This window comes from Zootermopsis nevadensis, unplaced genomic scaffold (assembly GCF_977971745.1).
Source record: "Zootermopsis nevadensis isolate Lab colony 2312 unplaced genomic scaffold, Znev_1.0 Znev_ptg000012l, whole genome shotgun sequence".
Lineage (NCBI taxonomy): Eukaryota > Metazoa > Arthropoda > Insecta > Blattodea > Termopsidae > Zootermopsis > Zootermopsis nevadensis.
Window position 1 is genome coordinate 10714013 of NW_028259144.1, and position 72089 is coordinate 10786101.

The window sequence follows — 72089 nt, forward strand, 5'->3', positions numbered from 1 at the left end:
ACATAACCCCTTGGATTTTACTACCGTTAGCAGTATTGTCACAATAACGAAATAGAGGAGGTGTGATATACTGGGCCTTTAGTTTGGATAGAAACAAAGAATGCACATAGAATTATTGCTATGATACAGAGCCCAGGGCACGCCACTAGACATGTTTCATAACCTGTTGAACCCACTTCCCTTCCATAAGACATTTTAATATTATCCTCGCACCGTTTCGTTTTCTGAAAGCGGACGCTCTTCAAGAGCTTTGCCCACAAACATGCAACATGAATTTATTATCTCCCCCATTTCGATAAATTTACACTCCGAAAAGTTACACCTTAAGATTCGCATTACATTTAAAATTCCATCTCCTTCTTGATCTATCGAATGTCTATTTTCAGTAGGTTTCATCAACAAATTTCTGCGCGATTTTCTTATCGCACTCGCGACATACATGTTCATTACGACATAAGCTCCATTACACTAACAAAAAAGATGATCTATTTGTTATAACTGCCATTAACACTTAAAATTATATGTAAAATACTTACGGCTGCTATGCTGATATTGATGACACTCATGAAATAAATACTATAAATGTCATTGTTTCTTCAGTGGCATTATGCATAAAATTACTCGCCATAATCGGTAAATTAATATGCGTGTTTCTGTTTCAATCAGTGGGGCCACGGACAGGCGCTTTTCGCCAATAGAATTCTGAAGACGAGAAGATTTTTTTTCTATTCCCTAACAAAACATAAGGCACTCTTACTATTCCATTGATTGTAACTTTTTATATAACACAACAGCGATAATGTATCACAATGTCGGAAGCGTCCTCCTGGGGATAACCACTCAGCAGGACTCGTTTTTCTTTCAGATATGGTTCACCACTTTTCAATTATATATCAGCAACAGGCAAATGCAGCCATGGCGGTGAATTGCGGGCATTGCCTGTTGTCCATGGCAAGATCTTTAATAATAAGTGTGGAAATATGAAAACGTCTTCCGAAATTTAACTTCAGGGACAGAAAAGAGGTTGTTTATCAGAGCAAAATTTGTAGCGAAAATTAAAAGTCGACGAGTAAAATGATAGACAAATAAGAGTACACCTAATTGGCAAGTTTTCTTATAAGTAGAATTTTATTTCATTTTTAAACAGCTAATATCAAACAATAAAATTTTATTGTTTTTCAACATTCAAACCAGTTCGGTACAAAGAATACACTAACAAACCGTTAGACACTGCAATAGCTTATGAGAATAATTAATAGAAGATACAGACATCTGTTTCTTGATCAAACTCTGGGTTATGCTAATTTAGGGGAAATGAAGATACTGCACAACATATTGTTAAAATTTCACCAGAGGGAAGTGAGCGGCCAGCATCACGTTCCGACCGGATTACACCCTGGAAAAGACCAATCGGCAGCATTAAATAGGAGGCTATTTGGCTCGAGGGTAGATTTTAATTCGGTAGTGAAAATAAAATTACTGATCCTGGCAAGAATTAAAGAACGTAGCCCTTAACCATAAAAACAATGCTCAGTTCCTAAGAATATGGATGTCTTCAGGGTTGTAGCGCCGTGTTGTCTGGCAGAATTTTATCAGAGTTGCGGAGTTTCTTGCTACATCCATCATCAGGGCGATGAAAGGCGCGCGCTTGGAATTGGTTGGAGACGTAGGAAGCTGACATTCATGACTGAGCTTTGGCCTGAACAGTGAAGAGTAGGATCAGAATTGGGCTATGGCCTGAGAGGGCGTGCCATAGACTGGCCAGCAGAAGGGAAAGAAAACATGAGAGAGAGGTCCTTTGAAAGTGTTATAAAGTTTAAATATTTGGGAACAACAATAACAAATCAGAATGACACTCATGAGGAAGTTAGGAGGAGATTAAATTCTGGAAATGCTTGCTACTTCTCAGTTCAAAATATTTTGTCTTCCCGTCTGATTTCTAAGAACCTGAAAATTAAAGTATACAAAACTCTAATTTTGTCTACTGTTTTGTATGGGTTCGAAACATGGTCTCTCACTCAGAGGGAGGAACACAGATTGCAGGTGTTTGAGAATAGGGTGTTGAGGAGGATATTTAGGCCTAGGAGTATTGTCAGGGTGATTAAGTCGAGAAGAATGAGATGGGCTGGGCATGTAGCGCGCATGGATGGGACAAGAGGTGTGCACCGGGTACAGGTTGGGAAGCCTGAGGGGAAGAGACCGCTGGGGAGACCTAGACGTAGATGGGAGGATAATATCAAGCGGGATCTATCGGAAATAGGAGTTGAAGGAGAATGGATTTTGTTGGTCCAGGACAGGGTCTGGTGGAGGGCTTTGGTTAATTCGGTAATGAACCTTCGGGTTTCTTAAGTTAGTTAGTTAGTGTTCGTCCGTTGTACCGGAGCTCTAACAGTCTACGTATGTGCGTGAGATATTCCGGCTTGCTCCGTTGGCGGCATTAATAAATCAATTCTCTGAAACTAAATGAAATTTTAAGCACTTAAACATTTAACTGTGTGGAGACCTATATAACTTATTTCTATATTGCCGCATTTGATTCGAAATTATGAGAGTGAAGAATGACTGGGTAGGTAACATCATATAAAGATTGAAACTCTGAACAGAATGTAATCAAATAAGCGGTTTGATATTATAATTTTTAATTCATTGCTAGGAAAATTACATTTAAAATTCTCCTTTTTTCCAGCAATTCACACACAAAATTTAAGTTCAACAGTAACTGAATGTAAAGGTTATTTTGAAAATAAATGTTTAAAAATGACTAAATCTAATACTAAGTTGGATGGAATTCTAGCATAAATGCAGTTGTATAACTAAAATAAATATAAATGGCAGAACAGCGTACTTTCAGTCACAAATTTTAATTTTTCTTTAATTTAAATTAATTTGAAGCGAATTTATTATTATTACATTAATAAAGAAGTTTTATTTTCTCCACAATTAAACAAATATTTTAGTAACTTTTTCGAATTCCCTATTAAGACACAAAGCTGTAAAATATCTTTCAAAGTATCTCTTTTCAATACTTTGTCTCCAACACGTAAGCTGTATATTTTCACAAGCTTTAATGTTGTCCTCTGTCGTACTGCATGTAATTCTTTCCGTTCCTTCTTTGGATAGTCTTCTGATGCTGTGTTTTACTTTAGTAGATTTAACCTTAAATTTCTCTCCGTCGTACGAATGATGCTAACAAACATAAATAAAAAGAAGCGCTTTGTTCTTTGTTATAACAGTTTCTTGTTTCAGATCCATTAGTTACGAGAATGCTTTAGATCACTAAAATTGCCATAACTTATACGCTAAGTCTTTGTTAATGTTTACGTATCAAATTGTTTCTCTTTAGCTTTCGCATTTTGAAACTAAATTTTAGACATTTTACATTGCTGTTATTTCTCACACAAAACGTTCACCTGTGCTATGTGTGCATTAACAGCAAATATCGAGCACGTGACTTCAACCACCAGTTCCCATTGGCCAGCGCGAAACAAAGCAACGGACGGGCCACCACAGACATTTTCCATAAGCTAGCGCGCAACAAAGGAATAGACTGATTACCCAGCAACCCTGAGGATGAGAACAGAGACTGTTCTCGAAAAGTTGGCAGAAAATTTGGTTTGTTCACCTGACGCGGCTTATTGCCCGGGGGTATTTTAGCTTCAGTCTCCGCGAAAGTTTCACTTCATACAACAGCAAATAATGTTCGCAAAGGCATTTACGTATTAGGTAAACATTTGGTTACATTTAATGTTTTAAATATAGCTATTATATAGTGCTCATAGCCTTCTGTGTTTTAGTTCCCCTTCTTGGCGTAAACATGTAATTTTTATCGTATCCTTCGCATAGTTTTTAATTGCAATTTACCTTTATCTAAAAATTGTACAAAGACTAGAGTTTCGTAATGTATATAAACATATTTAGGCAAACTAGCTATAAAGAAGAAAAATGAATTATTGTCAACGCAGCTTAAATATTACATCACAAACAAAAACAGATTGTTATCCCTACGTGGTTTGAAGAGTCGTCATCATCAAGTGAGGTTTATGCCACTACTAAAGTTTTTATTTGTAGTGTTCTGTCTGACGACAGGTCAATATATTATGAACAGGATCCTTCCTACCTCTTCAGGTTGTCAGGGACCTGCTCATACATATATACATTCTTGGCAGAGATGATCAGAAGTGGTTTGCCATTGCCTTCTTCTGTGTGTGAGTGGAGTAATTGTTGGAATGCCACGGAGAAACCGGGGAAGCCCCCGGAGGAAAACTCCGTGATGTCTAGACCACGGCCTTGCCCAACACAAGTTATAAATTTGAGCACCACCGGGAATTGAACCCGGGACCCCAGGCTTACAAGGCTAGTGTTCTGACCGCTAGACCACCGTGGCAGTCTACTAAAGTATATAATTAATAGAACGGTATGGATCTATACATAAAATGTAACTGGTGAAAACTAATTGCTAAAATAAAGTAAAAGGTTTATGGCCAAATGTAAAGTAACACGTGCAGCCTCTAACCTTTACCTGATTGGTTAAACTATACATAAATATAATGCATTTTTATATTATATAATTCTACAGTTATTTCTGTTTCTGTCAACTTTGCTGGCCTATGGGTATTGAGGTACAGAGCTCTACAGCCATTTTCAAGGTAGCTGTTCTGCATCGATTTTCTGACAGGTGCTTTGCTGAATTTTAGATGGATTTCTCAAATGTTTTGAAAAGAATAGTACGGTTGTTGTGATGTAGTATTGGGGTCTTAAAACGCTTTTATTGGTAGTAGGAAGCGTTGTCCTTTTCAAAACCCAAACTCCAACAAAGATTGCTATGAATTTATAGTTTTGACGTAAATACGTCTATATTTTAGGGTCAGTGTCATTCCGCAAAAAAGTGTGACGAAAATGGAAACTTCATCTGTTTATCAATAAATCGACAATAATGTTTACCTAAGAAACATCTATTTACTCGGCATTGTTGTTACCTATAAAACATTTCATTACATTACCTTACCTTACATTACATTACCTTACCTTACATTACATTTCATTTCATTACATTACCTTACTTTACATTACATTCAGCTACCACAGACCCATCTTAACCGTAACTAATTCAAGTTAAATAAGCAATGTCTTAATCAAACTTTACTCAATTGTAAAGCATGTATGAAGGAGATATTTAGAATAAAGCCAATATATAAACTTCCTTTCCGTATAGACGTATTTACGCAAATTCTCCGGAACCATGGTTCCACTGACAACTTTATAAGTATGACCGTGAGAAAACCAAAGTTCGATTTTGGGGGAAATCAGCATCATCAGTTGGAGGACCGATAAACAGCGTTGAGCATAACCGTACGGAAGAGAAGGTAAATCAAAATGCAAGATCTACAAAAAATATAGTAATCTCTATCAAACAGATCAGTTAATGGTAAACATTTCTGATTAATTAGGATTTTAGGTTTTCACAGCGGTGAGTACGAATATGACTGTCTTGTGAGTTGTGCCTTGTGGCTTGGAAGACGTTTACCGACGTTTCAGAGGTATTTACTGCCTCCATCATCATCTTCTGATGATGGAGACAGCAAGGACCTCTGAAACGTCGGTAAACTTCCACTAGATTAAATGGCGCAACACCCAAGAGACAGTCCTCTTTGAACATTTCTTGTGTTTGTCGCAAGGGAAGTTTCATTGGAATTTACCAATCAGTGATGAGAAATCGTTGTGGCGACATTTCTAGCTGAAAGGTTGATGAGTAAGTATTAACTAGATCGTCATTACCTCGCCGTTAAACGCGATGTTGGGCCAGCATTTCAGCTTCTACCACTGAGCTACCCTGAGACCCTGTTTATAAAAGTCCCTGGATAAGTCACTATCATCTGGCATTCCACTGAGTCTCATACAATTGCAGAAGGCGCTAGAGTGGCGGTAACAAGAACGAGTGATAAAAGCAAACAAAAAAGAAACAGTGACAAATGTGATATGGCAAAATCAGCTTAGAATTGTGATGTATAATTAGAGTTAAGTCGACTCGAACTGATCTGGACATTGTTGAATGATCACATGACCAAATTAATAAATGCCTTGTAGGATGGCAGAAATTAAGGCTTAACGTATATGATGAACGTAGTAGATATTATGATCAGGAATGTTGGTGTCACTGAAAAGTTACTGAAGCATGTATCAGTTGGTATCATGACCATTGCTAAAGAAGAAAGAGAGAGAATTTTCGTTCAAATATGCGATTGTGGGCATCTGTATAGATGTCGTTCATTTGTAGGCCTTCTTTGATAGTTAAATATATATAAATTGTTAAGTATAATAAATTGTTTAACTCTTTGTGGGTTATCGGACATTGATAGCGTTCTCTAGCTAACCATATGAGTGTCAGGCTTTCAGTATGTGTTGCGCATATATTAAATTGTTTTATGTTATTTGATAAAGGGGATATGAAGAGTCTCTTTTTTGTCCGGCATATTTTCGATGGCAATTTTGGAAGTTTAAGTGATAAATTCCGCTATTACTGAATTTGTTTGTAATTTTTGTTCGTATTTAATATAGATTTATGACATTAGTACATTTAAAACTTATTGTTAAACTTGCGTATTTTAATAATATAATTTATTATGTTTTGTTTATTTTACGTAAAGTGACTCGAGAGATCTCGATGAATTTTCTGGTTTTTCCTGAGATGTGTTTGGTGTGAATGAGAACGGGTGAATAAGCCTCCGTCGGTGCTTCCAGCTGATGGCATCACTTGCTTATGGGACAGTCTCCAATTTGTGGTTCCGATCTCACAAGTTTTACGACTCAAGCTGTTTACCAATTCCTTTATTATCTTTTTGCTTTCACGCTGTGGCTGGTAATGATTAACCACTTTGCTCAGGCTGAACCATGTGACAAAATTCTCAAACGTTATCCTACGCCATTAATTAAATCAATGTATAAAAGCCCTTAAACTCCTTTGTCAAACTCTAGTAGTCGCTCACCTATTTAATAAATCCTCCATCTATTTATCGAACATTAAGTTTTGTACGGTGTTCGCAAGAGACCGCCACTGGACTCTAATCTGGGCCAGTTGTATAAGTACAAGACCCTCAGATCCTGTTATCAGGGATGAAAGGTAGGTCTTGGCATGAGTGCTAAACTAATCTGGAAGTCAGATGAAGCGTAGATATACATCCGAAATTATAGAACAAATTTTTTTGCATTGATGTCGAATAGTAAAATTACGCAGTCTTAAAACAGAAATTAAATTAAGTCCCAGATAAAAACAAATGAGTAAAAAGAAAGTAGCTGAGGAGAATTCTTTCGATTCCACACACGGACTGTAATATCCGAATTAGATTTTGCCGACGTAACGCAGAGAAAACGTTTAAATCCTGGTTAAATAGGTTTTTAAGTGAACTGAGCAAACAAATATCTGTGTATGTATACACTTGATTCACGCAGCCTTCATACTTTATAATAACTACGATTATGAATCAATTTTTAGTATTTTCTCTTTTATGCAATGAGTGTGACGAATTTTTTTATTCAGTTTGGACGAGAATTAAGCTCTGCTGAATGGAAATGCGAAGGGAAGAATGACGGTTTGTAGAAAGACAATTCCATTCTATATAAGTGGTCCGTTTTATACTTTCTGTCTGACAGAGGTGGCAAATTTAAGATTTATTTGCTTACCGCAAATATAGACCTTTTATTTTAACATAGCATAAATATAAAGTATTTAAGAAAATTTGTTCTTTAAAATAATAATAATAATGTTGACAATAAATATAAATTAAGGGTGTTTGAGAGTAAAATGCTGGATCTAAAGTAGCAGAATTAAATATTATTTGGGTAGCTATGTGCAACTGGTCCCTTGGAAAACCTAAATTGAGTAAAAGTAAAAAAAAGTAAAATTGTCCCACTATACGCCACGTAGGCGTTTGGGGTGAGTGGAGTTATAGCTCTTCTCTTTCTTGACATTAGTAATTTAGTTTATGCTTTGACTTAGATTTAATTAAATACATTATTCAGTACGTAAAGTATTTGACTCATACTTCAAAAATACCGTCTGGATATAAATATATTTTTACATAAACAGTTAAATATATATCAAAATAAAGTACAATGTAAAACCGTCTTTTATTGTTCAAACAATGTTTACCCCGATTTTCCAACTTTTCATTCCTGCCTTCACTTTGTAACTTCAAAAACTTTAATAGTCAGTACTTCAATAATTTATCTAACCTACATATTTGAACAACATATAGGATAACCTTCCTTTATTCAAAATTTGACCTCATGTCCATGTATGTTCATAAAAGATACACGCATCAAATGCCAATTACAAGCTCTGTTGACCAGTATGAGCCACAGTGAGCACGCGTTTTGACTCTAAAATACTTTCCCTGAAATATAATATTTATTTACTCAGTAATTACCTTTTAACATTATTTTACACCTTATGGGCCAGTTGTCTTTCCTCCAAACGTCATTAATTTGCTAAGAAGAAAAGAGTTATTCTTCTTACTTGAAGCTAATAACCTTAGGTTCTGTCAGAACTTTATTGAACCGCATGCATAATAGGCTAAAAATGCAAAACATTTGAGTAAACAACTAGGAAAAACAATTAAATCCCATTGGAACAAAGTTTCTTTAATGGAATTAGCTTCAGTGTTATTGTATTTTCTGTGCCTAGTATTGGACTTTTGAGCGAGTTTCCAAGCGCTATGGGCCGGGGTGTGGGGGGACCATAACAACTCGAACGTGAAAAACATTTCAGTTCTGCATTACTTATTTTGGAGCAAAAATGTAATTTCCCTTGAACTTCCAATAAAAAGTATTTTATAAAAAACACTGGTACTGACACATTAAAATCTGGTGTAATTATTTCCCTCTTGTATGTTTGTTCCAGTACATTTCAAAACTATTGAATTATAAAGATATCTACGCATTTTAATTTTGAAACAAACAATATTTTAAAGTTCTGTCTCAAAGGAAACACAACGCGTCTCCATTACAAAGACAAGCCGATTAGTGTTTTTAATATGAAGCCCATAAATTTACTCCGTGGACAAAATGCAGCATTATTAAAGTTATATCCGATGGTACGTAGAGTTACCACTGTGCATTAAATAGTTAAAACTGTTTTTGGTACTATGCCTTTTGGTGGGGCAGTAAAATACAGTCCAGTTCCTCTTGAACTACCTAATAATATGTTATTCATATAATTACGTATAAGCTTACACGTGTAATTTGGTACGTAATATATGCTATTCTTTGTTCCTGACGTTCCAAAGGCAGAACCCGAAATTTTAGCATTGCCATTGATTACTCTGTCTTTTGAACTGTGTACTTATAATTGATAACATGCTTGACACATGTCCCGTCCATAAGCCAAAGTTATGTTAACGAAAAATATTGGACCACTGTCAGTTACTCTTAAGAACTTAAAAGTATTAATAGCAAAGGACGAGCGACATCACAAATGTACCTGCATAGCCGGCGCACGGAGATGTATTAATTGAGTAGCCTATCGTTGTGACGTCACCACAATATGAATTATACAGCATCATACTCGCACTTGCAGCTCAACGGTCCCTGTTATTAAAATCCTGAACATAAGACAGACAGACAGAATTCGTTTCTTTTCTATATTAAAAGACTTTTAGCTGAAAGTTTCATCCCCTTATTTTAAAATTCGCTGAAAGAAAAATATTTTCGTTATAATTTTTGTCATGAAATGAGTCATTCCGTGCGGTGACTTAAGAGGGGTTTCAGAAACGGGCCATTACTAAGGAATTAGTACATGACAAATATAGGTTTTGTAAAAGACTGTGACCATGAAGAAGACAGAAAACGTTATACCTGTGAGAAGTGTGTTAGTTCTCTATCAAGGGAATGGTCCAGTTGGTTAGGTCGAAACCTCACCTGAAATTTTGCTCGTTTAGTGACCCCGTCTAGTAATTTTCACCTGTTGATACGCTAAGCAAGGGTGCGAAAAAAATTGCTTAATATTGGAATGTACTGTTAAAATTCGCGCTACCGCGCATGCGCGTGACAGCTGCGCGGCAAAGCAGTGGCGCGGTATTCACCATGCAACGGTGTAAGTCGCTGATTTTCTTTCAAGTAGCAGAATTTAGGCTCCGTTCGTATTAAGCAGTATGCGTGCTTTCTTTAAAGTTGTTTTTATTTGTCCAATAAATGACACAATTATAAAACTACATTACAAAATATGTAAGACTCAATACTTCAAAGCACATTAATGTTATAGAATTTTCTTGGGCGATCAGCTTTGTCAATTTACAGTCACATACCAATGTTTCGAAGACTATCTCTGCCACTATCAACAGGGTAAGTCTTCATTCTTGAAACTTTCTCTGATAATAGAAACAGACCCACTCTTCGAAACGTTTACATTTGACTCAACATTGACACGGATGTTAGCTCGGGAGATTTGTATAAGATTAATAAATATTGATTTTGAAAAGAGCTCTAGGAATTCGTACTCATTTAAGACGAGAAGAATGTGTAAAGAATGTATTTTGATGGATCAAAGGGCGATAGGTTGTGAGGGCGAGTGGTTGATACAAATGGTTCATGATTATCCGCATTACCAGTGTCTGATTTTAGTCGTATTGAACCATCAGGTTCTCCTGCCAAATTGTTACTTTATGAATGATTCGCAACTCCAAGAACTACCTTGGAAACTATGTAGGACGGGGCTGAAGTTTTCCGCTTTTTATATAGTAATATAGACAAGATTGATTTTGTAGAGTTTGTCTTCCGCGTTTGCTTTCGAGATTGTTGAATTTTTCGAATTCAAATCATTTGATTTTCCTCTACGAGAAACAATTTTCCTTTCCTTGTATACCTATACCGTACACTTCATAAGGTTAACATACTCTGTTCCTTTCACACAAATTTATACACGGAAATCGACTTTATGTTTCTTTTACTTGTTTTTCCAGAAGAAATTCTCTTGTTATTTATAAATTTGTCAGATTAAACATTCAAAAGACACTTTTTTAAGATCTAAAAGCGTGGTCGGACATGGTGGTTTCACGTGTCGTGGACCATTTTTTCCAAAACAAAAATTGTTTCTTTTGAACGTACTTTCTTTCATCCATCATTCATTCTAACCACACATTTTCAGCCCATAAATCTCCTGCGAGCTTCTGCATGACATTTCCTGTACGTTCATCTCCTAAAGAAACAATTTCCCTCGTTATTATTATTATTATTGCGTTTTTGTTGAAAGGAACATTCAGAAAAATCGGAGCGCGACAAAATGGCAGACGAACTGCTGCTCCAATACACATCGTGCAGAAAGACATGTTAGATGAAATAAAACTGAAAACGAAAGCAGATAGAGAGAGAACGTTTCTGTTCTACTGCAGTCTACCTGGTACGTGAAAGGGGAGCATGGATATTGGCATTCTCTCGGATATTAGCCTCCTATTAAGACTTACTAGCCGAAGGCATTAGCTGCTAACCAGATTTTAAGCTGCTGTACATCTGCACTGCTTGCGCCTCTATTAGCAAGCGTGAGAACTAATCATGATCTAAGTGCCACAGCAACAGAATAAAGTTACAAAGGAAGAGACCCTTTTTATCAGCAATGGTAGAAGTACACTGACAGAAGGAAGATATATGAATAAATCTCGTTAGCTAAAATTGCAAAACTTTTATTAAGCATTTTACATTTCAGACCAAAGTATAAGAAAGAAAGAAATTTATAAGAAATCTTGAACTTTGTAAATACTGCAATAACACAGAAAGACTAAATACAATTTTTTATCTTTTGACACGTTTATCCTCAACCTCAGCATCCCTTTCTGCCCCTCGTTTTTATTTTCCTAATTTAATCGGTTCTCTTATTTCTTCTGCTCCTTGTTCTTCTCAACCTGCATTCCTTTCTTTCTTTTCAACACCTGTACTGGCATCAGAAACCTCAATAATAACTTCTTAATGTTCACTTTACGGGTCTGTAAATTACTGTCACTCTGATACACATAACTGCAATGACTTTGTGTGTCTTTATACATTGCGTTTTCATTTTATGGTTGTAGTCTAGGGACGAAACAAAACACTCAAAAATCCCAGTCAGTACAGCTCCTTTATAGGGAGAAATGCAAACCCGGTACGTCTTAAAAATAGGGATTAAATTCACTGCATCTACTGATTTTACCCCGACTTTCAAACTCAGTTCGTCCGCTGACTACAAAGAATGCAACTTTTATTTTGTGGTTCTTGCAGCAGAGAGGTAGTTACAGATTTGCTTTTGTACTTGTGTAATTTACGGTACAATGGTTATTAAACAGGAAACTACAGTTCTGGTTTTCCGACCCGTACACGGCATTTCTCATCTTGTAATCTGAATCATCGGACAGTCTCGAGTATTAGATTTTTTTCCTCAAAACAGAATGTTTACTTTCTGTTCATGGCATTCTTGATTTAGCAAATATGACCTAAATCGCACAGAACATTTCACGGATCCTTCTCTCAAAAACTACTGCTTTTAAACTTCGTTGTCAGTAATTATAAAAATTTAACAGTAAAGACGTAAGACTAGGTTTGGTTTATTATGACATGTTAGGAGCATGGAGTAAAATCTCCAGTTATTATTATTAAATTCAATATCTGGGAATAATTTAAAACCTTATTTTAAAGTACGGCACTTTGACTTACTACTATTTCAGCGAAAAAATTCGTCTATATTACATTTTCTGATGATTCTTGAAAAGCTAGTAGTTGATCAGCGACTTTTATTCTTAATATTTCATCTATGGGTTTATAACAGACGGTAGATTCCACACCATATCCTACCATATTTCTTTCGGAGCCATGTAATACTATTCTACACCTAGATTTTCCGAGCGGTCTTATCCCTTCAGAAATTGCGTCTAAAATTATGTACACATTTCTCCATTTTCATTCGTGCTCCGGAATCCATGCCATTCTACGTCTTTCTTTCTAACCATTTGTTTATTTGAAGTTTTTTCGCTTTGTAGTTTTCTCTTATCAAAATTCATTCTTATATTCGTAGCTTTTTGCCTCTCCCGCCCCATGTGTTACTAGCCCACCGCTGATCCCACAACCTGAAAAACCAGAGTTTGACTTCGGACCACTCAAAAGACTTCACTGCAACTAATGAGACTTTCTTCTGTCTTTTCACCCTAAACCTGGACAGGTTTCATTACCAGGCACCGAGGGACGGGACAGCTGAGTCTCTGAATTTTATCGAGATGAACTCCACCCACTCTTTCAATCGGGCTTGGGAAAGGCTTTGGAGTAGTTTTTGTTTGATCTTCAAAATGTTGTCTAAAACCTCCTGTTAATCCACTGCTCTAAGCTATAACATAGATTACTAAAACGAAGTGGAAAACCAACACCATATCGGAAATTTCCTATCGTGGGTATGAATGCGTTAACTTCAAAACTAGATGGATGTGAGTGACAAGCTCCAAGCTTTTATTTTGCTTTTTACAAAAACGGGAATTTCCCCTTGTTTGAATCGGACGCTGCTTGGGCTTCCACGGCGGGCGTAGACGAGGCGCATGTCGGAAAACAAACAACGGAAAGTCGAGTGGTTACAGAGACTAAACATACAAATAAACATATATAAAAGCCCTTTTATTACAATATATGTATTTTTAAGCACATTGCCACAGATTGTTCGTTCTTAAAGAAACAACACTTCAACACTGCTGACAGTTTGCATATACCACTCTTTCTCTGAACCGCAGCAGTGACATTAATCGGACCCTGACAAGGTTATAATTCAGTGGTAGAGATTTGACGCTTTGAAATGGCTAGCTTTGATTAACGTAAACAATTCTCCTAAGTCTACAGTATGAAACTGAACGTCATTAACTATTTGTGTATCGAAACTGTTTGTATTGTAGAATATAACATAACCCCACAATTGTTAACTCAATCATTCAATCTGATTGTCCCTGTAATTACGTATCGATGTTGCAAGAGATTCATAATATGCTTTAATAATTAATTAAGATATTTTCCCTACAAAGGTGATAATTTTCCATACATTAAAAACTGTTTTGTTGTGGGACCCCGGAATTCATTGCTCTGATCACGATACCCCTCGTGTTTGGGTTTTATTCATGTCTGAAGGTAGAATTCCTAAGGGTAATGCGGGGGGAGAGTGAAGTAGAACATCTCCAAGGAAGAGCTACTAAGTCGTGGGGCTATAATGAATTAAACTTTATTTTTGCTTACCCTAAACGTTCAAGGACTGCTTTAGATAATAGCGGGGCTAAAGTTAATCATGTATCTTGATTAACATAGAACATACGCTAAGCCAGAGTTTCCTCCATTTCGCTCTGTATAACATGTCCGGACACATCTGCAATTGTGAGAAGATTCAAAGGAAGCATGCAATTTGTGATCAAAAGGGCCACAACTTACTCGTGTGCACTACATATTAAAACGTTGAGCTAAGATCAGAGAACATGTTCTCCAATTAGTTGGTGTCTCTCAGCAAGAGTCTGTGTGCCTGCTTCCGCTTTGGATAATCTCAGTGCCGTCGTGACAAAATATTGCTAACTGCAGTTCAAACTTCTGTTTAGATACAGGGCTGACATTAAGACGTTCGCTATCTTTCCATGTATTTTATCGCAACTGTCGGTGATTTAAATGGTGATGAATGTAACATTTATGGTGCAAATAGTTATCGTACCAGCAATTTGCACAGTTTATTTCTTAAAAACTGTTTGGAAAACCTAAGATGTTTTATTTTTGATATCTCACGTAATTAATAAACAATTACTTCAGAGTTTTAACTGTGCGTATATTACTTCTACATGTATATTTAATAAAATTTTAATTACATAAGCAATAACATAGAACATTAGCATTCTGACACATAACACTGAAATTTATGAAGAGTAAGATATTTTATTAATTATTAAGTTTAGTTTCTTAAGTTACAAAGCACGTCCTCTGTATTATTTAACGTTGTGAGGCCGCATGTTGGTAAGCTATCGTTAAGCGACAGATTGCTTCACTTATTCAAATGTAAATTGTTGCCTAGCGACGAAACGGTAGGCTACATACTTCTCATCAACATCGAGAGAAACAGGCTGAAAAAACATGCAAATGGATACTAATAAGGATTTATTTTACAAATTTGTATACAAATCTTTTATTTCAAACAAAACTTATTCTCAGATGAAACAAGAAGTTTAATTCCAGAATATGACCCTAAAAGTCGAAACAGGATGAAGCAAACAAAGTTAAACCGTAGACAGGAAAGCTAAGATTCGAACTTTATACCTTCCGACACAAACGAATGCTTGCACTACACTAACACAGCCACTTTCTGTTTTTATCAATGTTATGTTGTGGGCAAATTGATATTCTGGTAGACACTAAACTCATTATAAATAATAACAATAATTTTCTGAAAATTACAAATTCATCAAATTTTCTTTGCGTGTTATCAAATTAATGTTCACCGATCCTCGTAAACACTCCAACTACCGCATTCAATAAATCTACGATGTTGCATTGTGAGATGTGCTAGATCCAACGGTCACTCCATTTCCCGTGCGTCTCCCGGGACAGTTCCGTTTCCACTCCGATTTGATACTCACAGTAGGTACTTTATAACGAACGAGGGATCGTCCGGTCTGTACGCCATTAATTTCCAGTACACTTCTGTAACCTGCGTCACCCATTAAACACTTTGTTCTGTGCTGCACGCTGCGCAAACGGAAGGGACAACAAAACAAGACTGAAGCAGTGGTGCTGTCTTTTACAGGTACTATTCTATTTTATTTTTAAGGTTCCGAAAGTCTACATCTACCAAACAAGCATGTAGCCATTACATGAACTCGACCTTCAACTTGTTCTGTTCTTTTTCACTAATCTTCCATGTGTCGTTCCCGTCTTCTTCCCTCCCTAGTTCTGTTTCAAACCCACGATCTCACGATCAGCTGAAAGTTATCTTGCGTTTCCAGTGGCTTTATGGGAAATGCTAGCAAAGACGGCTGTCAGTTCAGACTTCTATTTATTGCTCGCAGCGATCAGCCAATCGACAAAACAGTGAACAACATTCATCGAGCCCACCGCCGCAAAGGCTATTGACTTCCCTTCAGGCTCTACGACTCAAAACTCGTCTGCATATTTTACTTCGATTTGATTGTTAGCATGCTTCCTGATGTAGTTACCTTAAAATATGGCTAAGGGTATGAAAAACGAAGCATCTTACTCGGTATTTTTTTCAATTCCGTGTATTACGGCCTAGTATTCTCCTTAACACTTTTCTCTCAAATACCCTGCTAACCTACATGTTATTCTGAACAGACTGCCTCGGATAACAACCGATGCACAGCATGACGTAATTGGATTTTGGAAGAATCAGACACTAATTGAGGTAGTACCAATTTTCATATCGTCTCTTTAACTCTTTGTCACCATTTGAAAATCACATTAAATTTTAAAAAATATTGTCTTAATTTAACTTCATATGACCTTCAGATATGCGGAAACGGATTTTAAAATTTAATATACTTATCGCATTAGTACATCGATATATCGATATCATCGAGCAATCAAGGCGAAAGTTTCATACACTGTTCTTGAGTAAGAAATACTGCACTATATTAAGATTTTATCCAAGTATCCATGATTAGAGGTTATTCGACGTAATCTCTATTGTGTATAAAAGCAACAAAGTCTGTTAATAATTTGTTTTCAAGGTAAAACGTAAAAATACATAAACACGTTTAAAACACATGACTTTCATAAACATACATTCACATGCAGACTAAATATATTGAATATGAAAATGAAACAGACATAAATACATTCCCCGTACATAACGAGATTTACACATACGTACATACATTTTTCTCACATGCAACACATTTATCAACGCTCACACACGTAACAAACATTCATAAATACGTAATACATACATATTTGTTTATATTATAATCCTGAATTTATTTAAGGATCTTATCCACAAATTAAAATAAAATTTAGTCAGATTCAAAGCAGAATAAACAATCTCGTAGCCTTTTACATCAGTGGTTTTCAACCTACGGCTGTCGAACGACATAGATGTACTCGAAGTGTTTCATGATGTTCGCTGCTAGAAAGAATTTAACTGTGTTAAATACGTTATCTGTTGTGTAGAAGAAACTGTCCTGCTGTAGAAGAGGTACTTCAGACGCTTTCTGCTCTGTCAGTAACAGTGTTTCGTATGACGGAGGCATAAATTAGTAAGAATGAATCGGGATTCAAACCATAGTCACGTCGATGAATTTACATGTATCTGTGTCACAATAATTGGAAGCTATGATTTCCAGGGAGCAGCTGCGTGCAAGCTACACGTCAAACATCACGGACCGGCGGGAGTGTAGCAACTGTCCAAGTCCTGTGGGAATGGGCGGCTGCAGACTTGACACTTCACCCTTCAGCTGTAGGTCAATGATAAACATGTTTTCGAATTTGGATTCATATATGCATCTGCTTTTCACTTATTCAAAACAAGCGATACACCGTGTCGCTTAATTCTCCTGTCTGTGTTGTGATGAATTCTTGTGACAGAAATAAACTCTACAAATGCCTAACATAAAACAGCAAACAAGTGACGTGACAATGCCGAGTAAGAATACAGAAATGTCTCTGCTTTGTTATTAACACTTTTCGTTTTCATACTGAGACCTGTTTAAAAATGTAAATTGTGATGTAACATTAATTTATGTTATGTAACAAATTTTGTAAATAAGCGCTTTTGTTAACTTCATGGAGGGTAGAACTACAATCCAGCACAATCATTTATTGGGCTGAGTTCACTAAAGATGACACTGTATGTTTGACACCGGGATTTTGCGATCTAAGGCTCTGATATAACCATTCCCAATGGCGCTATTCTCTTGGAACACAGCCTTTCTTCTTACAACTGAAAATATACCGCTCTATCCTGTTTCTACTTATAACTTACTTCTTCTATACAAAGCACGACTTACATTGTGCCGAAACGAATCAAAACTACTTTTGGATATATATATATATATATATATATATATATATATATATATATACATATACATATGGGGTCCGCAGTGGCCGCGCAGTCTGAGGGGTGGGCCTTGTGCCGCTTGGTCATTGGGACCGTGGGTTAGAATCCCACTCAAGCCATGGATGTTTGTCCGCGTTTTTCTGTGTTGTGCTGTCCTGTGTACAGGTAGAGGCCTTGCGACGGGCCGATCCCTCGTCCAAGAAGTCCTACCGAATGTCTATAGATCGATCCAACGAAATGTTGGGACCCGCAGTGCTTAGGCACTTGAAGAACGGGTCGTTCTTAGTATCCCAGTATATATATGATTCGTACAACACATTCAGCTATTTCGGGGAAAAATTGCGGACGGTCGAAAATAGACCTGACTTCCCCATTATGTGTTAATTTCATGCATTTCAAGAACGAAATATATATATATATATATATATATATATATATATATATATTACCAGCATGCCAAAAGACTTGAAATAACATTCTTCCACAAATTAGTTTTTAATTATTTGGACAATGCAGTTGATTTTAAAAATTTCTCAGGTATCTTACCAGATTCATATGTTTTATGGATGTTGAAATATCAAATCTACTAGCCGTCTCCACAGTTACAACTCTGCTATAATGTATACTACATGTGCAAATATAGTGGAATTAAATTATGCACATGACGTTCCGAGAATTACTAAAACATTCCTTAACTTATTGCACTCCATGTGCTGAGATTGTAAGAGGAATATTATGTTAGATCTAATCATTACACTATTCCTAATTCTTTCTTTACGTTACTCCCAATAAGTATTCCTTCAGTTTCTGATTACATTAAATTTGTAATATATAACCTTAAAATTTCGCAATGTCAACATATTTATTACTGTCAATGTAAATATGAAGAAAAGAAAACTTATGTCCGTACCAATAAGCTATCCACATTAAACATTTTACAGGTATAGTTCCAATTCATTTACTCTGTATGGAAATAAATCTAAATACAAATTTTGCACAAAAACCGTGTTGCTATATTAAATGAACAGAAATCCGCCTAACAATAACAGTCGCAAACTTTTCGAACTTTTCAGAAACTAACGTTAAGTGGCACTAATGTCACTTCCATCTCGGATGTTTGCTCGGTAAGAATGTTGCTATTATTAAGAGCATAACTTTGAACGGTACAAAAGCGGATTGAAATCTAACAGCATGATGGTTATATCAAGATTAATCAAAACGTTATTAGATGAAACAAATATTATTAGAATCGATACATGCAAATGGATGTAACGGCCACAGAGATAACAAAAGCCCGTTTTTCTTTATTGAATAAGTAAAGTACGAAACAAACAAAGAAAAACAAACAAAACAACGATAATCTCGCGGCGTTTTAAGACGCTTACAGAATGGAATAATGTATTAAACTTGATTCATATATAAATTGCCATGTAATAACCCCAAGAAGAATCGAACATTTTTTAAGTTAAATGTATTAGAATTCGGGGGCAAATCCTTTGAGCCATATTCTACACTTCGCATTTTCTAAACGGTACGTAGTTTGAATGTTCTATATCAGGCACAGACAGCAAAGAAACACGTGAAACGCAATGTTATCTTCTTTATCGTTAAGTCGGAGAGAAAAGTGTTCAGTGAACAGATGTTTATATTTAGTCGACTCGTCTGCAAAACAAAGAAAATGTCGAAGTTGTAACAATAGCCTCTGGCGCCTCCAAACATGTGGAAGAACGTGTTATCATCTAAATCGCGAGTCGGAGAGGCCACTTTGCTGTTGTGTAGGAGTTTATGTTTTAGCTGTTCCTCCAACAAGGATTTCTTGTCGATTTTGGACAGCTTATCTGATCGTATTGTTTTACCCTTGCATGCCACCGTCTTATCTGTCTCGAATTGGTCTCCGTAGTTGTATCAGATCTCCAGATTTATAACTCGCTGTACCTCAGGTACAAATTTTTAACATATTCTTATTCTTACTGAAAACTGTCTATGGGCGATTTAATGTGTAAATCAATGTTGCGTACCGTTTCTAGGCTAGGAACCCTATTCTGTATATATGTTCATTTTCCTTGCACTCCATTAATTATTTTTAGCTTGTTCAACGCCACAATTTTGGTGAAAAATGTTGAAATTTTAAGGCACATGCTTTCATGCAAAAACATTGCACCCAGCTTTATTGTTACTGTTCGTTTTCCGTATATAATGCAGCAAAACAAAACAAAAAAGAATGGTATATATATATATATATATATATATATATATATATATATATACACATATCTTTACATTCTGCCACGCAACCAACATCCATTCATTAATATTTAAAGAACCCAGCAGCGTAAAACGTCAGAATTGCCTTATACAAATACATTTTTGCAGAATTAGTTAGCTTATAGTTTCAGACAATTAAGATTTTCATGTTCATAAACAAAGACAATTTTTGTTGTTTATGACACTGACTGATTCACAGCACATTGCGCACGTTTATGTGTTTGTTATGACTGATTCATTGTACTACATTTCTATTTGGCATTGCCCTATGTCTCATAAACTGTACTCAGTCTCAAGTATCATCAGATTACTATCAAATGACCAGTCAGGAAATACGTGAACATCTGTAGTAGTAACGTACTTAAAATACATTTTTTCCGAAAAGTCTAAAAAAGGAAATAATTGATTATCTTTGATTAATTAAGAATGTATCAAGATTTCATGTAGTGCAAAGAGTGACTTTAGAATGGTCACTAAAAGATCAATATTTGCCTATTATTTCCGTATATGATAAGCTTCAAACCTAAGGCGTTTCAAATGGGTGGAATGTGCAGCATATATAAAAACAAATAAGACACAGAAATAATTGTGATAGATAAGTGTAAAATGGGACCGAAGGGTTATGAGAGGAAGAATTTAAATTACGAATCATCTATGAGGGCGTGAATTGGGTTAATATTACTGAAGACAAGTTGCGGGTTGTTGTGAACTTGGTAATTAATTTTGAGTTCCATAGAAGGCAAAGAATTAATCAACCGTGAGAAGGTCTATCAGCTATTGAAGGACTCTGCTCAGATGAGTTACTCAACAGCCAACATTACATGACAACAATTAGACCGAAGACGGGCATAGAAACAATATAGTAGTTCCTCATACAATGAAAAATTATAAACGTAACTGAGTTATAACTTCTTTTATTGTGATAGTTTGTTTTATGCTTCTAGGTGTTTCCTTTCATGATTCTAGTCTCGGCCAACCTGGTAAAAGCGAAATTTCAAAATCTATGTTGGAATTTCCATGTTGCTCCTGGTCACTGATCGACAAAGAAGACATAAGGAAACCAAAAGAATGACGTACAGCTTCTTGTGCTGTGGGAACCACGGCTGGAGCATGACATACGTACCTCAAATTTACAAAGTTTCCACTTTAACATAGTAGAGGAAAGAGAAAGCCTTGTGAAGAAGTTCGAAGTAGATTCTGTAACCTTGCCGTTTACTTAAAATTGTCAGCGTGAGCTCTTCAGCTTCTAAATCGACCTTAACGGCGGGCCTACACAACGTGACATATGCTACAAAGAAGTTAAGAAGTTGCCACGAAAACAGATGGTGACTGCAATTCTGGAACATGTAATGCCTTGTTTGAGCTTTTTGAGGTTAGGGGATACAGCGTCTATGCTATCGCACTAGAAATGCTGCGCCATCTTGAAGTTAATTGCGTCACATCCGTTTGCTTCATAACGCTTAGAGAGAACGGAATCTGAAGTTGAAGTGGCAGACAAGGAGGCGGAGGGAGCGATATAAATGAGACAGGTCATTCGTGAAATAGCAAAACATAACAGGATCTTTACAGGAACACCGTGTCTTAAGACATGAGAAAGGGTTGAAAATGAATTATTCTTTGTGACGTTCTAATATCCATAGCTTAAATATTGTGAAAGAAATGTTGTTTATGCTCTCGCATAAAAGGTCTATTCGTACGCTTTTTATTCACCATAAAAGTGGGTAAATGAACGCATAATTGGGAGGTCACATCTAAATAAATACGGACCAGACATTTTATCTCTGAAACTACGCATAGAAATTTGATAACATTGTGCATTAACCCGTTAGCGCTGAGTGATAAGTCAACATACCACATGCATTAACATCCATTAACACTGCATTTTCATACAGAATGGTTTTATGGGTTTCATACAATTCTCTGAATAAACATCAATCATTCATTAATCGGCATTAGCCTATTCATCTACGTAAGGGAGAAGAATTGTAATTTCTTTAAGACTGAAGGCGAATTTGTAAAAAAAGTTTAGTTTAACACGTATGGCTAAAGATAATAATATGAATTTCATTTTATTCTAGTCAATGTATGTAAATTATAACTTATACATAACTGAAACTCATACTTGTCTTTAAATTTTTCAATAAAGTTTAAGGATATAAAGTATTGTGTAGGACATATTATGATCTGTAAGATACACAGCACCAGGCTCTACTCGGGCTTATAAATGTATAACTAGAGAGTACCAGGGCAATTATACAGAATGTGTAAAGTTCACTTGGCCCGAAATATGTTATGAGCAACAATATTTTGTATTAGTGCCAGAAAAATGTAACAGCCGGTAATAAGGTCACAATAAATGTAAATCTATTTAATAAATTTTGTGTTCTATGTTAAAGTAAGAGCAACTGTTACGATATTTACGAGAATAGATGTTTTCTTCACAAGGATTTGTTGGTTTAGACATTAAATGGCAAACAGTGGAGGAATATTCCAATTGCTATATTTGTAATTAATATATTAACAATCGACAATATGAAATATGTGATTGTTGCGGAACGAAAGTATATTTCCTGCTTCTGCATTCTGGGAAACACGTAACAAGGCAAACTGCTCTCTAGCGGAAAGTTGTATAAGCTACTTCACGTCGCTAGACACATCTAGCATGTGCATTTGTGATTTTGAATACTTTACTGAGTTTTATGAACATTTACTCTAGACGGTAATTAATTATTGTTGATACGAAATCATCATTGCAAATGCAATTATACCAAATATTTTATGTTATAAGTCAGAATATATATTACATTTTCTTGTAAACTAGCTTCAAATATTTGCCATATAAAAGAAAATTGTAACTAATTCTCAAGACATTTGCAATGGTTTATCATTGTAGTGACAGGTTGTTGGACATTATCTAAAGCAGGGGTGGCCAACCCGCGGCCCGCGGGCCGCATGTGGGCCGCCTTGAACATTTTTCCGGCCCGCGAGATTCATCACACTTTTACAAAATATATTTATATTTAATTTTTAGTGCTATATATTTCTTTACAATGTACGCTTAGTATCATTATTATTATATTATCTATGTTTACATGTAAGAATAATAGTAAACACAATAATAATAACTCATTATGTTTCAATTTTTCACTCCAAAAAAATGTCTATAGTGTATCTAAATCTAATATGGGGATATATAATTTTATATGTGGCCCGCGGAGTTATGATGCATTTCCAAAGTGGCCCGAAAGATCATTTGGGTTTGGCCCAACCTGATCTAAAGCCTTCACTTTAGTTTTAAAAACGCGTTTCGTAGCATGGATTCTGTATACGTTTTCAGGTAAAGCCTTCAGCCTTATCAAGGTATGTAGTCGCAATCTCTGTACCACAACTGTAGCTCAGTCTGAGATATATAAACAAAGGAAAGCCATAACCAAAAGCGGGAGATAAGACGAAGTAACCACTCCTAAAAATTACAAAAATGTAGATTATATAATACCGCCACGGTGGTGTAGCGGTTAGAATCCTGGGGTCCCGGGTTGGATTCCCTGCGGTGCCCGAATTTATAACTTATGTTGGGCAAGGCCGTGGTCTAGGCAACACGGAGTTTTCCTCCGGGGACTTCCCCGGTTTCTCCGTGGCATCCCAACAATTACTCCATTCACACACAGAAGAAGAAAATGGCAAACCACTTCTGCATCATCTGCCAAGAACGTATATGAACAGGTCCCAGTCCGAGAAAAGGATGGAAGGATCCTGTTCATAATATGTTGCCAACCTCCTGTAAAGGTGATGGCGTAATAAAGAAGAAGATCATATAATACCTATTACCCTGCTTATATTAGAGACATAATGAATTAAGCATGAACAAAAATTAGGGTATAAAACTAAAGCCAAAATTAAACTGAAAGAAAAGATTGTGGAAAATTCACAAAATCCAGACATCAAGAAGGCATCAAACAAGATATAAAAACAAACCCAAAAAACTACACCACTGTTAGAAATAACAAAAGTCAAACCAAAATATACGCTCCAAGCCAATAAGGGCTCTTCAAAAGATAAATTCCTGTATATATACCAAAATGTTTACACAGATGACAGAATGAAAACTGTCTCATGAAATTCTAACTTGAAGCAGTCTCATGAAAAGTTAAAATGAGCGATTTTGTAACTTGCCAACTTACTCGCTGATAACAGGGGTCCATATGGGGTACGGCAGCTATGTCCAATGTGAGACGACCCCTGGTACTGCTGCTCCCCGCATATATGTGTTTGACTGAATTTGTAATAACCTACCGTCCTTACAACATACGTAATAGTCCTATTCGTAAAGATGTTGGGTTAATTTTGTTATACTAATTACTATTTTATGACATGTATAAATTTCTTGGACGATGAGCGTTTTGAAAACAATAAATTTTCATCTGAGCTTTATGGTAAGTAGACGTTCCGTCAAAGAAAGTAGAATAAAATTAAATTTACCCAACAACATCAAGAGCACTGAATTTATGAGTTTAACCCTGAAGAAGGTAAAATATATGAAGAGTCACAGGGATGATCAGGGCCCAGAGATTTTTAATTTATGCAATGTATTTCTTGCAAAGCAATCTCAGTAATTTAATCTTAGCTTTCCAAATGATCTCAACTGCTAGAATTCTTCTGCTAAATAACAACTTATTTTCATATAATTAATTTATACAAATTATGTTTGACATTAAATATGCTATAACTTGTGAATACTTATAGCCTATTAGAATCTAATATAGAGTCCCAAAGTTTAATACATATTAAAAGTTTCAATTGAAACTATGATTGATTAAATTTATTAATTATATATTACGAAATATGATTTTGTATTTGTAATGTTTTAATTTTATTATTATCGAAATGAGTGTATTTATTGTATTATATTTCATCCTGTACTGTTGTTCAGTGCTTGACTATTATTGGCCTTACCTGGTTGTTGTCAAGCACTTAAATAAATGAATAGAATAATAAGGCCGCTTTAATCATATTGTATGAACAAATAGTTGGGCGCACTATGATATGCTGTATTAAAGTATGACGCGAATATGATATAAATATTATCGAAACATGACACCAACATTTTTTTGAATTAATTGTGTTAAGAAACTGTTGTGAAAATGGAAAAAATACAAATTTTTGTACGGGAAAACACAACCGGAATGCTAGACAGTTAGATTTTGCTGGTAGAGCAAACAACTAAAAGCGACGGAACGAGATTGCAGTTGCAACCACCGATGCATTTCTCGCTCCGAGGAACCGTTTGTTTGAAATATATTTATATTATCTCCCTCTTTATATTAAATCAGTGTGCCAACAAAATCAGTTATACAGAGGATGGAAACTTCACATTGATCTGCATCTCATTTCTAATAGATTGAAAGCGTCTCTCTATCGCTCAGGAGCCTCAATATGATAAGATACCGATAAAGTTAAAAGTGAAGTAAAATATCAGGCTTGTTGCTTTCTTCCAGTTCTAAACACAACATTTTGCAAGATAATAAGATTCGTGCGAAACCTTTATATATTTCTGTCCTCTTCTTACAAACATTAAAGTAAAGTAAAGTTTGTCCCGCTACGTGCCATACAGGCTTTTGCATATTAGTTACATAAGTAAAAGCTGTCCCACTATAAACCATATAGGCGCTTGGGGGGAGTGGAGGTATAACTCCTCTCTTTCTTGACCTCAGCACTAGATGGGGGTGAGTGGTCAGCATCACGCCCCGGCCAGCTTTACCCCCGGGAAAGGACCCCGGTACCCATTGTAGAGGAGGCTGGGTGGGCCTCAGAGCCAGTCCCGGCCGGGATAGCTCAGTCAGTATAGTGACTAGCTACGGGCTGGACGGCCGGGGTTCGATCCCCGACGGGGGCAGAGAATTTTTCTTCTAGCCTCTGCTTCCAGACCGGCTCTGGGGCCCACCCAGCCTCCTCTGAAATGGGTACCGGGGTACCTTATCGGGGGGTAAAGCCGGTCGGGGCGTGACGCTGACCACTCACCCCCATCTAGTGCCGTGGTCAAGAATGAGTAGGAGCTATACCTCCACTCCCCCCAAGCGCCTACATGGCGTATAGTGGGACTGCTTTACTTACTTACTCTTACAAACATTACGTAATTATATTTTCATGAAAATACTTTAACCTTTTCCCAGCATTTTCGTTTCACTGTTTTACGCTCGTTTATATTCTGCGACATAATGAGCGATCACAGAATAAGTGGCATACGTTATTTGAGGAAATTAGGCGTAAATATTTTTCAAAGGAGTTTTCTGAACTTTTACACACATAGTTTTATACGTTCATTCCAATACCGTACCTTACCCTGCTCTACTCTGAATAATTTTCATGTTATGCCATTACATACACATCACGAGGAAAAAATATATGGCTTACACGTTAAGTTTCAAAATACATCTTAAAACTTTGCATACCATGTAGTGTATTAGAATATAAAATAAGCATACAAACTATTAACACTATAAAAAGTTCAATTTTATACTATGAGGCGCGTCCACAAAGTAAGTTTCCCACTCGTCCCACAGCTAGCAAACCTTATATTGCGCGAAGCGACTGTGCGTACGTGATAGAGCAATGACGTAGCATGGCGCATGCACTAACGGTACTTCCCGCGTTCTCACAGTAGCATCGTTGCAGCTGTTGAAGATGGAGGTTCTTATTCCAGCTCCCGCCGACTGTGAAGTGCGGTCAGTGATAAAGTTTTTGAATGCACAGAGCATAGCGCCGATCGAAATTCATCGTCAGCTGTGCCGGGTCTATGGGCCTAACGTCATGAGCAAGCAGATGGTGCGTCGCTGGTGCAGACAATTTTCAGCAGGTCGACAAAGTGTGCATGATGAGAAGCGCAATGGGAGGCCATCCATCATTACAGACGACCTTGTGGAGCTTGTGCGGGAACGCATTATGGATAATCGTCGCTTCACAATTACGGAACTCAGCAGTCCTTTCCCGCAGATTTCCCGCTCCTTGTTGCACGAAATTGTCACGGAGCACACAGTGGTTTCAATCCCAGGCGGCAGACTTCTACGACACAGGTATTCAAAAGTTGGCCCCACGGTATGACAAATGTCTCAATTCCGGTAGCGAATATGTTGAAAAATAGCTGGACACTTGCTGTATCTGTTGCAATAAATATTTCCATGAAATTGTCATTTGTTTCTGTAAACGACCCCAGGGAAACTTACTTTGTGGACGAGCCCCGTATTTTGATTAAATGAATTAATTTCCCTGTTGTCACTGATGATGACCTCTTGAGGTTGAACGCGTATCGCACTTGTATCTTTTTTATAGTGTTAATAGTTTGTTTGTTTGCTTATTTTATATGCAAAATACATATTTTATATGAAATGCTTATATTTTTGTAGACTTGAACTGTTTCGATTTGCAGGAAATTATATATTTATAACTCAGTTTCAAGTAAAGCCGGATTTGTAATAGATCGAAACTGTTAAACAATTCTTTTTGATCCCACAGAATTACCGAAATACTTACAGCTCTTCAGAGGTGAAATGCTGAACGCAATGTCCTCCATGACACTTTTATTTTATATACTTGATAAAATGTCACGTCATATTTTAACATGTACTTACTTTGGGATACATTCTGCTACCTCTGTTTCCATGGCTGATCTTATTAGATTGTGTAAGTGACGTTGATAGGCAATCAATAGGCTGAGCACTTGACGCAGCATTAACTAAGTAGGCCTAAGCAAGAACGTGTGAGTTACTTTAATAATAAGTACAAAACTTGTTAACACTGTTCCACTATTTTTAAAAAAATAATCACATAACAACGGGATAAATTATTTCTTTTACAAACTTGGATTTGTAAAATACCGGTAATATTATCTTTACTTTTTTAAAATGCAATAAAAATGGATAACATTCAAGTTTGTCGGATGTAACTACGAGTAGTAGCGTTGCATTTTCAGATGAAATCAATCCAAACCATCGAAATTCAAAACCTGTGAACGGACCTCAATCAGAGTGGTTAATAAATCAGTGTTACTAATAAAGTAGACAAATAACAATTCTATTAAAGGGATCACAATCCTTCATAAACTACAGTCTCTCAGGTGTCTAACAAACGTCCACTTTTAGACAATGTGAAGTTGTTCACAAAAGATCGGAAATCATTATACACAATCTAACATCAGTTACTATTAATGTAACAAGAACCATATTATTATTGTTACATTTGACAACTTGAAATGCAGGTCTGTAGATATTAAACGGCCTTTAGTAACCTACTTAGGTAGTACATGAGAGGTTTATATGAACCTGTCTGTTACCTAACAAAATATTGCGAAACAGAGCTGATATGATTTTACAGTACGACTATAAAAATATTCACCACTCCATTTTCTTTGTGTTCATTATTAAGCTCCTTTCATTAAAGTCTGATTCTTTTAAGTGGATGATGCAGAATCTTCGTATGTGTTGCATAGGCAATTATTGGGCCTATTAGAATTAGAATGAAGCTAAGGGAGAGAAAATGTCTGAACATGGCAATGAAGTGAATGGGGTTCGGTTCTTGATGTAATTAATAGGTATTTGGCCTCTACAGATATATCTGAACACGTACTCGAAATTTAAAACCTTACTGGACTTCGTCTTACATAATATTCGAAGATATAACGCATTCCGAATTCGCTGATAACTGAAGACGCTGCATTAATCGAGTTCATTTACTTCGGATGATGTAACAATTCTTTACCTTATATTATGATTGTTATTAAATCATGAAGGAGCAAAGTAAGGAATTTACACACACACACACACACACACACACACACGTTCCTTGTTAAAAATCTGTAAAATGAGGTAAATTGGAAGACCTAAGGGAAGACTTATTTTGGTTAGATATAATCTATTGTATGATACTTACAATTGCACCAATAATAAAACAAACACAACTATTAAAATTGTAATATTCACCTATTTTTATATTGGTGTAATTTGAAATAACAGAGCGTACAATGCCCAATCGAATGTTACAATAACACTAATATATCGATTTCAATAAACTTTAAAAGGGAATCTATTGTTCAGCCGAGCTTTCGAAGTCAAACTACGTATCACGCGTTTAGTTACTTTATTTACAGGGTTATTCATGATTCCCTGACACATTACAAAAATCACTAGACTTCAATGGTGCAATGGATGGTAACATAGGACATGCCGATAGAAAGAGGAACTCTACAAATTTATTTGATTTTTTAAAGAGCAGTGACAATGGAAGTTTCATTACACCAAACTTCTGTTGGTCAATGAGCATTTACAAAATATATTTAATACACACGACTTTTCGAAAGCCATCTCTCCTCCGGAATTTAGTGATTGGTCGTAATCACGACGAGAGATATTTTATTTTTTAATTTAATACTCGTGGGCAGTAAAATTGAACTTCATATAACAAGTCTGTACAGTAACCATCCAACTTCCAAAGTAAACAAACCTTGTACTGAATCGGTGGCGGGTTCTTTACGAACGATGTCAACGTAACACCTTAAAAAATCTTTCAGTATAATGATAACTCATGAATACTAGAGTAAGTTCAATTGCTGAAACGGCAGTGAACCTGGCGAAAGTTGCGAAGTTATATGCGTATAAACTTAAGAGCATTCGTAGATTCTGAATTTAGTACGTTCCGTGTGCCAGAAACTTAAAACAAAATGTTTAAGTAAAAGTAAATATGAGGTTGTCCCAGTGTGTGCTTTTCTTTATGCATTGTACACTCCTGCACGAAATTCAGACGAATCGCCAGTTACAAAGTCTAACCCCTTAATCCTGGTAGGAAATCGCAATGTATCTGTTGAGTGACGACTACGCAACCGATCGGGACGCAGTGACGAGGAGGAACATCGAATTCCTTTCGTTCGCTCTGTCCGTCGTCCGTCCCTTTGGCCGAGAGACTTGGTCAGAAATGACGGAGGACATAAAAATTGGGACAGAAAATGAGAGAGCGAATTAGAGTGAGTTATAGAGCAACTGGTGCGAGAGAAAGAGACAGCGAATCAGCGAATGAGAGTGAAAGACGGCGAAGAAGAGTGAGTTATAGAGCAACTAGTTCGAGAGAGAGAGACAGCGTATCCGAGAGTGAAAGTGAGAGTGCGCTAAACAGCAAGTGGAAGGCTGATTGAGAGAGCAATTGAGCTATAGAGGGAGTGACTTTGAGTGAATCAGTGGTGCAAGATTGAAGCATAATCAGCAAGCAACATATACAATGTAAAAATGAGTGGTTGAATTTATGAGCAAGTGAATCACTGACAGACAAGAGTCAGAGAGTGAAAGAAGGAGTGAACGAGCAAATCAGCAAATCTGAAAGCTCATAAACTGAAGCAAATTAGTACCCTTTACGGCTTATGCCATTAGTTTTCAATTATTTTTATCCGCCGAATGTAAACTATAATCTATCCATCATGTGAACAGTAATATATCAGATTTAAACTACATAACATTGCTCATTATACTGATATTTAAATATTCAGTAACTGCAACTGAAATGGCTGCCATGCGGTGTTCGCAGAAAAGCTCACTGAGTATAAAACTACATCAGCTATTCGATATAATTCGATACCAGTTGAAACACAGACAACAATATTAATGTTCTATACCAATGTACAATATGTTATAACCTAATTGAAACAAGCTATATAAAGTGTGTCAATAATGACTTAAACACAATTTACTGTTTAAACGATAGACTAGCACACACTCACATGTTCCATAGTTCGCAATATTCACTAGCAGATTCATGAAATACAGACCTTCGGACAGGGAAGTTCTAAAAAATTGCATGCAATGCAGATAGTTATGTTCCACACTTGGTTTTTGTTCCAGTCGATATAGTGTGGCACGGGAGACATCTTCCACTTACATATTTAATGAGTTCTGGGATATTAGCTAAATCTGAGAGCGACAGTATAAAATCAAAATTACATTACGGACAACCAACGAACAGATTAAATTCGGGCAATTCTTGCTACGCTTCGACTCAAAATCCTTTATCTTCGTGTCTCATGTCCCACTAATGAAAAAGAAAAATGTAATTTTACGTGGTCTACATGGGCACAAAACTTTGCATCACATCCTAAGAGAATGACATAGACTAAGAGCGTTTACAAGAGGTAGCTGAAAAGGAAAGGTTGTTTAAATCTAAAGATTAGATTTAAGTTGAAAGAAAAGAGATGAGATTTTATGATGTGAGATTTCACATTTTCATTGCGAAGTTAGTTTATATTGTGGGTGAGATTTTTACAGGTAGAAATATTTTAGTTGAAACAATTCAATAAAGGAAATAAAACATTTTGGATGACAAATACAGATGACAAGAAGTTTTTCAAATTTAACTATCTTATTAAAGCGAACATTTCAGAGGTATTTTTTTTCTGAATACGGTAATGGACTCTTTTAGCCCGTAAAAGGAGGAAATTTATTGACCAGCAAAGCGTCTGTCAATTTTTCAAGAAAACGTTTGGTCTGTACAGTTCATTAGATTAGAGCAGAATCTTAGAATAGGATGTATTCATATCCAGTCCTTTGCGGCTAACCCTGCACAAACATACTTTAATTTTATTACGTGGTAAATGACATAAATAACTTAGAAAGACGAAAACGCCATCCAGCAAATACAGGCAGCAGTAGGTTTACCTGTAAAGGTGTAAAACCATTTAATCTGAAATTCTAATGTTAGAGAAACTTTAATAAAGTTGACTACAATGTAGCGGTACATTACACGTCCCTGCAGTCTCATACCCTTTGAACTTCAAACTGTACCAAGCGAGCCCTTGAGAATAGTGTTATACACATGAAGCACCACCAAATACTTACCGAAAATATTAAACTTCCTTCTCCAGACGAGAATTTGAAGACTTATCTTAAGTGAACAAGTGAATTTTATCCAGATTTTTAAATGTGTAGCTTGGCCGACCAGAATCTGCGTTGGTATACTACGATACTTCGTTAAGAGCAAAGTCTCTGTGCTAGGATTGGAATAAGGGCGTTTAAAAGTAATACTCCTACGCTTATATATAATTTTAAAATTCGAATTACTGAGAGTTTGTTCGTGTTTTTAATTTATAAAATATCACACATTTATTTTGTAAAATACATTAATTGCTTTTATATCCCAAAAGTGAATATACAATTATAGTCCTACTTATTTTTTTTTTGTAGTGTTCTGTCTGACGACAGGTCCATATATTATGAACAGGATCCTTCCTACCTCTTCAGGTTGTCAGGGACCTGCTCATACATATATACATTCTTGGCAGAGATGATCAGAAGTGGTTTGCCATTGCCTTCTTCTGTGTGTGAGTGGAGTAATTGTTGGGATCCCACGGAGAAACCGGGGAAGCCCCCGGAGGAAAACTCCGTGTTGCCTAGACCACGGCCTTGCCCAACACAAGTTATAAATTTGAGCACCACCGGGAATTGAACCCGGGACCCCAGGCTTACAAGGCTAGTGTTCTGACCGCTAGACCACCATGGCGGTATAGTCCTAGTATGATTAAAAAATTTCCTATGTACGTGTAAGAACAACAAATGCTGGACGTCGGAAGTGGTTCAAAAGTCCCCGTGCACATACACGCCCATGACGTCTGACCGCTGAATCACTGCCCAGGACCAATGTTTGCTCTTATTATTGCACAGAGACTTTTGAATCTCCCGTACAGCTCAATTACTTTCTTCAGCTTTGTTCTGCTAAGATTAGTGGATGAAAGTAAATCATCGAGTTTACATGTCCGTGGGAGAGGGGGAAAATAGTGACAGATTGGAGACTAATACCAGGAACCTTACTGTTTTATATATATAAATATACCAGTAGAAGGGTGAGGGGTCGTAAGAGATTTTGAAAAGCTGCAGTGAGACTTCCCCAATGTTGATAGAGAAACGGTAGGCACTAATGTTTTATGTATTGTTAAAAATAAGAAAATTTGTAGGTATTACATACGGAACCGTGGGGATTAAACCGACCGTGGCCTGTTTTAAGTCTCTGTTTCCACATCTGCGTAGACAGACTAAGGAAAATGACGCAGACTCCTCAGTGAGAACAGTAGGTTTTGGAAGTATAAATCGAACTTTAAAATATTATTGAAATGAGTTTCTAACTTCAAAGATTTAAATCCAGCCTCTGGGAAAATCTGAACTCCAACTCATGAATATGAAATAGAAACGCTTTCTGAAGTATTTCAAACCGGCAAGGGCTGAAAACCCCATGGCACTATGAAAAATCGATTTCTGTACGTATGGCGGTTTTGAAATTCGCAGTATCATTTCCTTGCCAGTGTCATACAGGCTTAGAAATAACGTGGACAGGATATATGTGATTATTTTCAAGCGTATATAGTAAATCTGAAAATGTTTATACGTCACAATGTAAAGAATGTCCAAGATATTCTGACTCCTCCTAATCTTTATATATTTTCAGGTATGAAAAGCTTAATTCATGCGCCATTTGTGACCACCTGAAACGTGATGAAACGTCATTAGTATATTCAGACCTACTGTCAGAAATTTTGAAGTAAATTTATTACGATAAATTTTTAAAGTGGCGTAGAATTTTCCAATGTTTCATTTAACTTCTGTAGTGGTAGATGTTTTATGGCATACGGAATCAAAAGAGTAAAGCTTAATACTTTGATATGGCTGGGTGCAAAAACTGGTTTTTCTTGTTTGATTATGTTTGATTTTTCAGATGAAAATGACAGCGGATGTCGCCAATTTTACACATTTCAACGTGATTTTTAAACCAGAGGAATTAAACGCCGTTGAATATAAAATATTAAGCAGAGTAAGAAGTTTAAAAATAGAGCATCATTGAGAGGATTAATAAGAGTTGACAATTCAAAACACTTTAAATTAAGTAGCGCTGGAGTAACTATAAATTAAACCAAACTATTCATGAACTAACAGAAATGATCGGACAAAGAGTTCTTGTTTATTACGTGAAACATCATCGTATTAATGTGTTTTGTCTTTTTGATATGGGTGGTTAGGCACCACTTGCGAGTTTTAAATACAAGTAGATTTGTGCCGGGGGATAATTCACTAATGCCACAAATCACTACATAAAAATATTTTTTTTACTTTTGAATTTGTGTTTCGATTTTTAGATTTTGGTTGTATAAAGCTAAAGAGGAGTGATTTTCACAAACTTAACCATTTATGCGTATATATTATCAGGTGTGTTGCATAAATGAATTTTGTAGAAAACTGAGAATATTTTACTCTAATCATATCTAAATTAATTTTCTGGCTATATGGGACAGAATTTTTCAAACTTTACTTTCCTAGAAATATTCTTTGTCATCAACAAGAACCAGCAGTTGTAAACAGAAGTTCTTAGAACAACTACTAAGGTTGTTTCTAACAAATATGATTTCGTCCAAGTAGAGACTTGTAAGACAATTTTGTTTTTCGAATATAATCTTCATTCTAAGTATTTTGTTGTTTGAACGTATATTTTTAGCGCATCTCAGATGCTGTGATTGTCACTCTTTATAACTAACATAAGTAGCCCAGATTTAAAAAAAGATAATAGGCTGTACATTCTTATTTTTGTAGTCTTCTGCACTTTTGATAATTTATACTTGTTGTTTTTAAACTGTACTTTAGCCACGTAACAGGCTACGGAGTTCTGCTTTAAAACTAGCTTGTCTTGCTGCGTGGGGAGCTGCTTCTTGCATTAATCTGTGCCACTGAGGGCGGAACGGTTGGCAGGTCAGCGTTAAAAACATTTACGTAAGTGGCCCACTCGAGGTTCATCTCATTTACGATAACGAATGAAAGTCTGGTAATTGCATTTCTCCAGATTAATACTAGTGTGTATAAATGGTAAGATCATATAAGATATATTCAGCAATTATGCTTATTAAGTCCATTACTGAAGTGGACTCAGCTCAGCCATGCATGAAAATTAAATTCAGCTCTCTCTCATCCGCTTTCTTCCGGAATCTTAGCGTTTTACTAGACGTCTTTTGCGTTTCGAGTTTAAAAGTAAAGGAGGAAAAGTAAAGAAATCAAATATATCGCATCAAATTCTAAAAGGGTTTTTGAATGACATAAATTTCTGAAATATTCCAAGTAGTAACCATGTACCAGCTCATACATATAAGAAATAATTCATCGCAAACACTCTGACACATATCCAATAATGGTGATTATGTGATTTTTGTTAAAGTGTCATGGCAACGATTCAAATACTTGCATGCTTCTGTACACTTCCTAAGGTAAAATTATACGAACGTATTTCGTACTTAATATTCTCCGCTTGCTAACAGTTACAAATATGAATATGTTACGAAAATGCGATCTTATATCTAAAATTTTCTTTTCTCTTATTCGTATTTTAAGCTACTGGATATTATATAATCATAAATATGAGTAATTTCAACAGCTGTCAAGTTATAAATACTGCCAGATATATATACAGTTGTACTTTAAAGTAAATGAGTCTCGTAGCTAACTACAATTTCAGGTTTTCACAGCGACGATTGCCCTAATGATGGAGGCAGCAAAGACCTCTAAAACGTCTGTTAACGTCTACCAGACTACGTGTCACAGCAACCCAGAAGACAGCCATCTTGAGTCGCGCAACATTTTCTAAAAGTTATTTATCTTCAGTAGCATTGTCTCATCAATGATGTTGTACGTCACGCCCTATAAGACGGGATCATATACTAAAACAGGATCACCATTTAATATGTTCGTTAAATAATAAAATCATTGAAACAATAAGTTTTAGTGATTCGTCAGCCCACAATTTTCTCTTACTAAAAATGATTAATTATTCATAAAAATACGGTTTATGAATTTATTAATCTAGTGTACACAGTTATTGTTAAGCGATCCCTGACATCGTGAAATGTCGTCGTCCATGCCATAGTTTCTGTTCTGTTTTCATTTATATTTACTGAATGGAAGTAACGATACCAGTTTTCCGCTCTTACAGAAATAAACACAGTAATTTAATATTAGGAAGTGGCCAGTGTGATTCATGCTACGGCCTGAGAGGCCAATTTCACTTTAGTCTTAGACTTAGAAATAGACTTAGAAAATATAAGGCAAGTTTAGTTTAAATAAGCTCTTAAATTGTGGCCCACAGATCCAAAAAGCACGCCATATTAATACTCTTATGTGTTTCATGAAAGTTAGTAAAAATTTTGATTCTGTGGAAGATCAGTGTTTTCTAAACCTATTTTCACGATGTTTGAAACCTCATAGGCCTTGATGTTTATTTATTACGGATGCACCTAATATCGGTCCATGTTAAGTGGTTCCCGTATCATCACGGTACGGCGCGTTCTCAGGTAGCGGATGGAGGAGACGACCTCCAGATACGGAGGGTAGCTGTGAATATATTGAATAAGTAGTCTAGGACAGCCTAGAAGGGATGGTCTTCCAGCTAGAGGCTTTAAATTTATCAAAACATTTTAGCTGAAAATTTCTTCATGTTACGGAATGTTACAAAGGGCACTGATATTTTAGTTTTAGTAAACACGGTAATCCAACTTCGGGTTTCAAAGAGATGCAAAATTTGCGAAGAATGATTCTGCTGCGTTGAGGTACGAATTGTCGTTACAAATGCAATAAAGTTATAGACATAACAGCATTTAATCAACTTGCTTTTCCTTCTGCGGTTTGAGATTCTCACGGTGGGGATTATGAAGGTGGCTTTCTTCTGGGTTGTTGTACTGTGTAGTCTAGTGAAAATTTACCGACATCTTAGAGATGCTTGCTGCCTCCATCATCAGGGTCCTTATGGTGGCGCAGGAACCAGAAGACAGCCAGAATTAGTCTTTTGCACGGAAAATTTCAATTTCAGTTTCATGCAATATGTAGCGTACTCTGTACCGATGCGAAACGATGTAAAGTTGCTACATAAATTTTAGTGTTTGTCCTCAATGGGAGATTTAGTCAAAGTCTTTCCCGTAGTATTGGAATTGAAACATACGGGAAAACAAACCTACACTCTCTCAGTTACATGCATTTATTTAACGTAATTTAAACAACGAATTTACAGGTAATTGCTGCTGTTGATCTGACAGTCAAATAAATACCCTGTGGGTGTTTTGACTTCTCTAGCAGGTTGTACAAATGGTTACCACTGCTCATTAATTAAAGCTTTCACAATTCAGTCGAATTTAAAAGTTTTAAGAGGTCGATACAGTTACCAATAATTCTGCTAATATTCCTTGAACTCATCATTTTATTCCGGTGAGATTTATTACAGAAACAATTTTACTTATCACTTTCCTTTAAACCAGTGATAAGATTGACACAGCCTTTATTTTAGCAAATATTAGATATTATCTTCAGGACAATTTCATTTTTCACATTAACAAAAAATTAAATTTTGGATAATGTGAAATAACTTTGTACAGAATACTTAAACAGTTATTCCACTCCATGCATTACACTTATGAATATAACCGAGTTTGCACATATAAGGAGAAAAATATTAAAATATGGTGCGTAAACTGACAGAATGTTTTTTTCTAAAAAAATTACAACATGGGAGACAGAATTAAATAAATTTATATGCATCCAAGTTCAATAAATAATGCATGTGCATGTGTAGATAAATTTACATTTATTAATGTCGTTTCAAGAGAAAAGATGGTTTGAAGCATTTTACCCGCCAGTACAAAGCTTGTAATTTTTATTTATAGCTGATTCAGATTGTTATTTAAAAGCTAGTCTTTCTACATATACCGCAAGACCGAGATATTTAAATTGTAGTGCTGCTATAGAATTTGACGTAGATACGCTGTTATGTGCATAGAGTATGTAGAAGACCGTCTTCTGAATTTTTGTGCCTTTTAGTATATTGGCTGCTGAAGATGGAGACAGCATATTCCTCCGAAATGTTGGTATACAGCTAAACGACTACACAGTTGAACAGTCAAGAACACCGCCATCTGTACTGCAAGTTTCTCCTTACATACTAATAGCGTCTCAAACGTATAGTAGGGCTCAGTGGGGTTTACGTATTATTGCGTTTATTGTACGATGATCAAAGCACACTAATACTCATGCTACAAGGTCTTACATTAAAGTCGATTTTTTTTGTGGGTTGTGCTTCACAAAATACCGTCAACTGGACTCAACAACGAATAGTTCCAAAAGTCACACCCTTCATTTAGTGCTCCCGCTCATCCCTGGGTCTGCCTCACAGGTTACGCATTTGAGTGTTCCGGAATAAACTCTATAATATTTCTTCCAATTATTCCCAGCTCTAAAGGGCTTTAAATCCGCCGTTACAAAGAGACTGTGTTCATATTCTTAAGTTATGCCGATTATAATTTCTTGTATCTTCTGACATGATATTTCGTAACAGTTTAATCTAGTAAACCTCATTGAATTAACACCAGTGGAATTAGGCGAAAAGTAAAAATCACAAAACTCCTCATTATGGAAAAGTTTTCGTGCTCTGTTACCTACTATTTCGTAAACCCACGTATTAGAAAATACTATTTGTTATGTGTATGCACAAGTTTTTTCGTGAACACTGATAAAAACAGATTCTTTTTTTCTCTATGAGCAACAAAACAGCTCAGATCGATAGTATGCAAAAGTTATTTGCTGTCGGATTCAGATGAATTCTTGGTTTATTTAAAGAAAATGTTTCAAATGGAGAAGAAATTTAGCATCAATGACGTGGGAATTTGGTCATGAATTTGAGGAACGTAATTCTTGACTGTTGTCTATATAATAAATATCTAAGAATAATTATTGGACTAAACTGGCCATTCAGAAGTTAAAAAAATATAATCTAGTGCAAGGGAAATAGGAAATATAGATCACCATATAACTGAACAGGCACTTGTAAACACGTAGGTCTACGACTCGAATTAAATATCCCATTAGTATATTTGTTTCCTGTGTATCGCAATGAATAATTTAATATCATAATACATTCGGATTAACTTACACCTTGAATTTTATATTTTGCGTTTTAAATTGCTGCACGAAGCTCTGTTTTGCATTTAATGTTATAAAATATTCTTCATAAACGTTTAGATAATGTGATTCTTTTGGCTTTCACATTTAATTTCTTAGAATAAAATGTGACGTCTGTTATAATATGTGACACCACTCCTTCGGAATCCTGAAGTTCCTTGTATAAACTTAGAGTGCTCAAAATCTGTTTACTTTTATTGAACCTCGAGAGTAGTCGTTCTCCATTCTGTTGTACTGGACAGTCAGGTTTTAAAACGCACAGTTGCTTTCCGTGAATAAAGTAAATACACAGAGAGGGCAGCAGTAGTATAGAATTTCACTGAAGCTGGCTTTGTTATTTGATTTGCTTTGTACAATTACTGTTTGTGGCCTGGAAATGTGAGAGCATTGTGTTTTGTCCCTACAAATCATGGATGTCAGACGCGGAAAGCCGCGTGTTAGTTTAAACTGTCTGCGGTAAATCAATAAAACTTTCCTTCAACATGAAATACGAATCATAATTTTAATGCATGAAAGTCATTAATGACCAGCAGAGTGCCCGCAAAATTACCTCGGGGAATTGCTTACAGCGCCTTTCTATGTTGTGCTGTACTGTATATAAAGTGGCCTTGCGATGAGCCGATCACTCATCGAACAAGATCTACCAAATGTCTAAACAGATTAAGAAACGTCTGATATGTGAAGAGCCTTAGGTTCCTCAATAAATTTAGAGTAATGAGAAGATGATCTTTCTAAACGAAACTATGAATATCACGGAAAAAATGTCATTCTCAAACCAAAGAAAGTTTGATTTACAGAAACAATGATTTTTCAGGTTTTTACATATTCTTTCTGTATGAATATGAACAGCAGATGGGCTCCCTCTTCCCCCTCAGGGCAAGTCATCCTGATTTTTTGAATTCTTAAATACATTACACAGGAAAAAGAAATGCCAAAAGTAATTAAATCTTTACGTCATAGTTTCATCTATAGAAATACGTTTGAATGATAATTTATATTTAGTCTTTCAAGGATTATTCTTAATATAAAGAACACTATAATTAATTATGTAAGCGGTGTGCCTTCTTATGAAGAAATGAAGAAAAAGGAACACTTTTATAAAGATATTAATGAGACTCGAGGGTAAGTATTCTTTTATTTAAATATTATACTGAACTGCGAACCGGTTGAGTGCCTATAGGCTTCCATTTTAGCCTCTGAATGAAGTAATAAACTTCCCGCAATGCAAATCGTAAGGTCAAAAATCCCTTAGCGACAACATAACAGACACATACAGTTCTATATCTATTATTCTACAACGTTCAAATCTCTTAGCAGCGTTCCCATGACAACTGTTATAACAAGAGTTCAGAAAAACAGATTTCTGTGACAAAATTTTATATTTATGTAGGCCTATGTCATCGAAACTGGTAGGTGTGGAGGAAATTTTCGCTGACCAAGCGTTTGAACACCACACGGTATTTGAACCGTCTGATTCAACATTGGATGGATCAAAATTTCACCCACCTCAAGTTCTTATGTGATTCGTCTGATTGTCCTCAAACAGTTACTGCATTTCCGAACATCTTTAATAGTATTGTACCAACATCGATTAAATCGACGGTAAAACCAAAAGGATGCATGAAGTGTCAAGAGATATCAAATACATTTCACGTATCTTAAACACACTGCATATTGCTACACGTAAAAGCTCACAAGTAGCAACGAAAAACTACGTGTCTTCCAGAATTATTAAAATATTCGAAGAATCATACAAAAATTGAAAATAATTCTACAACCAATATTGATATACACAGCTGGAGTTCGTAATTCCGTCAAATTGCTCGTTAATGTAATATTTGAACATAACTCTTATAAATTATAAAGCTTAATTTGCCAGTGGTGTTTAATATTCGCTATTTACTCTAATATTTATTCGAAACACAAATATATTCAGTGGGCAAAAGCAAGAATTACTGATTTATACTAGGTGATGCATATAGATGTCGCTGCGCTGTGTCAGTTATAATTATAATAATAATAACATTAATAATGAAAATAAATAAAAAAAATTTGGAAGATAATGGTGCCTAGCCACAAAACCAAACACTTTCCGACGACCTACCTTTACCAATTTGACGAGCGTACATTCCTGTAAACTTCGAAAACTAAATTATCCCCCGCAAAAAATTTAGTATCTCTCACTGTTCCTTTGATTTTCGCCATGTATTTTTCATTGTATATAATATCTTCTAATTTGAACAATAAAATGAATTCTGTCAATTTTAATCCTCAAAATTGTATTCAGGTTATCAACAAAATTATACATCACACGAAATAAAAACACTAGTTCGGTAAATACAGGCCTGCTAATTCCACAGATCAGACTTATTGTCACTGGGAAGATTCACATCGCTCAGCAGGCAAAGAAAGTCTTCTCCTTTTATGGAATCAAACGGTTACTTTGTTGACAAGAGCCACCACTGAACATTTTCCATCACCAGACAAACCCAGTCCACACCCTTATATTTTATGATCTATTTTAATAATATTCCTCCATTTACGCCTAAGCCTCATAAATTATCTCTTTCATAAAGTTTATCAACCAAAGTACTGAATGCCTCATTTGTCCAGCCCATACGTCTTACATGCTTGGCCCTTGTTATTCTCCTTGATCTAACCATCATCATAATATTGCAAATCCAGTATAACATTGACACAAATAAAACTTATTTATAACAGTATCAAGAAAACGATGATCAATTTAATGTAGTGCATTTAGGCCAAGTTCCTCTCTTCCTCGCTAGATATCAATTACGTCTTTGTTAGTTCCTAGAACTTCAGCATAAACATTAGGAAATTTCAAAGAGCTTTCCTCTAATTTATTTATGTATTTGTAAAATTATCATTATATTTGTGAAATATTTGGCAAAGCGTATTAATTATGGAGATTTTCTGTATGTAATTTTTCCCAGTCTCCTGGTATTTTCTCTCTTTTAAATCCAAGTATTTCCCTCAGAACACATCCTGTTTTCAGACACCCTTAATCTTTTCTCTTTAGAGCAACAGACCATGTTTAAAATGCACACAAAAAAGTTGAAACTATAATTTTAGATTTGTTAATGTTCTCGTTAATGGCAGTGCAGACGGAAATTATACTGTAAGGTGCTGTGAAAGAATTTTCATGTTCTGTTTATAGTCACAAAACAGGTGTTTAATAGGCTAAATCCAAAATCTTCAGAAACGTAGCCCCAACAGACTTAAGTAAAATATGACCTGAAATGAGGAACGGGAATGTTGCATTTCACGGAATTCCACACGACTTAGTCATACGTCACAGGAGGGCTACGATAAATACAATCGTGGGCTGCATGAACTTAGAGGTCGGGAGATCAAATCTCGATAACGCCTGTGTACATTTTCCTGCATTATGTAAAACCCAAATAAAGGAGTTCTTAATAGTGTCAAACTGCATAATTTTGCCATTCAGTTTACTTCAGTTCCACTTTTAAACACTGGTAAAACATGGTGGTTCCAAAATTCTTCATGTTATATCTCTTCGTCTTGACACTGAATATTAGCTTTAGGTTAGTACATAGTTTTGAAAAATGCATCTAAAAGAGATTCGAAATTTAATAAGTGGGACCAAAAACGTGGAGAAGGAAGAGGTTGGAGGAGAAAGTTCAACATTTCCAATGCAAAGTGGCGCAGGAACCTCCTTTCCTTCATCCTCGTTTACACAGCAAATGCATAAAATGTATACTAGATACAAATATACAGCGATTCAAGAAGAGAAAAGCGAGCGAGAGAGAGAGAGAGACAGAGAAATAGACCTGGAATGTAAATAAAGTGAAATAACAATAACACACATACACGCTGAAATACTCCCTCAGTTTACATTCACAAGATGGGAGGGAGAGGATAAACTGAATTTTTCAGCAGTCGAAAATGTACTAAAACAATGCCAGAGAGCAAAGGGGTGGGAATGTGAGTTATATTTGCTCTGAGTAAATGTTTGTTTTCATACATCAAGAGATATACAACATATGTACAGTTCAGACCTCCAGATATGAGTTCAGGAAGATATTTATAAGTCTGCAAGTTTCTTGAAACCCGTAATTCATAATTTTCCTGCGAACGTAGTTGGTCAGACGCTATCATTCATGGCCACCAACATCACGTTTAGGTTACAAAATTAACTTGCGAAACGGTTTGATTGCTTTCGCAAATGTATTTATTTCTATAAAAACATAAATACTTATTTTCCCCAAAAAAACCTTTTTGCTTTCAGACTCGCTGGACTGAGTGCGGGCTAGGTCATGAAAAATATCATTCTATAGTAGTCTACAAGTTACATCAATTCATAGTGCTGAAAAAACAGAACTGAGGTTTTTAGTAATCGCCCTCATTCTCCGTACCTTAAAATGGGTTACATTTGTGAAGTCTCCGCAACAGAGCATTATACTTCCTGAGAAGTCAACAGTCGCTATGGTAGTCAACAAATTCCCTAGACCTTTACTGAATCTAATTTATAATCTCAAAAATTAATTCTTTAAGGTTAACATTAATGTTATAATACTGCCTACATTGACTTTGAAATAACAGATGTACATACATTCACAAGCCATGTAACGCAGAAAATGCATAAAAAGGCCGAAACAGTCTTTTCGCTGTAACATTTTCGGCTAACTGTAACTCACAATGTAAATACTAAGTTTCATGAAAATTAGAGAAATGGTTTAAAACATTTTAATGTTCGCAGATACGTGGACAGACAGACACACACATATATGCAAGTTATACCTTAAGCTTGGGAATTCTTTTAAAATAAACAAATTCGGCTACATTACCTGCTGGCTATTAAGGGGTAGATTTAATTCCAGGAAATAGAGCGAAGCCAAGCATTATGCATCAAAATTAAGACTCCGTATTCTTACAAAAATAAACTATGGTTGTGTATCAGATTTATTACAGGTTTCCTTTCACCTTAGCGTCACGAAAGGTCACCTGTTGATTTTGAATTGCAGAACACCTTTATTCATTCTCCCCTTGGAAGGAAACATTTTCCTGGTTACTAAATTATTCAGTCCCTTTTCATGGTTGCGGTCTACAAATTTCATTTTTTTTTATTATTCTAATTAACGAAACTGTTTACTTCTTTCTTATGACAAAGATTTTCTTTAGCGGACAAGTTGGTGTAATGGTGACGTGAATTAAATATATTGGTCTTGAGAGTAACTGTTTTTGAATACAAACCTACTGTCGCAAAGATATCACAATGCACGTAAAAGATATTATTCTCCTTACATTTTGTTGGACATCAACCAAATCAAGAGATGTTTCAAAGATGCTGATCTCAGTGACATTTGTAATTCATATAAGGAAAATTTTCTCGTATTAACATCAATTGTGTTTGTTAATGTGATATAAACTGAATATGAGGTTATATGTAAAGTAGGGTTAAAACTAAAGATCCACAATGCAATTAAATTAATTAGATTACTTTCAGATCGGTCTACCAGTATCAAATCTCCTCATGATAAAGTCAGAAGGCAAGGATGTGAAATACGCAAGCAAATATTACGCGGCTATTTAATTTATGGTTGTGTCGAAATAGCGTAAATTTCTTCACAAAACCGTATATAAGATATTGTAGGTGCGTCATATTGTGATTTATTTAAATAGTATTAAAAATATATTAAAATTGGCCGTCAATCACAATCACAAGGATGAGAAAACGATAAGAAAAAATGAAAACTAAAAATCATTAAAAAATCAGGAAAATTCAGTAATTCTGTTAAAAAGTTTATAACATAACACCTGATGATGGCACTATTGATAGCCGAAACATGTCGTAAATGTTCCACATGTAAATCGAGTACTCGATAAGGAACGAAAAATGATATTTTAATCTTTAATTATCTTATATTGTGATTGACGGCCAATTTTAATATATTTTTAATACTATTAAAACCGTATATATTGAAGAGCTTTGTGAATTATTTCAAATGAATGAAAAGAAAATTAATAAGTAGAACAATTACTTAACAAAATACAATCTTCGACATTGCAAAATATTTATATTCCCATACTACTGGATTGTTATGCCTACTCATACCCTACAGTCGAAGAACCAGAGGTAATACGGGAACTGATTGTTCAATAAGTCGATGTTAGTATTGTGGTTTCTGACACTGTATGAATTTGTAGGGATTTTAAAACCTTGTAAAACCGTGCAGTGTATTGATATATATTATAGAGGTTTATCAACGTTTTGGAGGAATATACTGCCTCCGTCTTCCGGTCAGAACAATTGGTTCACCACCGCAAGAACCTCAAGTCTCGCGTGACTGTTCAACATATTTATGTAACTATAGGCCTTTTCCCTACCGCCACCGTAATGGTAGACTGAACTGGCTTATAAGTTATAATAGAGAGCTTCAATAAAGGCCGTAGTGAAACTCCGTGAATAAATCGAAATGACCAGGCTAATTTATATAGGTGATTTAGAGTTTCATTATGTTGCACAAATGGAAGTATTAATTATAGTATATATGTATATATATATATATATATATATATATATAATATAGAATGTGTGACTGATTAAGTGCGCAGCAACAACTACGTGGCAGAATGTTATTCTGTATAAGTTTGCTACAATTAAGCAGTATTTAGAAGTACTTATAAAGAGGATTAAGGCAAAGAATATAATGAAAGGAACAAAAAAATCCCAGTTAAATTTTAATCGGTCTTTTCAACTAGGAGACTATTAAATATATTTGGACTGTGAATCTGAATCCCTTAGCGCGACTTCAAGCTGGCTCAGTTGATTTCTCCCTGTTTATGAGAGTGATGATAAATGAATATGGGACGTTTCTAGATGATGATTGACGGGAGAAACACAAGCCTTCGAATAAAGAAAATCTGCTTCAATGTCACTAGGTTCACTGCAATGCAATGGAACTGAACCTGTGCCTCCACGGTAAAATGCAGCCGACTAACCTAACCTTAAGCTTGAAAAGATGTATGTTAAAGCAGTAGAATGCAGTAGACCATGCAAATTCTTCAAGATACTGATAGTTTTCCGAAATTTGTGACAGTGCTGTAATAACCAGAAGGAAGGACCAACACCCAGAATAAATCTCTATTTACTGAGACAGACAGACAGTGTAAGAGAGATAAAGACAAAAACGCAAACTTTTCGAAAAATTTCCCTTGTGTTTGGTGACAAGGAACATCAAACGAGTCTCGTGTGATGTTTAATTTTACCTCAGTTTCTGTCATTTCCTGCAGGAAGCCCAAGTTCTGACAAGCGCAATGGAAAGTTGTAAACTTGACACTAAATGCAGCAAGGGAAAGTACCGTAGGATGCACAAAACGAACAGGGTTCTCTCAGCTCGAGGATATTTGAAGGAAGTATGTAAACGTCAAACAAACGCACCTCAGAGCAAAAGTGTTCACTCCTTCAGCATATTTGAACAAACTCGTAACTGCTACCGACCAATGGGTTCTCATATTCTTGATCTAAAAATAAATCAATAATATTAATTGCTTTATTACTACCTACATGGGCGAGTCTCATTAAATACGCCTTCGCTAAGCTGAAGACAAGAGGCCTCTGGTGCCAGTTTAACATAAAATGCAGCTTGTTACTTTTTAAAGTTTTACGCGTTTTTCTTATAACAGACGAATCGCAGGCACGTAACCCCCTTGTATAACGAGAGTAATCTCTGCTGTTAAAGCTACAAAGATAATATACAACCAAAAGATGTGTGAAGATAATCATGAATGATAAGTAAATGAGGGTACTGACGCGGTACTGGCTTATTTTAAGGCATTATCCCAGTATTGAGTTTAACACGAAGAGAATTAAAAGAGTCTCTAAATGAAACCACAGGCAAGACAGATGAAATTATATAAGAGATTCTTACCCCGTGAATGTAGGTCTACAGCAAACTAATGTGAACGTCAGTATTAAACATAGAAACACTGGTTTTCTTGAAAGTGCTCTCACATTGCATATTATCATAGGCAGTCCCTGAAGATATTTTTGAGAAGGATATTTGGATCTAAGAGAGAAGATGGGACATGGAGAAAACTGCATAATAATGAGCTTAAAATTTGTACTCCTCCCCCAGTATTGTCAAGGTGATTAAGTCAAGAAGAATGAGATGGGTGGGGCATGTAGCGCGCATGGATGGGGCAAGAGGTGTGCACCGGGTATTGGTTGGGAAGCCTGAGGGGAAGAGATCGCTGGGGAGACCTAGACGTAGATGGGAGGATAATATCAAGCGGGATCTATGGGAAATAGGAGTTGAAGGAGACGGGATTTTGTTGACCTAGGACAGGGTCCGGTGGAGGGATTTGGTTAATTTGGTGATGGACCTTTGGTTTCCGTAAGTCATCTAGTTAGCCATTGAATATAACAAGCTCTTTTAATTGACTCAGGATATGATATAATTGTAGGCTTCTTTTGTTAAAAGCTGAGATAAACTTCCGGGTTTTGTTAAGAGTAAGAAATTCCTTTTAGAGAATGTGCTAAGAAGGCAAAGAAAAATGATAGTAAACGGAAGAAATGCGTGTGTTAAAGGAATTATTTAAAGGAACTACTTCTAATTCTCTTCGTGCACCCAATGTAATTTCTTACGTTTTGCTGTAAACAATTATACATTTACAAAGACAAACGCCTACATTTGTACCGGCTACCACGAGGGTGAGAAATTAAGCAAAATAAATTGTAAGAGTTTTAATGAGCAATAAGGACAATTCATTACAACCATTTAATTAAATATCCCTACAAGAGTCTTGCTCACTTCCGCTAATGGAGATTCCAACAGAGAAACAAATCCACTCAATCTATAATTGAGCGAATGTATACTTAAACAAGATTTAAATAACGTGAGCTGCTCTTCAGTAGTTTCAACTCTCCTTCGTGACACGCAGTGAAATATCCATTATCATGACTTAGTTAATTCGTGTGCTAAACTTCACTTATATAAAATCCCTTTCGTGGTATTATTTTGATTATGGATATTTGTGAAATTTATCAAACTGCATCAGATTCTGCTTAAAATGTAATAGATCCCGTGTTCGAATCTCAACCAGAAATCCAATTATTCTTATCGTGAATTTTTACACCTACATTCATTCTCGCTTGTAAAATAATGGAACAGTTGACCTTTTAAAAATAAATTTTACAGATATTTACACTGAGGTTTTCCTTTCTGGCTACAAGTTTTGAGGAGATCTTCCTACAGGAATAAAACACATTTTTGAAGCTCATGATCCTAGCCTTGATATAAATAGCTCGTAACGTTATGCAGTCATGTGCATACGATCAGGGTTTTTACTCCATTTTTCTTTGTCCCGAGTTTAAATTGCAGTCAGTAATCATGACGGTCTGAAAATTCTAGTGAGTTTGCTAGGTTTCTTTAGGAAACTGCAGGGTTCAAATTTACAATTAAGAACCATTCCACCATTCCATTTCATGTACAATACATGAAAACCAAATATATGCTTCTGAAAATAGTAATTATAATGTAACCCATGTTTCACGTAGTCTGTCGTGCTGAATGTGAGAATGACAACAAATGCACCGTTGAACTCTGCTTAATGTGCTGTTACATCGCACATCCAGAGACAGCGCTTCTGGTCGTCCGTATTACGCTGTAAAGGTAGGACAAGAAATGTAATTTAGAAACAGCTGTACTGATAAAAAGTACATAAAGAGAAATGTCATAACATGAACTTCTCATCAAGTGTTAGATGGTAAAATTAATGAGGATGAGATGAACGGAACTTGTAACACGCAGAGGCAGTCGATAAATGCACAACCTATACGATGTAGCCTGAAAGATTGAAAGAAAGTTGTTCTTATTAGACAAAGGTCAAAATTTAGGAATAATATTAAGAGGAATTTTACGGGAACAGCTTTTAAGAGCGTTGAATAGATTCATTTGGTTGAGGATAGGCTGAAGTTAAGGGGATGTGATTATGAATTCGATAATCGCAACTTCTTGTTCTAAAAAACTAGTAGCAGAGTTCAAAACCGTTTTAGTAACTACAAGTGTCTCAAGATGGACTCATTTTTGGAATTAGTTCGTTAATTACTTTTTTATAACATTGCCATTTTTGACGAAAGACAAATTAATATTAGAAATTTATATATTAACTTACATTCCTTGTACTGACGTGCGTCGAATCTAACTTGGGAAACTGCATACACAATTTTCAAGTGCTGTCACAAAAACAAGTGTCAAAACCAGGAAATATTGTCTCTAGACAGGTTTCTTGTGTAATTCCGTAGTGTCATTAAGCTTATAGTACCCTTACGACTTTCATTGTAGAAAACTGTTGGTATACACATGTTGAAACTGCAAATAATTTTATCTCTTGCATATTTATCGGTAGTTTTGATTACTCTGAATTAGATTAAATATTTATGGAAGCATTTATAAAATGAAATTGCAAATGTAACCGAATAATTTTTCTTATTTTACTAGAAAATAAAACCCGAAAAGTAGCTGTAAAGCTCCATTTACTGCATGAAAATTGAGGGTGTGGCACTTACGAGTGACATTTCGTATCTAATCCTCCGCGGTCACGTTTTCAATTAACAATTTCATTACCAAAATTAACAATAATTGTCTGAAAGCAAGAGCTATTCCTAAAAATAAATGATTTTTTAAAACATATAAACACAGTGACAGTAGTTCGAAAGGGCACAATCCTCTTGTGTTCATCTCAATTTATATTAAAATTCCTTTTACAGGTTTCAGATGTACCTTGCAGTATATTTTCGTCGAAAATCTCCATCCCATAAACTTTTTCCACAAGGGAATCGAACAGTGTACCTCACACAAACTTATATTTAAAAAGAAAATTCCACCTTCCGAGGTCATCTGAATATTGAGTAGTAAAGAAAAACATAAAACTTTAGGATCATGAGTTTTCTTATTGGTTTTCAAAAATTTCCAGTAGTGCGGTAACCTCGCACATCTCTGGTTTACTTTAAGTCTCTATGGAAAGGAAAAGAAAATTGTGTATGTATTCCAAACATGTCAGAAACTTGCATTGTGTGACGCTGTCACATTAAGAGGCCCCAACAATGTGAAGCAGAAGACAGGAATATTTTTGAACAAACTTAAACCTGTTTAGAAAACAAATTCTAGGCACGAATTTTAAACATAAGTTGATTTTAATTCTGTGACGTTTCACGACAAATATTATTTTTTGCAGAATACTTCAGTATCCATAATAAAATAATATTCCACAATAGCAAACCGTATTCTGTAAAATAAGACCAACAACCAATACTTCATTTACATTCAACCCATATTACATCAATTTACAATCACGTTTCTTTTTAGTTATGAGCTTTTTGCTTCTCTTTACTGTTTTGCATCCTTTGATAATAAAGAACGCCTTAATTCTCGCTCTTCCTAAATATTATGGTTATGGATGGAATGAATTACGAAATTCCTAGGGGAGATCAGAAACGCAACACTTTTTTCGAGTAACTTAACCAAAAAGACCACTTTTAAGAATTGTCTTTATATAATAATATAACAATAAAACATATTTCACCGAAATAACATGTGAGGATGTTATCTGTATGTAACTGTATAAGATTGTACATTCCAGCGATAGGCATTTTTAAAAATGTATTTCAACTTCGAGTCTTATAAAAACGCGAAATTATTCAAGCAAAACTTCCAAACGACTTATTCTCGCCTGCTTCGTCTCAGAATTCATTCTGAGACACTAAACCCCTTGGCACATGTTACAACTCAAGATATGGAGAATTGGGCTATCGGAAGATTTCTCTATTGCGTGACAACGCAGACTAAAGCGAGGAAAATCCTCGTACATCTGACGGGCTACTCAATTCCTGAACACACCTGTGCACACGGTAAACTCAGATCTGACTGAATATTTCGAAATTCTAACAACTGAGTTAAAAAAATCTTCATGAAGAAACATATTGCGGAAATTAATCTCCGAACATAAATAATTTGTTTTCGTTGGCTGCCGATTCCCGCCACATGTGGTATATTTGAGTATAAACTCATTTATCATTTTCCTGAATGTAATCATGTTTGTGGCATATTTAACCTAAGTAAGAGTTTTATTTCATTTCTTTTCAGATATTTGCATTAACTTTATGTAGCCTACGTATACTGGAAATAAATCAAAGGCGAGGTTGAATTGTAAGGTAGACTTCCACTCTCCCAAAAGACAGGAAATTTTAACTTGTATGGAAAAAGCTGTCTTAAGGCCAGAATCCACCTTTATCAAATTTCCGGCAGAGCTACTATTATTGCTATCCATCTGCGTTCGAAGGGTCGCCGTACGTTGATAGCAAGAGGAAGAGAGACGCATCGTGTCAAGGTCACACGACTGCTCATTCTGAAAAAACTTCCAGCGTCAACAGGATCAACGCCACCAATGCTTTTTATCCTGTAAATTTCACTTATATTAATGGCGTCAAATGCAAACGTAAAATTGTCACATGCTAAGAAATCATTAAACAGTGCAGCTGCATCGGTGCAGAAATAAAATTCATGCTGGTTTTTGTAAACATTAATGTTGAACGTACTGCCTTCATCTTCAGGGCTAAAAATTTAAACTTTTGTGTCTACCTCAAGCGTGCAACCCAGATTTTCAGCACTGACATCTTTACAGCCGAGAGAACTTCTAATCTCATACTGTGAAAGCGAATGTTTGTTGGCTGTGTGTGTCTTCTGTGGACATGCAAATCACAACATAATTAGTCCAGGAGAATAAAACGAACACATTTTGAACATGGTACAATGTATCGGCTTGGAGCGTTGAAGGGAAACAACGAAAATATGATGACCAATCGAAAATTCTGGAAGGGAAAACGGGCTTTAATTTGGAATGAAGGCAGTTCCGGACACATGTTTATTGGTAAATGCCAGGAGGAGGACGAAAAATCTATAATGTGTTTTATATTATCAATGGTAGCACCAAAATTACACTTCAAAAACAGAAAAGGAATTAGGACATTAGACAGAAATTGCTAATTTATTATATTACAAAGCTCCAGCTTACATAAATAAATGATGTTAATATTTTGAACAATAGGAAGATATATATTACAAGAGCGAGTTTTAAATTACAGTTCACTAACACTAAAATGGAATAATGTGAGATCACGAAATGCCTAATAGGACATGCCACTGATAGTGACGAGGATAAAAAATTTATATTTTAAAAGAATGAACGTAAATATTAAACTTTATTGAAGTCTAAACATAGCTCACTCAGCTCCAGCATAGTTTAGTGCCACAGTAAATCAGTCGAATAACGACTGGAATATCGCCCTACTGCAGTTATTTAAGCATGTAACTACAATATTCCTTTCTGGCTTAGGCGCTACCAAATCCATTAAGCAGGAAAAGGACTACGTTATATTGCTTGGACAATCGAATATTATCCATCGATTATTTGGCGTCATAATAAAGAAGTGACGTCGTAATGACACACTGAACAAATGGCTTTGCGACTAGGTTAGTATTTGCGTCACGCACAGGGATTTTTCATTTCTCATCGCGCCGAGCGTCCAGGTCAACCCCGAGTACACCGCGCCTTTTTTTATAGAGAACCGATTCCCACTGTACTAAAGACCCAAAGCGTGAAGGTGATTGCTCTTATCGATCTAATGCTTAGGAGAAAATGCGTGGAGCTCTACCTCATGTCCCTCCATTGCACTGAAGCAGAGTTAATTTAAGCAATATAAATGTTTTGTATTGATATTTATAAAATAATGATAATTTTCTACTAACGCAATTACATTTACCGAATTATACCAAACATGAAATATTACGTCATCTACGATGTTAACACCTTTGATTACATTCTGTATTAATAATTAATGTCCTATAATTTGAGAACATTAATTTTATTGTATTATTTTCAATAATTATATTCAATAACTAAATAATACTTCCATATATTTTCCTTTTAATAAAATGGTACTAAAAGAGAACTTTCTTTTGTAGATCATCCATCTAACACCAGTAATTGTTCATTTTCACACATAAAAGAAAATGACCTGGAAATGATAAAAATGGCTAATACTAAAATAGAAACGAAGAAGGGGGGTCTGATGATTGTAAAGAAAGGATGCAGGAATGGAAATGTGAAAGGGCTGTGTTTTGGATGGATTATTCTAGTCTGTAATAAAATTATAGTTAACAGAGCTAATTTAAAATTGCAAAATCAATTTAAAACCCAAAACTTCAATTATCATATACATGCAGGTTTCGGAAATATAAGTCACAGAGCGATATTGGGCCCATATACTCAACAGCAACCCAGAACACAGCCATATTCAAAGACCTCGATGTTAAAAGTAATAACAATGTAATTATAGATACTAACAATATGTATTAGCTGTTTCGACAACAGCGACTTCTTCAATAAATTACGAAATTTTGATTACTATCTTATGGGTTATTGTATAGTGTAGTCCTGCTTAAACTGCTGTAGTTTTTGCGTTGTGTATCATTACAGGACACGAGTAAAAGAATGTGTAAAAAGAGTTTATTTCGTTTGAGTTTACTTGAATAATTACTAATGAAGCAGAAAAACCCCGCAGTTTGTTACTAAATGCTCTGAAATGCTAGTGAATTATTTATTTAATGTATATAATTGTATATACATATATCAATACTACATCTGAAAACAAAACAAGGATTTCAGGCTGAAACCAATGCAGTAGTTTTCTTAAAGAAATGGCGAAGTTGTGAAACAACTAGACTTGTCAGCACTGAGTCCTATCAACAATTGTTCTTGCTACTGAAGCCTCATATTTAATTGCACAAAGAGTAAGTAAACGTTAAAAACCGCACACAAAAGCAGAGCTGTAGAAATTGTAAGTATTCTAATAGGAAGCGATTCTTTAATTAAATTATGGCCACCATCGTTGTTAAATGACACAACCAGACAAAGAATTCAAGATATGTCAAAAAACGTTTCATTATAAATTCATTATGAAATCAAAAAGCTTTCAAAATACTTCGTTCAGCATACACGTGATGAGTCAATAGACGTTGCAAATTACTTCTGTGTCTTAATTACATCAAGTGTGCATAGAATTTTGTTATATACACAAGGGTTCTTTTATTTTTCAAAGGTTTGGAAACTACAATAGATATTTTTAAAAAGTTCTGTACCGAAGTGAATAAAAAGAACTTCTGTTGTATGCAGATCTGGGTTTCCAAATTTTGTTAAAGCATTTACCTCCAAGTGCCAAATTTCAGCCACCGTTCGGTCACATGACAACATTAATTACTTTAAAATAAGTTCAATTCATGGATACCAAAAGATAAAAGGAAGTCAAAGGCCTACAGGTTTGTAATTATTTCTGTTCGCCTTGAAGAGAAAATTGGTAGGCGTCTGAAGGAATGCTTGCTTCCACAATAAAAATACGCTCAGTTTTGAAGAAGAGTTTTCAATACATATATCAGATACATCATACAAACTTCTAATTTCGTTCAAATGATCCTTTACTATAGACATTGTTCATCCACAATAAAAGTTAAACGAGACAAATTTATTGAAAATATAAATAGCACAATCGTCAGAGGGTCCTAGGTTCAAATCACGGTGACGCTATGATTCTATAACTTGAAGAACTGCGCCTAGAAGAAAATTGTCTGTTTCAGTTAGGAAATTTAAAGTATTGATAATGACGATTTCTGTTGCTAGGTAACTGAGGAAGATAGAATAACTGCACAAGGCAAAATATCTTTGGTTCGGCGAGAAGAACGCAGGAAGAGCCATCACAATTCCAAAAAATATGTTCTGAGTTTGAGTCACGGTAAAGATTGTTTCTTTAGTACCGGGAACCAAACATGATAGGAGAGAGGTGCCAAGACCAAAGTCGTATGTTTCGGCTGGAAAATTACATAAACAAAGACGAAAGCCACCCAAAACTGTTCTGGGTTAGATTCCTGGTATATATATATATATATATATATATATATATATATATATATATTTAGTCAGTATAGTGACTAGGTACGGGCTTGACGGCCGGGTTTCGATCCCCGACGGGAGCAGAGGATTTTTCCTCTAGCCTCTGCGTCCAGACCGGCTCTGGGGCCCACCCAGCCTCCTCTACAATGAGTACCGGGGTAAAGCCGGCCGGGGCGCTACGCTGACCACTCACCCCCATTTAGTGCCGATGTCAAGAATGAGTAGGAGCTATACCTCCACTCCCCCGAAGCGCCTACATGGCGTATAGTGGGACAGCTTTACATTTTTAGCTTTTTTATACCTGAAGAAAACTTAAAGTTCAACATTTTAGGAAGCGCATAATAAAAGCAGCAATTTTACACAATGTGTAAAACTGAAACTCTATACTGATTCTCAGAATACAATCAAGGATGAGTACCTTCTGATTACCCACTTGAATTTAAACGTTTTTAATTTCCTGTTAAATGTGGTTTCTGTGGTAAAGTTCATTGCCAAAATATAAAGAAGTATAAAGTGAATTATTAGAGAAATATTTTTCACAAATGTTGTCTAATTAAAATTTATTACAGCGAAAGTCATGTATGTATGTATATATATACTAACACAGATAGGAAAAAAATATGTTTTTTATTGGATTTTCCAGACTAAAACGTACTTGTTTACAAGAATAATATTTTTTTTATTTTAAGCAATACATTTATATATATAAATGTATATAAATTTTAAACTATATTTTCTGTCTGTACAGATTCTAAAAATCTGTTTTCATATATGAAACCAACAGATAAATAGAAGATGTACCTAATCCATGGAAGAAGAAATGGTCTCAAGTACTGTTTACAATCGAACAGAAGGAATGGATAAATCGTGACAAATATAATTAAAAATAATTGCTGTAGATGATACGCTAAAGGCAATTGGCTTTAAGTTTAAGGATAATAAATTCTTTATGTGACATTCAACAATATGTATGGAATAACCAGGCCTAAACAAGATTTAAAGCAATAACTATATTTAAAAAGTGAAGAGATTTTCTAATTAACCTCCAGTAACAATGTCGGCACTCCACTGTAGTACTATTATCATTTGTTCCTTAACGTTCACTGCTGTGGTAAGCGTAGTTCTTAAAATTGCGAGAGTTGCATTTTTTTGTCGAGGGAACGTTCTACTCTTCATTCATACTCACCACATTTGAATTTGATTATAATAACTGTTTTATACCACAACGAAAACAAAAATTTAGAGCATGTATGGGCAATGTTTAATTTTGGCTTCACCAAAAGTAGTCTGTTTTAAATAAAACGTAATTTATTTGGCAGCTTTTTCTGTAATTATAACACTAAATCTATTAGCGAACAGCGCATATCTTTCTGATTTAAAACATGTTTAAAGATTAACGTAAAGACATAATGTTAATGTCACAGCGAAATACGTAACGTATTAAGATATTCAAAGACAAGTTGCCTGTTGTCTTACTCCTGTATTACTCCATTCTCTGCGATTCCGTTACGTCTGTTTTGCAGTGAAGTACTGTTAATATATAAATGAACGAGTAACATATTGCGTCATACTTACGGTGAAACCTGGTGCTCCGATCTACTTGTTGACATTCGAGTTGTGTAGACTCAAATGGCGCACTGTATTAAAGTAGACTTCAGCAACAAGGAACATCACACAAGGATCAGTCTTGGTTTAGGCTTAAAATTGTATTTGTGAACTGTCACTTATTTTTCTTCACATAACACCAGAGATGCTCTTCAAAAAGGCAATCCTAAATACAGAGGCACAACTTTAAAAATATTACGCTGGTTAATCTTTAAGTCGAATGCCAATATTCCAATTACGAGTGTCTCTTCATATCACTTTATAATTAGATGACTCGTTACAACTTAAAACACTGAAGTCATTTACCTCATAAGAATCAGTACCACAGTAATTAAAATTATATAGAAGTTTCAGAAACGAGAATAAGAATAACAGCCTTCACTCGCAGACACTTAACTTTGAAATCTCTCCTTATAATATTTACATTCACCTAATGCACACAGTTTACTTTGAGAGTACCAAGAGAGATTTGTAACGTACATCTGCTCACCTTGTATATATATAACTGACAACCCGTCTCATTTGACTGTCTAAAGATCACAGATACACACTGGCGTCGAGAATTTTCTACTAAAGACAATGCCGCATACCACGTGAAGAACAGAATAACTGTTAACGATCGAAATGCGTCAAAAACAAGTTATAGTATAAGAAATAAAATTTTCGTCTTTTACTATAGAGAATTTATTAAACAGAAATTGTTCTATTACTCAAAACCAAGGACAAGCAACATCCTTCGACAGAAGCAGTGGTGGAAAAGGAAAGTGTGGCCAAATGAAAGACAAAAAATTAAACTGAACTGCGCATGGAGTCATATTTGATCACAGCAATAATATTTTGTAACACTGCAGTGAATGTTTGTCGAATCAAATCAAAAATCCATATATTATAGTTTTTTATTAATTACAATTCAATAAAATAATCCATTAATGCAAAGTTCTTCCCAATTATATGAGGTATGCTCAAAAAGTACTTCTGTCTTTATGCGAAGTAGTAATTAAAATTGCTGAACGTAAATTAAAATTTAACACTTCTGCAATTTTTTGTAAACCTCTTCTATAACAGATTTAATTAAAATCGGTTTGTATATTTTCAAGTGATTCACGTGTGTGGAGGAAGATGATCACGCTGTACGTCACATCAGATGAACATTAACTCAACTCTGTTCTGTTTTCATCATCGCCCTGATGATGGAGGCAGCAAGGACCTTTGAAACGTCGGTAATCTTCTACCTGACTACACGGTGTAACAACCTAGAGGGCAGCGATCTTCGAAGGACGATAAATTAAAGAAAATAGGTAGTATATGAGTTTAAAATGTTAGTTAAATACATTTGTAGTTTAAAGCTCATTTAACGTATTACCACTTTCTTTCCATCAATAGGCTTATCACTAAGAAATCCTACGATTATATCACGAATTTAGAAAGCATCAGAGAACGCAACGCTCAAAATATTATAAACCTAGAGAACTACATCAAGGCAAGTAGGTAGTTTCACACTCCGGCCGACTTATACCTGAAGAAATATCTCATGTTATTATTTGGATAGAAAGCTTGATCGACTCCAAAATTGTTCTAAAATCTACATCAGTAACCAAGTTAAGGCTGTCTGATAACTAAATAACAACTTCACGTCTCATGAAGTACCTTAACTTCAGTTGCAGAATTATAAGCTTTTTTCTGATTACTGTTGTATTAAGAACAACATTTTATGTAACAGGTTTTATCTTAATTGTGTCATGCATCAGTTCAGACCCATTTCTTATTTCTAAGGAAAGACAATTTTGTTAAGTAGTCTATTTTATCTGTCCATTTGATTGTCTATTCAATTGTATAAGCTTCGACACAATACAAGGATTATGATTAAACTAGGTATAAATATCTTGCCGCTATATATTACGTCAGTTTTGCAAATTATAATTCCCTACCATAAATAATATCAACATGGAGATCGTTCAAACTTAAACTTGCGAAATGGGAGCAACACTAGCGTCACTTAATGTATAAGCCTGAAGTGTTGTATAGTAACACGTGCAAAATTTATGACAGTCAACAGTAATTTTATAAATGTAGAATAACAGCAGCTGAAAAAAAATATTTACTCAGGTTACACTTTCAAGATATCACCTAATGAATTACTTTACTGGGCGTGTTAGATTTTGTAAAGAGATATATATTAAATTATGTATAAAATCGTATAGGAAATATTTTCCGTTTATCAACAATTATTAACCCAGTTACTACGTGAGATTTTATTTTATATGTGGCAAATTTCATGAAGTTTTGATCTATAGTGGTGGAAATGGTTCACAGAGTTGGATTGTTAAATTATTGTTATAGTCCTTGCTACTCACCATTTAAACTGAACAATGTGGAGAGAGTGAGTTGTGTGTGTTATTTTCAAAACTCGTTCCGTGTTTATTAGTTCAGTATTTATCCATTTACTCATTAAATTCTTGAGTTTAATTATCTACAAGAAAGATTATGTTCATCTAAAACCGATTTTTTGTGAAATACAGCGTTATATAACGATCTCTATTGGCTGTAATCTCTTTTTAAGGAGAAATTATTAAAAAACTAGGAAATTACCTTCCGTATTCCCATTCTCAGTTACATCTTGCTACTTTTGTTCTTTCATTTTAATTTACCTTTACATAAGTATTCTGCTAAATTCATTAATTTACAGCATTAGTACAGTTTATGACCCCCTTATAAGCTACGCCATTGCTTACAATTCACAAAATACATGTATCTATCTCAATCCATACTAATCCACTTCTTCGAATTATTGTACAGCAGTCTTTGTATGTGTTCATAATCCACACACGTTTAATATCACAACAGACATTAATGACCCTTTCTCCCTAATAACCAAAAAAATATGGCATTGTGTATCGCTGCAACATTCTTTAAATTTTTACAAACTACCTTAACTTTTCACCTTTGGATCATGCCAAACACATTCCAATTCTCTTTAAATATATTCTTCACTTCATTCTTTTGTCACCATTTTTTTATTTTAGTTCAGTATTGAGATCCCTGAATTTATTGTAAATTATATGTATATATGCATATATGGAAAACGTAAACCAAGAATCATTGTATTTTGAATAATAAAATATTAATAAAAGAGACAAATCCTACTTACAGTATTATGTAATTGCGAATTAAAGAAGACACATGGATGAAGTGACCGGCTATGAATAGGAAGATAAAGATTTTGTTTCTGGCTGATATATACATTCACTTCTTCCTCGCCATGTTAGAACTTGAACCCGCGACCCAATCGGCGTCTAACCTAACCCTCATCGCTAGCTCTTTTTTTGAGGTTAATGTGGCCTAAGCTAAAGTAAACTTTTATTCCCTGTCTAGTGTCGTGGTGTAAATTTCGAGGAGGTTTGTCTCCGCACTTATTTATAGGCTCAGGTCATAGCGTTATTCTTGAGCTTACGAGGAGTTCTGAACCTTTTACCGGTATGTGATCTTGTGTTGGTTTTGTAGTGCCCCTTGGTGGGTAGTTAATGGTACGCGGCTCCTGTTTCTGAAAGTAACCCAAAATCCATATCATGCCCAGACGCTTATTTTAAACTGCTACTATTTCTACTCTCCCGTTGGAGAAAGTTTTCATCCAAGTATTGAGTTTCTGTGCTTACGTACGTCAGAGCTAATGGAAACTGTGTAAGCAACACAGTCTTTACCCATTTCGGCAGGTCTACATGCTTACTGTCCAGGTGAATGAGCGTCGTATCTACAGATGTGAACTTTATAGCAAACATACACCTCATTTTAACTCCGTTACGGTTCGTAACCAAATAACTAGATGTAACCGTAAAATTTGAATTCTCCATTAAGCAATGTGTGGTGAATAAAACAAGAAGAGAGACAGAAACATCGACAACAAAAACATAAGTGAGACAAAATTATTAGCCTTAAAGTCGGTTGCTTGTTTAATTATGCTTTTCGGGGTCTAAGTTATACAGTGTGGAGTGAGGAAGTGATTTGTGAATTACAGAGGATACGGAAGGTGGAAGCGGTAGTGGCCGAATTGAAATTTCAGAATAAATTTTTCCTAGTAGGACTGAAATTACAAAAAAAGTATCATTCCGGATATCCGACTTCTGGCTTGATATTTCAACCGGACACTTCTAAAGTTCTGGGCAGTAGAACTCACATAAAACCACAACGTATCCATGAATAAAAACGAATTTAAAAAAAGGTTGATAAAATAAACATGGTGTTGCCGCCACATTTTGTAGCAACGTATACTTTTGACTATGGTATTACAAAAACAATTCTTGTTTTTGAATAACCCTCATCAGATCAAGCAACACTCTGAGCTGCACTAAACAAGTTAGCTCTAATTATTTAGAATCATATGCCGTCGGCTCATTAATTTCGTTGCCATGTTTGTAATTACGTCGAAATTAACTAAAAATGGCTGTAATGCTAAAAATCAGGAAGTTACTTTTTACGTCATACATTGACGTTAGGTATTTATGGATTAGACTCTTCTTTGTCCTCCAGTTCTCCTGATATTTGGCACTAGGTTCGAATATCGGAAGAGAAAATGGCTATCCTGACTGACGTACTTTTGAGCTTTCCTAAATAGTTATTTCTTTTGTCATTTACTCTGTGTTAATAAACTGTTTTAAAGAGTCAATGTCCTTTACGTTCCTTCCATAATCTTCTTAAATAATTTTACATCCTGCGTCCTTAGGGACAGAACCATGAAAGACCCAGAAGATGATTATGAATGTAATATAAAACATATAAAATAAACTAATCACCTGCAGCCTGTAATATGGCTTGTCTGGTTAACAGCAGTCGCTGCAAACAAACATGCACTGCCCTGTACGTTAATTAAAGTTTATAACACATCATCATCACGCAGGAGATCCATGTTTCAACGCAACCATCGCTTATTGTGCCACCTCTGAACTGGGCTGACATTGTTTAGCTCTTACTTGGGTTCACTTCAGTATCCGTTTTATTTAGGAACAGAAGAGGCATAGTGTCGGTTGGGAAACCTGAGGGGAAGAGACCACTGGGGAGACCTAGACGTAGATGAGAGGATAATCTCAGGCGGGATCTATGGGAGATAGGAGTTGAAGGCGATTGGTTATTGTTGGCTCATGAAAGAGTCCGGTGGATGGCTTTAGTTAATTCGGTGATGAACCTTCGGTTTCGGTAAGCCATTTAGCCATCTTGCATCTTTAAGAAGCTGTTCTTCTTTCGTCTTCGGTTTTTTAAATTAGCTCTGTGTTTTTGTGTTCACAAGGTATGAGAATTCAGGGACTAATTATATGTTTTCATATCTGATTACCAAGAACGCAGGTTGTGCATAAAACTCGGAGAAATTCGGAACTTACAAGTAGATTTAAAGAATGAATATTCGCTAAGGATATCTGAGTTCAAATTTTGAAGCTGGGCTTCTGCGTAATAATGATATGTGAACTTGTAAATATATGTCAACGTTTCTGATTATGTTTCTTGATATGAATAAAGATTTGCCTAATATTCCATCAGTGTGGATATTTTTAAGATGCTCTATTGTCGCTGCTTTTCAATGTTTCCTTAGAATACGCTATCAGCAAAGTCGAAGAAAAGCAGGGTAGTTTGGAAATTTAACGGGACACATCAGCTTCCTATCTATGTTGATGATAATCTGTAAAAAGATAATATAAATACTATTAAAGCAAACACAGAAACACTCTTAGGGGCTAGTACGGATGCTGGTCTAGAAATAAATGCAGAAAATACAGAGACAATGATCATATCTCGGCATCAAAATTCAGGACCAAACCGGAATATTAGGATAGCTAATGAAGGTTTCTAAAATGTGACAAAATTGAAATACTTAGAGACGACACTGACAAATCCTAATGACATTCATGACGAAATCAAGAACCGATGAAATTCAGGAAATGCTTGGTATCATTCAGCCCCAAATATTTTGTCCTCCCGTTTCGTATCAAGTAAATAAAAATTAAAATGTACAGGAGTTTAATTTAGCCAGTAGTGCTATATGGGTGCGAAACTTGGTTTCTCACTTTGAGGGAGGAACGTAGATTGAGGGTGTCTTATCAGTGTTTTGAGGAGGATATTTGGACCTTTAAAGGAAGGAGAGAGACGGATCATGGATAGAAAAGGCATCTTGATGAGCTGGCTCAGCATTGAATCCGGTGGCGGGTGTTTTTAAACACGGTGATGAACCTTTGGGCTCCATAGAGAAAGTGGGCTTTTGTTTGACAAGCCGAGTAGACAGTCAACTTTTCAAATAAGTTCATGCACCATGGAGTGAGTAAGACCTTGCGCGCACGTGCGGTTTTTATACAGCATTGATGGAAGGGACTGTTTCAATGGGAAGCGAGCGTACGTACAGTAGTTTTACCGCTGCGGTTTTTCTGCCGTAAAATGCTTCATTTTGATGCGGTGCGGTGGTCACGCTGCGGCTGGCGGTGGGTTTATAACACGAAGAACCGTACCTATGTGCGCGCACGAGCGTCCAAACAGCCTTACGGCGACCAATGTTTTCCCGACCTTGGTAACGATTGTAAACTTCACGGATCTTGACAGCAGTTTTTGACAGGCAGATAATTGAATAGGAGAAAAGGCAGGCACTGTACAGTTCGGCCATATCGGAGTTCAGTGACAAAAACTAAAGAGAAACTGTGGATAGAAGTCTGTGAAGCTCTACTGCCGAACTCGAGCCAACTTGACAAAAACAGAAAGTATCTGAATAATTTCTTTGGATACATACGCAGGTCTTCATATAAATTGTGGAATTAGACTTTCAACAATTTTTTACTTACAAGTGGAGGTAACCATTTCTACGCCTTGCCGTTGATCTTAACAATAAGCGCACACACCAACTGTCTCCACAAAATCCAGCTCCCAACTGAAATGAAAACACACATTTGCGTTTATTTCAGCGTCCGTGCGCACAGCCAACAAGAATATGCGATTATGGTTGTTCTATCGCTGCGGCGAAGAAAACCGCTGGTGTGCGCTAGCCCTAGGAGGGTGGACATTTTTAACCTGGTGGAGAAGCAGTAGTATCTCATACTCTCTTTAAGAGTGAATAACTCAAAACGTTCCTATATATTGTCGATTTAAGTTAATAATTTAATTCAATGGTTTTTAAAATATATTTGCAAATAATGGGCTATAATCGTAACGTATTCCATTTAGTTTGAAGGCTTCAAGTTTGAACAAATTTGGTGCTTCTTTTTCCAACCTATCCCTTCCCTTTCGTTCCCTTCCGAATAAATATTATGTATGCATTTTTCATAACTCACATGCATGGCATATGTCTCCTCCACCTCATATACTCCTTGAGTCGATAAATACAACATATCACAATGAGTATGCATGTGAAGATCTCCGTTATGTAATTTTCTGCAACCATTTAGTACTTCCGCCCTCTTATATTTAAATACTCTCTTTGGAAATTTGTAGTTTTGACACCCATACAAAACAAAGCTTGAATTTATACGTTTGTTTATTGTTATATGATACTTAAGTCGGAAACGGGAAGATAACATATTCTGAATTGATTAGCACTGGCTTTCATTCAAAATTTTCCCAAGTCTTTAACATTTAAGGAAATACAAAGAAATCTAATTTATGATTGTGTAATATGGCTCCAGTTGTGCTATTAGATATGCAACAACAGGTACATTATTTAAATAATCCGCAAGGTCAAAGAGAAATAAAACAAAAGAAAATTAATTTAAAAAATACCCGCAATGTAAACGACTACAAATTTCAGCTCTTACTTATTTAGAAAATGGATAGTGTATAAGGACACTACCACAATACAGCTAAGCTAATATCATGTTACATTTCTCTAGAAACATAAACATTTCAGATTATGTTTAGTTTTCAGTGAAGTTTATGTCTTGGTATTCCGTAATATGGATAGGGATAAATATAAGATTGCGAAGTTTCAGGTTCTCACGGAGCGAGTATGAAGGTCGCTGTCTTTTGGATTCTAGCGCCATGTAGTCTGGTAGGCGTTTACCGACGTTTCAGTGGTGCTTCCAGCCGTCATCATCATGGTGATGACCCTAATGCTGGAGGCAGCAAGCAGTACACGGCGAAAGAAGTCATTCAATTGTTACTGACCTCACGTAAATTGTAAATTTTCATAAGAATATATATATATATTTGTATCCATTTTTAAAGTACTTCTAACTCTTCTGCAGTTTTAATATATTCCTTTACCAGCGAAGACGACTTTAGTATTTTGTCACTTTTAATACTGTGGAATAGGTACATTTTTATGATTGTAACGACTAAAAGTACATAGTCTTGACTGGAGTTTCAGTGTTCCAGAATAGATTAAATTTGCTGTATTAGTAGAAGAAACAAATATAACGCTTCCTTTAACGAACAAAATGTACCAACTTCTGCACATATTTTACATAAAACTACTTATTACAAGACACACTTTTCTGTGAGGGTTTTTAACATGTGACCTAGTAACACACTATCATCTCTCTGTCAACTGCATCCTATTACAGTACCGATGTAATATATGAGAACATGATTTCGCCCGTTGAACAAAGTAATTTGTCTGATGGAAATTGTTCGTAAGATGAACATTCCTAAATCTGAAATGAAATTACCATTAATTTCAAAGTAAAAACGTCTGACCTGTTTTTACCTCTCATAAATATCACGAAATATTTAGAATACGTACTATAAAATTATGAAAATATGAACAATATGAACAATATTTCGTTTTCATTATAATTACTGTTTGCTAGCAAAATAAAGTAAATTTAATTCAATTTATTCTTTATTATTAGTGTGCTGTATCAACAGCCAAAGGACCAAGTAAAGTAAATTAAAGTCATTTCATTATGCAGTATCGTGATTCACAGGGGAATGAACGTGTAGCTCCTACTCATTCTCAAACTCGGCACTAGATGGGAGTGAGTGGTCAGCGTCACGCCTCGGCGGTGCTTTACCCCTGAGCAAGGGACCCCGGTACCCATCGGACAGGAGACTGGATGGGCCACAGAGCCGCTCTGGACGTAGATGATAGAAGAAAGCATCTGTCGATGTTGGGATCGAATCCCGATAGTCTAGCACGTAGTCGGCCACTATGTTGACTGAGCTAAACTGCTCGTGTTATGTTAGTAATAAATCAAATTTTAAATTGTAAAGCAGTTGCAGTAAATAGAGAATCAATTTCACAACTTGAAATTGTCTTAGATTTGTCTTAATACAATTCCTAATTACTTGTGTACGTATAATAGTCATAAAATATCAATGATAAGAAATTAATTGGTTCTTTGACGTAAAGAAAATAACGTTCGTAAACTGAAAAGTGGGTGTACATTTACGTTACATTGTAGCAAAAAATTCGTGAATCGGAAGTTCATAAATCGAGAGATAGTTATATATTCTTTTTCATCACGTTCGGTTACAAACATCTATTCATAAGCACTCATTGAGATACTTGAGTGGCTACTTAGCGATGATTTGAGAATGACAAATTTGTTATTCTTTAACTTTTTTCTTTCTTTCCTTCTATATCATTTATATCTTATTATCTCTTAAGATTTAGTCCTCGCTTTGTGTTTTTATTTATTTTTTATGTTATTCCTCCCATTTATTTTCTTTTCTTATGAATTACCTTCTTCCCTCCTTAAGGTTTTGTATCTTTACATGAAATTCTTTTCCAGTATCATTGTGATCAAAGGAGACGCAGTGCAAGCTCTAATTTTACGTGGAACAGCTGAGTCGATTCGTCCTTATAATCCCTACTTTTAGTTTCGATTTGAGAACCAAAGATTTTTCTCAGAAATCCTTCTTTTAATAAATTATATTTTGGTATTCAAAATAGCAACTTAAAAAACAGTTTTACTTGATCCTGTCCTATCATAAGGAAAGAAATTGAAATTAAGTGGGAGTGGTTTGTTTGATATGCAAGCTTATCATTCGCCGAATATCCAGAGTTAAACCACAAACATGTCAGTCAGATTAGCCGGTAAACTAAAAGAGATTTGATCGCGTAACTATGGTAATTTCTTTATTACCTTATAACGTGTAAACATATTCATTTCGGGTTTACCCTATGCCACGTCTCGTAAGTCTCTGCTTTATTAAGATACCGGATTGCGTGACTCTCCTGTTCTACAATTCACATGCACAACAGTCTGGTTGCAAAGAGTTGCGTGCGTGTCTTATAATTTGTTTATGAATGTGGTAACAAGTAGCAGTTTTGTTCGATTCGTTATACTAGAGTGGATGGTGTTATTAAAATTCCATGTATTGCAGAACCGTTGGTTACATATTGACAGCTCTTGTAATATATGTAGATCTCTCAAATTCATCCAACTGTTAATTTGTGTAAGTAATAGAACGAATTTTAGAAGAATAATTCAATTAGCCGATAATGTTAGATTATATGTACAATGTTAAAGGATAAATTGCCTCTGCGCCTGACAACAAGGGAGCAGAGGAAGCCCACGCGTTATTGTCATCCACATTAGATGAAGGTGAGTGACAAGCTACATTCTCCAACAGTTTTCTCCCTCCCCTCTCCAAGGATAGAACCATCAGCACATATTGGATCGGAATTGGATTGCACCCCATAGTTTAGTTTTGACAAGATACAAAACAAAAATTGTTCCACATATAGTTACTTTACTGACATGGCATAATATAAACACTGCAACTACTACAAAGACTTTATGAAACACGAATTTCGAAGCATGCTTCCGCCATTCATTTCAGTCCTTTCTGTTCACGTCCTCCTGTCTAAAAATATGAAGACTAAAATATACAAAATTATATCATCATTAGGGTCTTAACAACAAGGTGTTGAGGTGAATATCAGGACAAAGGCTGCAAGTAAAACCGTGGAATTGTACAGTGAAGATCCCCATAATTTTACCTCTTCAGAAAAAGGTGAGTGGGATGGACGGGACATGTAGCATGACTGGGTAGACTTGTTTAGTCCAATGTTCTCTCAGCCCTTTCCGCGTGGCGTCATACTTAAACAGAGCTGATCATCTCACGGCACAACAAATTAATTTTCATAACGATTAATGTGGAGCTGTTTCTGGTGATATTCTCAGACTATTATCTCTAACATTTGCTTACTTTTCTCATTTAATCTCATTTATTCGATAAATCAACTTTATGACATCGAATAATTGTGTCATCAGTGAGTAATGAGTTGGAAGGGATTTGGAAATAAGCGGTTGTGTCATAATTTAATGTAGGCCTGTTATACTGTATTTTCTGTAGACCCAAAGAAAAATTACTAAAAACCTCATCCTCCAAGCAAGAATCTAAACCGAAATCTCCAGAATGCAACAGTTTTAACCACTCCGTGAGGCCCTCAGATAATTTTTATATTATTTTTTATTGGATGTAAGAAAATCATTCAAGGATTAGAGGAAGTAGATATAAATGACGGCGCAATAGTGAAAACGAATAAGAAAGAAACGGCTATTCTGGAAGAGCGCAGAATGTAAAACTTTGAAAGATGATATAAAAAAATTGAGACTGGGTTGCGTAGAAAATAAATTGCATTACATAGTTAAACAAGGTCTGTTACTACCACTATGTGCATTGTTACTAGATATATACAACAAATGTAATTCAGAGTTTCTTGCCACTTTCATGAGATATTTACTTACGGAAGTTTCAATATCGACTCCGCGACTATGGAACATCGACACAACAACTCAGTTCAACAAATGACTAAACAGACCTGAAAAAGATGTTATTACTGTGGCAACACTATATGAAGTATTGCTAATTGTGTAAAAATATAGTTGTCTAGTAACATTTTTGCAGTATACAGGAGCACAACAGTTGAGAAAAGTTGGGTTAGATAGTTCATTAAGAATCAAAGGATGCAACATTTAACGGCATAGACTTTAAAGCATTGTCTTCAGCTTACCGTTCTCGCTGGATGAAGGTTTTAAACAGACAGAATTCCACTTTAGAATATCAGATATTCATGGTATTCAATGTGGCATTTGTCCTTTGGCTAGTAGCCTACTGGTCTTTCTCATGTTACTCTTTGTCTTCCATCTTGCTACGTGCAATGGAATGCTAGTGGTTGACATGGTACACCGCTTTCCCCAAAGGCAGTCCAGTGTCCCCCGCGGCGATCCACGGCATCTGAGCAGAAGGAAAAGTCTGTGCAGGATACAGTGTCAAGAGTAGCTAAAACTCTTCCATGCAAACAGCCACGGTGCCCAAAAGTACCAACTAACTCCATGGTACACAATCCTTTGAAAGGTAACACACGCTCGGCTAGTTAAGAAAGTCCCCGTCCTTTACGGAAACCGAAAAACTCACCCTGTTAAACAAAGCCCACAATTAAACCCTATCCTGAGGTAAATGAATCTAATCCACTCCATCAAAACTTATTTAACACATATAAATTTAATATTATCCTACCATTTATTCCAAACAATTTCTTCCTCTCTCCACAATGCGTGTTACAGGCCCCACGCATGACATCCTCCTCGATTTGAGTATTCTCTAACATCCGGAGAATATTAAAAATAATGAAGCTCCGTACTGTACAAATTTCTTCACTCTCCTGCTACTTTATCCATCTGAAGTCAAAATATTCAATCAGAACCTTTTTCCAAAGGCCCTCTTTCTGTGTTCTTCTCTTAACGACAGATGCCAGGTTTCACACCCGTACAAAGAACAAAAAAAAAACATAGTATTGTATGTTTCAGTATTTAAATTTTCAAATAGTATACGGGAAAACAAATCAGGCAATTCATTTTATGACATTATAAATTCAAATGTCGTCGGTACGTACGTCAGACATGCGAAAGATTAGTGGAAAAGCCACTCTGAATGCCAAGGCGTAAAGAGAGAATATTGCACCGGATATTTTAGAAATATGTTGCCTAAACTCACACAACATAGGCGGTGGACTCTCTCGTGAACACGGAAATAAACCTTTGGGTTTCACGAAAGGCGAGCATTGTCTTCCTTCGTGATCGACTATTTGGTGTTTAAGAACGGCTGTGGCCCGTGCATTGAATTAGTTCTATAATTAACAAGGCGTGTTAAAAATATAATTATGACTTAGGAGTTAATGTATATAAGATCCTTCACTATTAATGTAAATGTACACGTTTTCACTACTCGCTGGGATAATAAACAAAGACTTTGTTAATTAGCTTGGTAACTGTTACAGTAATATTTTTGAATGTTAATTATACGAAAGGCTTTCTTTATTTAGTAAAAATCAAACTGTGAGGATATTCTCATTTAGTATTTATCTACATCAAGTTTATAATTCATTCATTCATTTCAACTACAAGGATTGGGCAATAATTATATAATTATAATTTATTACGATATTAAATATAAGTACCTATCATATAATAAAACCAGTCCAATGTGTTTGATTGTGTTGACTTTTCCCATCGTATAAGTGTTTCTAATCAACGTCCGTCTTCAAGTGTTAATGTCAAACGTTCAGATTTGAACGATATTGATGGATCTGCAGTGTTTAACAATGTTATTTTTAACCTAGGGAACATAAGGTCTCCTAGATTAGCCTTTGAGGTGGGAAGTGGAAAGTAAACACTTAAGTAAAAATTAATACACCGATAAAAGAAGAGCTGAAAAATCTCACATTGCGAATTAATGATAATTATTTAATCTTATTCATAGCCTTTGACTTTAATCGTCTTTAACTATAAACATTTTTACTTTACTATCTTTAATATTATTTACCACCTTACTCATGGTTTTGTCTATAGAGTACTTTTATCGTTACACAGTCCTGTATTTATTATTATTACATGTATTTAATAATTATTTGTTTTGGATATATTTTGGCAAAATTTATTTAATTTTATACAGTGTTTGCACAAAGTCTATATCATGATTGCATGAAGGGGAAATAGTATCTGTTTACTAGCATGTTTGATCACTGAAACGACTCATCCAATTTGATCTAAATTTGGTACTGTGGATAAACACAAAGTTTTAGAGGGAATTTAAAGGTAGCTCATATCGGTCAAATTTTCCATAAAGATGGTAACATGATGAATAAATTATGATATATTTTTAACGAATTCCAATAAATGACTAACTATTGAAACCAATCTCATTATATGACGACATATTGACAAAATTCCTTTTAAATGATGCCACTAATTATATCGAATTAATTTAAATTACAAAATATATTAATTTTCCTTAAGTTTCAATTTGACGGTGTAACGTTTCAATAAAAATACTGTTGATGTAATCTTGTTAATACCAGCAAATTAAAATAAAATAATTTAGAAATTTTGTATGCATTCAAGTCCATGTAAACCGTCAGGCTTTCTCTTAGAATACAACAAAAATCCTAAGTATTAAAATATGTTTGACTAAAATATGCCTACAGCAGCTGTAATTATTTTTTATGCAACTCTCTGCTTCACTTTCTTCTTAATTAACACGTACTACTATTTTTCGCAAAAATATCCAAGAGACTGCAAGAAGTGACGAACCAACGCTCTATGAATAAGTGTCCGCTTGATGACACTTATGTTGACATCGTTAGTGTATGAATATATACTTATGTTTTCTAGACAAAAAAATTATAACCTATCTTGTAAAAATATACAGTTTACAGAATTACAAATTTAAATTATGCTCTATTTGCTAAAAAGTAAATTATTTTTGTTATTCTTTCAGAAATGAAAGAGAGGTTCTAATTAAAAACGAGAAATGCTCATGTCATTCTGTTAGATCCATAAACAAAACGGTTTATGCATTCTAACTTATTTTTTATTAACCATGAATATAACTTCAATCTACAGTTCCAATTTCATCCTTAGCTTTTATACTTGTTGCTTATACCGAAAATGATATTTTATCTCTAAATTTTGTGCACGTTTGTGTCAATTTATTACATCAAAATTATATCAGGCATTTATTTTGTGTGTTAAATTTAATAAACACGACAATTTGTGAGCTTCTACTCTCGTCTTCGTAATGCGACCAGATTTTATTATGACACTTTTTTGCGTTAATGACAATTCGCAATTGAAGCTAAAACATTTGAATGGTATATTTCTGTGTTAATTTCTAGATCACAGGTATAAAATATCAACTGCATTTAATGAGTTCAGAAGGTAAATACCAATGTAGTACAAGTATTTACAAGTGTGACCTGTGTTAATTTATACGTTGTTGGTCTT

General features: G+C 35.4%; 2 long non-coding RNA genes across 2 annotated transcripts in view; both read right to left on the reverse strand.

The window, feature by feature from the left end:
- Positions 1-1124: 1124 nt before the first annotated feature.
- LOC147873984 (uncharacterized) lies at positions 1125-57402 on the reverse strand. Its single transcript, XR_015534859.1, has 2 exons — positions 56863-57402; positions 1125-1699 (listed from the first exon to the last, which is right to left on the reverse strand). It is a non-coding gene; the product is annotated as an uncharacterized LOC147873984 (long non-coding RNA).
- Positions 57403-68824: 11422 nt separating this feature from the next.
- Positions 68825-72089, reverse strand: part of LOC110827670 (uncharacterized) — a 101893-nt gene continuing 98628 nt past the window's right edge. Inside the window, exon 3 of the long non-coding RNA XR_002542449.2 lies at positions 68825-69042. This is a non-coding gene — a long non-coding RNA (uncharacterized LOC110827670). The remainder of the gene's footprint in view (positions 69043-72089) is intronic.